Here is a 57,772-nt window from a genome sequence, read left to right on the forward strand (position 1 = left end):
CTTGTGAGCAGAGGGAACACCAGCCTTGTGAGGAAAGTAAGGCAAGCCAGATGTGATCGAGATTCCAAAGGACTGACTAACCACTTGTGTGTTTTATGCTTTCATTTTGAGATGTTGACAGATGTGGAAAAGACCACTGGAAGAAGGAGGAACTAAGGCCATTGACAGTGTTGAAACACTCAGAACTTGTTTGAAAATTTATTTTTTGGTTTGCTTGGGGACAAGCAAAGTTTAATTTGGGGGATTTTGATAACTGCTAAATAATTGTGAATTTATAGGAGTTAAATAGTCAAATTTTGGCTTAAAATTAATTATTTAGCAGTTATTTGTAACTAAAAGTGAGAAAATTAATTTAAATTGAATTTCTGGCTGCAGATACGAAAAATAAGGTTGCATTTAGCAAAAGTGGCACAGAAAGGAAGAAAAAAGAAGAAATTCTGAAGCAGGCCCAGTCCAATAGGGGCGCTCAGCGCGCATCAGGCGCTAAGCGAGCAACTAACTGGAGGCGCTGGGCGTGGCAGAAACCGTTACGCGCGCTAAGCCAGCCAGGCGCCCAGCGTCCGATCCAACAGAAGCACAGGCCCAGCGTGCATGGCGCGCCCAGCGCGCGATCTGAACGCGCTAAGCGCGAGGTGTGGCGCTGAGCGCAACTACGAAGGCCCATAAGCCCACTTCAGCCACTATAAATAGAGAGGCAGTCCCAAGGAAATTTCATCCCATCTCAGAGCATCACTCTCAGTACCTCAAGCCTGAGTTTTCTTCCCTCTCTATATTCTTTGTTTTGTTTTGTTAGCCTAGCCTTTCTTTCATCCCCAGTTGTAAGCCCTCAATGGCCATGAGTGGCTAAACCCCTAGCTAGGGCCTGGCAGGCCTAAAAAGCCAACGATGTACAATGAGCTTCAAGAGTTATCAATGCAAAGGAATTTATTCCAGGTTTTTCTGTTCTATTTCTTTTCTTTTACTCTTGCATTCATTCTTAGATCTCTTTTTGGGTTTTAATCGCTCGGGAGAGGGTAATTCTCAATAATATTTAAGATTCAATGCATGCATCAGTTTTAGGGGTTAATCGCTTGGGAAAGGGTAACACCTAATAGAACATCTAAAGAAAAGAATCATTGGGTTAGCATTGCTAGACATAGAATGATAACTCACTGCCCATGCATTTAAGCAACATCTAGAATTTGATCTTAATGCATTTTAATTATTGAATCTTCACAAAGGCATTTGGGAGATAGGTAATTAAAATAGGCTTGCCAACGTGAGGCATCAGGGGCAAGTAGTCAACAGATGTGGGTAGAACTAACACCATTTCATTGATAATGAATATCATACTTACATGCATCGTAGGCCAATTGGGTTTGTCTGGTCTTGGCATTTCTATCAATTGTTTTCCCTTTACTCATTTATTTTAGTAATAGCACTCTTTACTATTCCTACTTTCATTTCTACTTTACTACTTTACTCCCACTTACAAATTGAGAGGTATTGAAAAGTGCAATAAAATCCCTGTGGACACGATACTCGGACTTCCGAGCTTTACTACTTGTCACGATTTGGTGCACTTGCCAAAGTCCTAACAAGTTTTTGGCGCCGTTGCCGGGGATTTTGTTTTCGCACTTAATACTATATCAGTTTGTAAGCCCGATTCTTCTTTTCTTGGCTTACTCTGTCAGTATTTTCTCTTTACTTTTATTCTTTCTTTCTTTCCTCTATAATTGCACGAGTAGTGCCTTCTTGTTTTTATGCGACTTAGGACTGCATCTGGAGACGTGGTCCCTATCAACTTGGAAATCGAAGCCACTTGTCGGCGTAACAACGCTGCAAGAAGAAGAAGGGAACAGGACACCGAAGGAAGCAGTCACACATCACCTCCTCTCTCTCCTCTCTCTCCACATCACACTGAAATGGACGGGGAACAGGCACGAAGAGTCACCTTAGAAGACTTCTCCAACACAGCCACTCCTCAGTTCTTCACAAGTATAGCAAGACCGGAGGTGCAAGCCGCAAATATCTCCTACCCGCATTCCCTTATCCAGCTTATTCAAGGGAATCTCTTCCATGGTCTTCCAAGCGAAGATCCTTATGCTCACCTTGCCTCATATATTGAAATATGCAACACTGTAAAGATCGCTGGAGTTCCAGAAGATGCGGTACGCCTTAACCTCTTCTCTTTTTCTCTAGCAGGAGAGGCAAAACGATGGTTGCACTCCTTCAAAGGCAACAACTTAAGAACCTGGGAAGAAGTAGTAGAAAAGTTTTTAAAGAAATACTTCCCAGAGTCGAAGACCGCCGAAGGGAAAATGGAGATTTCCTCCTTCCACCAATTTCCGGATGAGTCTCTCAGCGAAGCACTAGACCGTTTTCACGGGCTGTTACGAAAGACACCGACACACGGATACAGCGAGCCGGTACAATTGAATATATTCATCGATGGCTTGCGACCCCACTCGAAACAGCTACTAGACGCGTCCGCAGGGGGAAAAATCAAGTTGAAGACTCCGGAGGAAGCAATGGAGCTCATCGAGAACATGGCGGCCAGTGATCAAGCAATCCTTCGTGATCGAAGCTATGTGCCTACAAAAAGAAGCCTTTTGGAACTTGGCACGCAAGACGCGACATTGGCACAGAATAAGCTGTTGACGAGGCAGATTGAAGCCCTTACCGAAACCCTCAGCAAACTACCTCAACAGTTACAAGCGGTAAGTTCTTCCCACTCTTCTGTTTTGCAGGTAGAAGGATGCCCCACATGCGGAGGAACCCATGAGCCTGGACAGTGTGTAAGCCAACAGGATACTTCTCGAGAAGTAAACTATATGGGCGTACCAAATCGCGGATACCAGGGTTACAACCAGGGGAACTCATCTGGATTCCACCAAGGGGGAGCAGGATTCAATCATGGACCACCAGGATTCAATCAGGGTAGGAACTTCACGCAAGGTTCAGGGTGGAGGAATCAGGGAAACCAGTATAAGGAGCAGAGAAATCAGCAACCATACCAACCGCCATACCAGCATCCTAGCCAGGGCCCCAATCAACAAGACAAGCCCACCAACATAGAAGAGCTCTTGCTGCAATTCATCCAGGAAACACGGTCCCATCAGAAAAGCACGGATGCTGCCATTCGGAATCTGGAAGTTCAAATGGGCCAATTGGCACAAGACAAAGCTGAAAGGCCCACTAGAACTTTCGGGGCTAACACAGAGAAGAATCCTAAGGAAGAATGCAAGGCCGTGCTAACTCGAGGGCAGAGGAAAGCACAAGAGGAAGGTAAGGTTGAGGAAGAAGACCAGACAGAAGAAGACCAGACAGAGGAAGATAAGACAGAGACACGGGAGGACAAGACAGAAGTAGAAGAGAAGGTGGCATCACCACCTAAGACAAAGAGCCAGAAAGCACGGGAAGCCAGGAAAGAAGAACCACCAGCCCTACCACAAGATCTCCCATATCCTGTGGTGCCCACCAAGAAGAACAAGGAACGCTACTTCAAGCGTTTCTTGGAAATATTCAAAGGGCTGGAGATCACTATGCCATTCGGGGAAGCCTTACAGCAGATGCCCCTCTACTCCAAATTTATGAAGGACATCCTCACCAAGAAGGGGAAGTACATAGACAATGAGAACATTGTGGTAGGGGGTAACTGCAGCGCGATAATACAGAGGAAACTACCCAAGAAGTTTAAGGACCCCGGAAGTGTTACCATCCCATGCACCATAGGGAAGGAGACGGTGAATAAGGCCCTCATTGACTTAGGAGCAAACATCAATCTGATGCCCTTGTCAATGTGCAAAAGAATTGGGAATCTGAAGATCGATCCTACCAAGATGACGCTTCAGCTAGCAGACCGTTCGATTACACGACCTTACGGGGTGGTAGAAGATGTCCTAGTCAAGGTCCGCCACTTTACTTTCCCGGTGGACTTTGTGATCATGGATATCGAAGAAGACGCAGACATTCCCCTCATTTTAGGCAGACCATTCATGCTGACTGCTAACTGTGTGGTGGATATGGGGAATGGGAACTTGGAGCTGAGTATTGACAACCAGAAGATCACCTTCGACCTCTTCAAAGCAATGAAGTATCCACAGGAAGGTTGGAAGTGTTTCAGAGTAGAAGAGATTGATAAGGAGGATGTCAGTATTCTCGAGACACCACAGTCTTCACTGGAGAAAGTAATGGTTAATGCTTTGGACTGTCTGACCAGTGAAGAAGAGGAAGATCTGAAGGCTTGCTTGGAAGACTTGGATCGACAAGACAGTATTCCGGAGGGAGAAGCCAAGTTTGAGAAGCTAGAAGAGAAAGTTCCATCCGAGAAGAAGAAGGTAGAGTTGAAGATATTGCCAGATCACCTAAAGTATGTGTTCTTGGAGGAAGACAAGCCTGTCGTAATCAGCAATGCACTCACAATAGAAGAAGAAAACAGGTTAGTGGGTATCCTCAAGAGACACAGGGAAGCTATTGGATGGCATATATCGGATCTCAAGGGAATCAGCCCTGCTTATTGCATGCACAGGATAATGATGGAAGAGGATTACAAGCCAATCCGGCAACCCCAGAGAAGGCTAAATCCGACAATGAAGGAAGAGGTCAGAAAGGAGGTACTCAAGCTCTTGGAGGCGGGACTCATATACCCCATCTCTGACAGTGCTTGGGTAAGCCCAGTACAGGTGGTTCCCAAGAAAGGTGGAATGACAGTGGTGCAGAATGAGAAGAATGACTTGATACCGACAAGGACTGTCACGGGCTGGCGAATGTGCATCGACTATCGCAAGCTGAATGAGGCCACCCGAAAGGACCACTTCCCTCTACCGTTCATGGATCAGATGCTGGAGAGACTTGCAGGGCAGGCGTATTATTGTTTCTTGGATGGATACTCAGGATATAATCAGATTGCGGTGGACCCTAGAGATCAGGAGAAGACGGCCTTCACATGCCCTTTTGGCGTCTTTGCTTACAGAAGGATGCCATTCGGGTTATGTAATGCACCAGCCACATTTCAGAGGTGCATGCTGGCCATTTTTTCAGACATGGTGGAGAAAAGCATAGAAGTGTTCATGGATGACTTCTCGGTTTTCGGATCCTCATTCGACAGTTGCTTGAGGAACCTAGAGATGGTACTTCAGAGGTGCGTAGAGACTAATCTAGTCCTGAATTGGGAGAAGTGTCATTTCATGGTCCGAGAAGGCATAGTCCTGGGCCACAAGATCTCAGCTAGAGGGATTGAAGTTGACCGGGCAAAGATAGAGGTTATAGAGAAGCTGCCACCACCACTGAATATTAAAGGTGTCCGAAGTTTCTTGGGGCATGCAGGGTTCTACAGGAGATTCATCAAGGATTTTTCAAAGATTGCTAGACCCCTAAGCAACCTGCTGAATAAAGATGTGGCATTCAAGTTTGATGAAGAATGTTCAGCAGCATTTCAGACACTGAAAGATAAGCTTACTACTGCACCTGTGATGATTGCACCCGACTGGAGTAAAGACTTTGAGCTGATGTGTGATGCCAGTGATTATGCCATAGGAGCAGTCCTTGGACAGAGACACGATAAGGTATTTCATGCTATTTATTATGCTAGCAGGGTCCTGAATGAAGCGCAGTTGAACTATGCCACCACGGAGAAGGAAATGCTAGCTGTTGTCTTTGCCTTGGAGAAGTTCATATCATACTTGATAGGATCGAAGGTCACCATTTTCACAGATCATGCTGCCATCAAGCACCTGCTCGCCAAGACCGATTCGAAGCCAAGGTTGATTAGATGGGTCCTCTTATTGCAGGAATTTGACATCATCATTAAAGATAAGAGAGGATCCGAGAATGTGGTAGCCGATCACTTATCTCGGTTAAAGAATGAAGAAGTCACTAAGGAAGAGCCTGAGGTAAGAGATGAATTTCCTGATGAGTTTCTTTTGCAGGTTACCACCAGACCTTGGTTTGCAGACATGGCAAACTACAAAGCCACGGGAGTCATTCCAGAGGAGTACACTTGGAATCAGAGGAAGAAGTTCCTACACGACGCACGCTTCTATGTTTGGGATGACCCCCACTTGTTCAAAGCAGGGGCAGATAATGTATTGAGAAGATGTGTCACAAAGGAAGAAGCACGAAGCATTCTTTGGCACTGTCACAGTTCTTCATACGGCGGACATCATAGCGGGGACAGAACAACAGCAAAAGTGTTACAATCAGGTTTTTTCTGGCCCTCTCTTTTTAAAGATGCTTACGAGTTTGTGCGTTGTTGTGATAGATGCCAGAGAACAGGGGGGATATCACAGAGAAATGAGATGCCGTTGCAGAACATCATGGAGGTGGAAATCTTTGACTGTTGGGGCATAGACTTCATGGGACCCCTGCCTTCGTCATACGGGAATATTTACATCTTGGTAGCAGTTGACTATGTCTCCAAGTGGGTGGAGGCCATAGCTACGCCGAAGGACGATGCCAAGGTGGTAATCAAGTTTCTGAAGAAGAACATTTTCTCCCGCTTTGGAGTCCCACGAGCCTTGATCAGTGATGGGGGAACACATTTCTGCAACAACCAGTTGAAGAAAGTCCTAGAGCACTATAATGTCCGACATAAGGTGGCCACACCTTATCATCCTCAGACGAATGGCCAAGCAGAAATCTCTAACAGGGAGCTCAACCGAATCCTTGAGAAGACAGTTGCATCATCCAGAAAGGATTGGGCCTTGAAGCTCGATGATACTCTCTGGGCCTATAGGACAGCGTTCAAGACCCCCATCGGCTTATCACCGTTCCAGCTAGTGTATGGGAAGTCATGCCATTTACCAGTGGAGTTGGAGCACAAAGCATATTGGGCCCTCCGATTGCTTAACTTTGACAATAATGCATGCGAGGAAAAAAGGAAATTACAGCTTCAGGAGTTAGAAGAGATGAGACTGAATGCCTATGAATCGTCCAGAATTTACAAGGAAAGAACAAAGGCATATCATGATAAGAAGCTGCAGAGGAGAGAATTCCAGCCAGGACAGCAGGTATTGCTCTTTAACTCAAGACTAAGGCTGTTTCCAGGTAAGCTGAAATCCAAGTGGTCTGGGCCATTTATCATAAAAGAAGTTAGACCTCATGGAGCAGTGGAATTGGTAGACCCTAGAGAAGGGAGCTTCGAGAAGAAATGGATCGTCAATGGCCAGCGCTTAAAGCCGTATAACGGAGGACAATTAGAGCGATTGACGACCATTATCTATTTAAATGATCCTTGAGAGAGCCTACTGTCTAGCTAAGGACAATAAACTAAGCGCTGGTTGGGAGGCAACCCAACATTTAGTGTAAAAATGTAGTATTTTGTTTCTGTGTAAAAAAAAAAAAAAAAAAAAAAAAAAAAAAAAAAAAAAGCCCAGCAGGTGTGAATAGCAAACAGGGGGTACGAAAAGCAAAAGCCCACAGGTACAGACAGTAAAAGGAGGGGTGCTAAGAGCAGAAGTCCAGTGGGCTGCACGAAGTCACGCGCTTAGCGCCCGACGTCGCGCTAAGCGCCCAGGTAAGATTTAAAATTTAAATTTTGAAACTGAGGGGCAACCAAAGGACGTTTTTCCTTGGTGCGCTCAGCGCCCGACGCGCGCTAAGCGCGAATGTCATAAATTCTGGGGAGTTTTCGAAACTCCCCAACCCCTCAGTTGCCCCCAGGGGTTTTATTTCAGAACCCCACGTTCTCTTTTCTTTTCCTTACGCCCTCAGTATCTACTCTCTTTTTCTTCTCTGCATTCTCTCTTTTCTGCCTGTCGTTGTCTGCGTCCCTGTGCCATTTCACACTGATTTCATAGGTAAGACTTGGTTCTGAACATAGGTTAACCTAAGCTGCAGGGACTATCACGCTAAGCTTCGTCAATGGCTTAGCGAGTGCGGACATGAGGATTTGCAGCGCGCTAAGCCGCCGTCGGATAGAAGAGCAAGAACGACAAGCACGCTTAGCCAGCACAGTCGCGCTAAGCGCGCTCATCATCCTTGGTGAGCACGCTAAGCGCGTGTTTATGGCGCTAAGCGCGTGCATCCGGTTGCAGGGAGGCGCGCCTAGCGCGGGGCTGGGCCTCGGGGTCCAACAGCCTTCTGCTTTACTTTTCACACCCCCTTCCTTATAACTTCACCCCCCTTCTTCTACTTTCTGCACCCCCTTCTTTACTACTTTCACCCTCAATTTGTTTACTTTTTGCACTCCCACTAATTACTAACTGCAGTCTGTTTTGCTGTTTGTTGTGGACTTTGTTTTGTTGCAGATGGCTTCTCGCAAGCGCCGTGCCGTGCCCACACCAGGGGAAGCGTCCAACTGGGACACTTCCCGCTTCACATCTGAGGTTGCTTGGCACAGGTACCAAGACAACATTCAGCTTCGGAACATCCTTCCGGAGAGGAATGTTGAACTGGGACCAGGGATGTTTGACGAGTTCCTCCAGGAACTCAGGAGGCGCAGATGGGACCAGGTGCTGACTCACCTTCCGGAGAAGCGGATTGACGTGGCTCTGGTGAAAGAGTTCTATTCGAACCTTTATGATCCAGAGGACCACAGTCCACGATTCTGCAGGGTGCGAGGACAGGTCGTTCGTTTTGATGCTGACACCATTAACGACTTCCTCGACACCCCGGTTATTTTAGAGGACGGGGAGGAGTATACAGCATACACCAGATACCTCAGCACTCACCCCGATCCTGACACCATCGCGGCCACACTGTGCACTCCAGGGGGGCGCTTTGTCCTTAATGCTGATGGTCTCCCCTGGAAGCTCCTGAGGAAGGACATGACGACACTTGCTCAGACATGGAGTGTCCTTTCTTACTATGATCTTGCGCCCACTTCTCACACTTCTGATGTTAATCTTGACAGGGCCCGCTTGATCTACGGTTTGGTGAGCCGCATGGACATGGATGTGGGCAGCTTTATATCACAGCAGATCAGCCAGATTGCCCAGTCCAGTACCTCGAGGCTCGGGTTCCCAGCGTTGATTACAGCGCTGTGTGACATTCAGGGGGTGGTTTTTGATACCCTGATCTTTGAGTCACTCAGCCCTGCGATCAACCTAGCATATGTGAAGAAGAACTGCTGGAACCCCGCCGACCCATCAATCACTTTCCCTGGGCCTCGCCGCACACGTACCAGAGCTTCAGCATCAGCTCCCGAGGCCCCTCTTCCTACCCAGTCTCCGTCTCAGCCATCCCAGCGACCGCGACATCCACCTGCTTCCACCTCAGCATCCATGGACATGCATGGGCAGATGCTGAGGTCCCTTCACGTTGGACAGCAGCTCATCATGGAGAATATGCATAGGCTGTCCCTACACCTGCAGATGGATCCCCCGCTCACCACTCCAGAGGCCTATCGTCAGCGAGTCGCCTGGCCAGGAGACCAGCCCTCCACTGACAGGGGGGAAGAGCCTTCTGGAGCCGCTGAGGATCCTGCAGTCGATGAGGACCTCATTGCTGACTTAGCCACCGCTGACTGGGGCCCATGGGCGGACTTGGGCGGAGGCAGTTGATTTTTCTTGATGTTTTCCTTTTATTTTCTGATGTTTCTTTTATGTTTTGTGTTTGGTGGTCTGTTTAGGTATTAAAAAGAAGTAGTAGTAATAATATGAGAGATTTAGCATTTGTTTTCTGAATAATAATTGCATGATAACTTGAGCGGTCATAATTTTTGAGCTTGTTCTGAAAGGTTGAAACACTTGAGATGCCACTAGTCCTTGGAAACATTGGTTCTGGAAGCACGAGTCAAGTCAGGAAGTGGAACATGAATAGCACAAGGTGAGAAGGATAGTCTGATGGAACAAGGTCATAACTGGTATGCCGTATACTTACTTTAATTCCGGTGAGAGTGTGAACTTAATTGTGAGAGAAAACGCCTGTTTTTAAGTTCCTGGTTTTGCATCACTCTTGGATTGTTAGGATAGTTACTTAAGGTGGATATGATTAAGGCCATGTTTGTTACATCTAGCTACTTAGCCAAAAAGCCAATCCGACATCATTTTCCCCTTGCACCCATGATTGAGCCTATATTTTATTCTGAATTAACCCTTAAGCCAATAAAAAGATAAGTCCTACCCTTTAGGATGATAAGAGAGCAAAAAATGGGTTATTAAGGTCTTAATTTGGGGGATTTTGGAAAATAGGTAGCTAAGACAATGGTACAGCATGTAGTAAGACACCTCTTATAAACTAGAAGCCCAATAATAATATTCCAAAAAAAAAAAAAAAAAAAAAAATCATAAGGGCAGAAACAAAGAGCAGAGAGGTGTCAAGAGAAAAGTGTTGTGGGGAATAAAAGGGTTAAGAAGAATGCATCGGAAGTATTAGAAATTTTTGCTCTCTTGATCCTAATTTGAATTCTCAAGAAAAACCATGATTTTTTGTGAGCCAAGCCCCAATACAAGCCAATAAAGTCCTTAGTGATCCACCTGAAGGTAACTAAAGATAACTATACTTGAGAGGAAATGCAAAACTTTGGAATCTTACTTGCAGGCTGTTAGAAAATTGCAGACACTAAACCATACACTTGTGAGCAGAGGGAAACACCAGCCTTGTGAGGAAAGTAAGGCAAGCCAGATGTGATCGAGATTCCAAAGGACTGACTAACCACTTGTGTGTTTTATGCTTTCATTTTGAGATGTTGACAGATGTGGAAAAGACCACTGGAAGAAGGAGGAACTAAGGCCATTGACAGTGTTGAAACACTCAGAACTTGTTTGAAAATTTATTTTTTGGTTTGCTTGGGGACAAGCAAAGTTTAATTTGGGGGATTTTGATAACTGCTAAATAATTGTGAATTTATAGGAGTTAAATAGTCAAATTTTGGCTTAAAATTAATTATTTAGCAGTTATTTGTAACTAAAAGTGAGAAAATTAATTTAAATTGAATTTCTGGCTGCAGATACGAAAAATAAGGTTGCATTTAGCAAAAGTGGCACAGAAAGGAAGAAAAAAGAAGAAATTCTGAAGCAGGCCCAGTCCAATAGGGGCGCTCAGCGCGCATCAGGCGCTAAGCGAGCAACTAACTGGAGGCGCTGGGCGTGGCAGAAACCGTTACGCGCGCTAAGCCAGCCAGGCGCCCAGCGTCCGATCCAACAGAAGCACAGGCCCAGCGTGCATGGCGCGCCCAGCGCGCGATCTGAACGCGCTAAGCGCGAGGTGTGGCGCTGAGCGCAACTACGAAGGCCCATAAGCCCACTTCAGCCACTATAAATAGAGAGGCAGTCCCAAGGAAATTTCATCCCATCTCAGAGCATCACTCTCAGTACCTCAAGCCTGAGTTTTCTTCCCTCTCTATATTCTTTGTTTTGTTTTGTTAGCCTAGCCTTTCTTTCATCCCCAGTTGTAAGCCCTCAATGGCCATGAGTGGCTAAACCCCTAGCTAGGGCCTGGCAGGCCTAAAAAGCCAACGATGTACAATGAGCTTCAAGAGTTATCAATGCAAAGGAATTTATTCCAGGTTTTTCTGTTCTATTTCTTTTCTTTTACTCTTGCATTCATTCTTAGATCTCTTTTTGGGTTTTAATCGCTCGGGAGAGGGTAATTCTCAATAATATTTAAGATTCAATGCATGCATCAGTTTTAGGGGTTAATCGCTTGGGAAAGGGTAACACCTAATAGAACATCTAAAGAAAAGAATCATTGGGTTAGCATTGCTAGACATAGAATGATAACTCACTGCCCATGCATTTAAGCAACATCTAGAATTTGATCTTAATGCATTTTAATTATTGAATCTTCACAAAGGCATTTGGGAGATAGGTAATTAAAATAGGCTTGCCAACGTGAGGCATCAGGGGCAAGTAGTCAACAGATGTGGGTAGAACTAACACCATTTCATTGATAATGAATATCATACTTACATGCATCGTAGGCCAATTGGGTTTGTCTGGTCTTGGCATTTCTATCAATTGTTTTCCCTTTACTCATTTATTTTAGTAATAGCACTCTTTACTATTCCTACTTTCATTTCTACTTTACTACTTTACTCCCACTTACAAATTGAGAGGTATTGAAAAGTGCAATAAAATCCCTGTGGACACGATACTCGGACTTCCGAGCTTTACTACTTGTCACGATTTGGTGCACTTGCCAAAGTCCTAACATTTGTCAAAAACACAAAACCCTAAATAGTAAAGTAAACATAAACCCTAATTAGTCAAATAACACAAACCCTAATTTATCAAGTAACCCTAGACCCTAATTTGTGGAATAACCCTAAATCCTAGTTAGTCAAGTAATAATAAACCTTAATTTACAAAATAACCCTAAACTCTAGCTAAATTGTCAAGTAACAATATACCCTACTTAGTGGATATTAATAATATTTCATTAATAAACTCTATTACAGTATATTATGCTTATTTAATTATCCAAAATATGAAACCATGATACAATATCAACAAAATAATTGCTAATGATTATTTTGCAGTCAAACTGAACGGCAACACAAAAAAATTATTCACCCGTTTGTTGGTACATGGATATATTAATTCCTCATTCATAAATTTGATTAAATAAATTAGTAGACAAATTTGAAGTTTAATTTCTTGTATTTATTGAGTGTCTTACAGAATATAGGCCCAAGATCTTCTGGAACCTGGCAAGTTATGTACGAGTTCTAACTTTACAAAATCAGAGTCCGTCCGTCCTAGGATGCTTTGCTGTTGTTGTTGGTCCACTGTCCCCCGCATGTGTGTCGGAAGATATATATACAGCTGGAATTGCTGGTGAGCTTTTAAATATAGAAGCATCGATGAACTTGAACTTTACAAAATAATGGAAAGAGAAAGAAAACACTGCAGAAGGAAAGATTATCACATTGTGTTAAATTTTCTTAGTGCCTGTTGAGTGAGATTAGTCTATTAATATTCAATAGATTAGAAAACAGATTGATAGTGGAAAAAAAGAATAATTCTTTTAAAAAAGAAGATATTTTTTGCATCTCTAATTATAATTTTTTTAATTAATTTATGTTTCTAATTTAATTAATCATATTAAATTTATCAATTATTTAAATTATTATTTTAAAATTTTTATTTTTTTATTTTTTTATCCACTTAATTGTTTCTCATAAATATTTGAAAAGATAATAATTAAGTAAATATATAAAAAAAATAATTAATACATCTAATTTTTTTTAAAGGTGTCATAAAAAGAAGATAAATTTTTTTTGAAAAACATCTTTCGAGAAAAAAATAACTATATCTTCAGGAGTTTGTTAAATTAAAAAGCCAGCAATATTGATGTGCATATTTAGCTGGCATAGTAGCACTAAAGAGAATCAAACTTCCTTCAAAGCAAGGAATAAATATGAAGTGGTGGGTAGAGATTAAGACTCTTAAAAAGTCAACTAGTAAAAAAAATATCTATTAATTTAATCTATTACTATAATGGATGTACTCCCATTTAATTTAATACATTGATTTAGTAAAATTTAAAAATGAGTACACTTTCAATTAGTACTTACTTTTAAAAGTAAACTCATTCACACGTGAAAACGGACCCCTTTGCATAATTAAATGATTCGTCATAAATGATTTTGTTCTATTAAATTATGGTATATATGGTACGTGCCTCTTCTTTACACAAGAATTTCTTTGTCGAACATTCGTCTAGTTATTTTTTTGCATAAATTTTTTTATTGTATATGCTATGTTTATGAATTTTAAATGTTAAATTTCGCACCTTTTCCTTTTGGAAAATAAGAGTTTATTTTCCGGATATTAATGACACGTGAAGCAAAACCGAGTCAAAGGTGTGGGAAGAGAAGTTAGACCCCTTCAATAACATTCTTACTGTGAGATATATATCTTGTTCTCGGTGGGATTCGTCATAAAATTATAGACGAAATAAATAATTTAGTTCCTGAGATTGTATCTATTTTGCATATTAATCTCTAACTTAATATTAAATTCAAAATAGTCTTTATCTTTGCAAAAGTGTTGCAAAATAGTCATTCCATTAAATTTTAAAGTAATGTCATTAATGATGTTAATTTTAGTGCCACGTGGACTATCCAACGTGGTACTAAAGGATGACGTGGCATGATACGTGGATGTACCTCTTAAATGATGTCATGTCATTTGATGATAACAAAACGAGTAAATAGGTAATTTAGTCCTTGACTTTGTACCCTTGTTGCATATTAGTCCCTAATTTAATGAAAAATTCAAAATAGTCCCTATTTTTTGCATAAGTATTGCAAAATAGTCATTTCGTTAAATTTTAAAGTAATGTTGTTAGTGAGGTCAATTTTAGTGTCACATCATTTGATGATGATAAAATGAGTGGCTTCTTCAAATTTGATGGTTCTGAACCAATTGAGGCATATATACGAAAAGAACCCACACACACTTGCACAAATAAAAAGAACCAAAAATCCACAGCAACAACCTTATCTTTGTAGCCGTCAACACCAATGGGCAAGGTCTACATAACCATTCTCTTTTCCTCTTTTTTTTTCTTTAATTACCATCAATATATCATTCCGGGTTCTGTTTTTTTTGTGTGTATTTTGAATAGGAAGAGAAAAAACTAGAGGAAAACAAAGTGGAGGAGAAAAAAGCAAATGAAGAAGAAAAGAAAGAAGAAGAGAAAAAACCAAAGGAATCAAAAGATGACAAGGAATCCAAGGAGGAATCTGCGTCGCCAGAAATCATGCTAGGCACAACCTTTGCAATACATGGACACTTTAAGCACGATTTCTGGCATCTTTTAAGTTAGAGACTATTTTGCAACACTTATGCAAAAGATAGGGACTATTTTGAATTTTTCATTAAGTTAGGGACTAATATGCAACAGGGGTACAAAGTCAGGGACTAAATTGTCTATTTACTCATTTTGTTATCATTAAATGACGTGACATCTTTTAGGAGGCACGTCCACATGTCATGCCACGTCATCCTTTAGTGTCACGTTGGATAGTCCACGTGACACTAAAATTGACCTCACTAACAACGTTACTTTAAAATTTAACAGAAAGACTATTTTGTAACACTTTTATAAAGATAGAGACTATTTTGAATTTAATATTAAGTTAAAGACTAATATGTAAAATGAGTACAATCTCAGAGACTAAATTGCCTATATCGACAGAAAATTAAGGGTATACTTTTCAAAAGTACGTTTTTAGTAAAATTTTGTTTAAAAATTCAATTTTAGAAAAGCAAGACTTAAAATATTTTTATTAATTAGTTTGCAAACTTAAATTTACAAACTTTAATTCAAACCTGCATCAAAGAGTATTTCTTTTATACTGAGCATAAAGAGTTTTTCAAACCTAGTTTATATTTTTCTTCTTCTTATTATTATTATTTTAATAATCTACTGGTTCCCGCCTGTATTGTCCGCTTGCTTCATGATGCTAAAAGTAAAACCAACTTGCTTTCTTAGGATGCATTTGTTAATTTTCTTGTCTATGCTAAGAGGTTTAAAGTTTATAATCAACTTAATATGTTTCCCGTTAATTTATTGAAGTCCCTAGCTATCTTAAAAAAATGCAAAAACATTATTAAGTCTGCCCAAGCCCTAGGTTTATTTTACTGTTGTTCTGGGGCTTACTTCTGCCTAAAAACTTTAGGATGGATGGAACAAAGCAAGCTCCTCAAACTTTTATGAACACACCTCATCTCGGTCTCCTTGTGAAATCTCTCCTTTCAATTTTTTTTTTATCTACAATTACTTTAACAATGGACTTAAAATTTTGCTTCAGGAATTTAAACTCAATTTTACTCAGCATCGACATAATATAAATTTTCTTATTTCAGTTTATCTAAACAACGTTTTTTTTTTAAATTTTATTTCTCTTTTATTCTTATTCTTCTCATTTCTTTTCTTTATATTTCTTTTTTATTTCTCTCTTCTTCTAATTGAATATGATAGGAAAAAAATATTTTGTCTTTGTCTCTATTCAACCAAATAAAGCAATACGGATTTAATTGGATATTTCAATATATATATTTATCTACTGAATGACAGCTAGAGATAGTTAGTGATCTTTGAAACAAGTCATAAAGAAGAATGGGGGCCCGGCCCCTTGATGAAATAGATATTCTTGTGGTTACAGTTCATTCACCACCGACAGGGGAATCAAGAACAGCGACTGAGTAACTGTTAAGGGAAATGCATGAATTGGGTTCACATTTGCCAATTGAGGAGTAAAGGTTCAAATTTAATGGATGGTGTCAGCAGTGATTTTCGTACATCTGCGATGTAATAAATACTACTTTGCTCTTAAATATTAATGGATGGTGTCACCGATAATTTTCATGCATATCTGATATGATGTAGTAAATACTACTTCGGTCTTAAATATAAAAAGAATTAAAAACTAATAATTTTTTTAATTAATCACATTTAATTGTATTAATTTTAATTGAAACTATTTTTTTCAACTTATCTTTCATAGAAATTTGGTATTAGGAGTAAAAATAGTGGGTGGAACTAAAATCTTAATTTAATAAAAGATATTTTAGAGATAATAATATTAAATAAAATGAAATTATGCGAAATTTTTTTTATATTTGAGAACAAAAAAAATGTATTTTTTTTCTTCTTCATATATTTGATATTGAAGGAGTAAGTTATTGTATTTTTCTTCCATTTTGGACGGACCACTTAAATCAATCATTAGTGATTAATGCTTATTGGAGATGGTGCTCTAGTAGTTAATATAATTTTTTTTTATCTTAATCTTTTGGTTCATAAGAGGAAATAGACCATAACTAATCTAAATTTAAAGATAATTAAAATCAGATAAAAAATTATTTTTATTAAAAATTAAACTCAAATATTATCTAAATAATTTAATCTTACTTTGAATGCAATCATTATACAATGTTAATAGTCAACCTAATTGGCTGTGGAATGAAGTGTTTGAATTGATCACGGTCCAAGGTTTTGAAGCAAAACAAGAAAACAGTGTGTTAAGTCAACATAAGTATAAAGAGTGACTCATTCTTTTGTATATACTTCTTTTTTTCCTATATAAAAGTGTTGAAGAAAAATCAGACATAGAAGTACTTCCTCCTTCTCTTTTATAAGAAAAAACAATTTTTTTAATCTTTAATAAGTAAATTTTGACTATTTTTATTTTATTTTTAATGAGATTATATTTAAAATATTTTTTATTTAATAGGAAATTTATGTTTAATATTAAGTTATAATGAAAAATAATTTAAGAAAAAACATTTTTTAATTAAAAATGACACAATTAATAAACTTAAATAATTTTATTAATAAACGTGAAATTTTCTTTTATAAAACAGAACAAAGGAAGTAATAATTTTGTATTTTGGACTTGGTTTGGCTTCTTTGAATAATCATGCACGTCAACATTATGAAATAAGGTTGCATTATTTCTTTTTATACACTTTTTACGATATTTTTATAATATATTTTTTCTATCTTTTTTCATTTTATTACTTATTTTATGCTATCATTTTAATTTCTTTTTCTATTTCTCTTTTAATTATATTGTACAATTAGAGTTTTTCTATGAAAAAAGACAAAGAAAGTAATGAATGCAATGAGTTGTGCTTGTTTTAGATAACACTTAAGATGAAAAACGAACATGTAAAAATTAGTGAGACTAGAAACGAATGAAACTTTTTTGAGAAACTAAAAACAAATTTTTGTAATTCTAGAGAGATCAAAAATATATTTTATGTTTAATTTATATAAAATTCTAAAAATGTATATGAAAATATAATGAATATTCCAAATTTTAAAAAGATATTGTTTATTTGAAAAATAAATTTAAAGTTGAAAAATAAAAAAGCAACATTATTCTTTAAAGGATAGTGTATTAAAATAATATTGAATCACTCTTGAAATAATATTCTCTAACTTATTACTATTAAAATATATATTAAATGATTGAGTTGAAAGTATAGTTAGTTAAAATTGGAAAAGAAGGAGAAATCTAACATAAGGTGAAAATTCTAAAACAATACAAAAAGATAATTTGAGACATGTTTGAAAACATTTAAAAGATTTCTTTAATTGTGAACCATGTCTCTTAGAAAAAAGATATATACTGAAAATTTATTTTAATATTAATGGTTGATATGGTAGGTGGAGAGAAAATAAAATTTTGAAAATTGAATTGAAAAGAAAGAAAAATGTTTCTAAAAGTTAACTTTTCTCTCTCTTTTCTTTTATTTTTTTCCTCAACTAAATACATCATCAATTGTGTTTACTTTATTATTTCTGTCTTGTTTTCTTTCATCCAAATATAACATTAAAAAGGTGAGGATTCTATTTTGTTATATAAGTGAAAATTATTGATAACTCTAGTACTGTAGTTTCAACCTTTAATATTAGCTATTTTATAAAAATAATTGATTTTTTCACGAAATTTATATAGCCATAACTATTATGTCAGAAATATTAATCCTTAATTAAGCTTAATAACGCAAACACCTTTTAAAAGACTGGCCAGTGGCTACCTAGTCTATTTTGGACGTGAAGAGACAGATTTATATATATTTATTGATCGTATTGCTGTAACTAATTATGTTAGAAGTCCTTAATTAGCCATGCACCTATTAAAGAGTGGCCATCTAGTCTATTTTGGACTTAAATTGGTATTGTCTATTTATTTAACACGTTATGCTTATGATTTTAAAATAGACCATTTAGCTACTACACCAGGTGCACGTTAAGATGAGGCTTGATCTTAGCCAAAAGGCCAAGTTTGATGTTCCATATAGGACACAAGACACAATCTCTTACACCCCGACTTTAAAAAAATTAAATAATATAAAAGCCTTCAACCTAAATTATTGGACTTACTAGGCCAAACCTTTTTTTTTTTTTATCAAATTAAATCTTTACAATCTTTATATAATTCATGAATTAAAATTAATACTATTTTATATATTTTATACATAGGACAAATTAAATCTCAATTTATTGTAATTAGGACTTTTGACTCTCTAGTAGAATTGTAAGGTATTTTGACAAGGTTCGATCGTTTGGATTGACTATGAGATTAATCTTTGATTTGAATTTAATTATAATTAAAAAATTTTATGTCTCCTCAAAGGATGTATGGTGTAAGAATCGAATAGATATACTCTCCTAACAGTTTTGGAAAGCCCATATTTTATTATCTTTCAATTGTTGCTATAATATATAATGTGTATACTTCTTTTGCTGGGCATAGTAATAAGTTTTTATTCTTTATTATACCTGCATATTTTTTTTTTTACCAAAAATGATATGCGTAGTTTTTTTTTTCCTTTCCTCATTTTCTATATTGGCAAGTCTGCAAGAGAATGAACACAGCCTTAGGCTACTATATGATTAATTTTAAGGTTCAAATTTCATCTGATCTAAATTTACAATACATAAATATATATAGTTAATTTTGTACGAACCAACTTGGAGGTGGATTGTTCACTTGGACTGTTATATTAGGTTCTGCACTTCTGATGTCATTCTATGTTTATCAATTAAGAGAAACAAAATGTTATCAATAGCGGAAACAAAACCAACAGGTTTCAACTTTCAATGCAATTGTCAGTAATCTTCTGAATCTACTAAGTTGGTTTCAGTGTACCGATTTATGCCTCTTTTTATGTACTACTTTTAAGTTCAATATTCTATTTTTGAGTTGGAGGCTACTTATATTGCCATCCATCCAATGAGTGTTGATGTAATAATGTTGCTAAAACTACGAATTTGAACCTATGCATCAATGGAAGTGTTCTTCATGACCATCAATATCAGGTTATTTTTTCCTTTCAACTCTTATCACTGCATTCTTGCAATCAATAACTTATTCAACCATTTTTTTATAATGTGAATGTCATTTGAGGCAAACATCCAATAGCTTCATTTTGTAATATAGTTCTATGGCTCGTGTTCTTGCTTATAATTATACTTAAGAAGGTGAATTGAGAGAATTATAACATTGAATTGTTGGTTGGAAAGAAAAATTTAAGGGTTGAAGGAAAAAGAGGAGAGGTGGTGGATTCCAATTGTCCCATTATCATTCTAACAAAAATGAACCGTGGCTGATAAAGAAGGTGGATTGAGATAGCTAGCCTAATAACCTTGGAGATAGTGGCAAATCCAAGACCCTAAATCAATGGAAACAAATTATAAAAAATAAAATTAATGAATTTAATTATATAAATATAGATGAAATAAAATATAAAAATATAAGATTTTATTTACAAATTTAATGAATTTTAAAAAATGAGGGGTGCAAGTGTACCCTCTTAGCCAATATAGGTCCGTCACTGCTTGGAGAGCTGACACCTTTCAATAATGGTAATGCATGGATACTTCAGAATTTATGACGTATTCGTATCTTATTTGTATCGGACATCGTTAAATGCATTATATAACTGCCTCTAGATCAGAACTTAGATGCTTTATATTCTAACCTCCTATATACATTTTCTTTAATGGAGACAAATTTATCATCGTAACTTGAATTGTAATACTTTTATTGAAATTTGGTTAGATAATACTTTTTCAATAAATTTTGCAAGAGATTAAACACTAGTCATACGATAATGATAGCAAATCAAAATAAATATCAGCCGCATTAAGAAAAATAAATTAATGAAATATAAGAAACATAAATACAATTATATTTAGAAAAATGTTAGCAACAAACTCCTTTAACTTATTTCTTTTAATACACCTTTTACGATTTCTTAAAATTCATTAAAAACTACCAAATTATAATCAAATCAATTTCAATCAATAATAAAAAATGTATTAGAAAATATATTGCTAACATTTTTCATTATCCTAATTTCTTTTTTAAAGAATTATTGTATTTTATGTATTGTATGGTATACAATATCCGTGTAAAATAGGTTTTTTTTGTCTGCATCCTTGTAAAATAGTAACCCACCTATTAGAGATAGATAGAGCGGGGGTGCAAAGACATTTTGACATTTAAGTGAATCTTAGTAAAAAGATGGGTAGGAGTGAACATAGACAAAATTATAAGGTGCTTGAAACATAAGGGTTGAGGTCTTTCAAGTCATGTTAATCGGCTTGAACTCAATAGGAACCTACGGCCTACAGCTCTGGCTAGTCATTAGTCAGATTAGTCAAACGCATTGACTGGCTGAGTTATATAAGTTGTAAGGGTTTAATATTTTTTCAATTAGCAATACAGTTCTTACTGTTAACTTGTTAACTAGACTGCTTATGTGAAAAATATTTCTCAGTATTTTTAGTCTATTTTTTTAACCGTAGAAATGAAAGCCAAGTACTAAAGAGTTTACTACAACTCTTGCATTCCGTTCAAAATGTAAAATTGTGATTTTTTTCATTTTAATCTCTAAAATGCTTTTTTAAACACTTCTAGTTACTATAATTTTATGAACAAAAATGATAAACAAAATTTTATAGGTACTAAAAGTGATGAAAAAAAATATTGTTTCTCATGTCTTTCTCTCTCTCAGTCCATCTATTGGATCAAACTAACATAGAACCGTTTTTTCTATTATTTGGTCCAAACATAGGTGGTCACACGTAACAATGTCCTCGATGACTGCCTGGGTGAATATGATTTCTTCAATTTTTTTGAATTGCTGAAAATTTTTCTTTGATATGGCTACATGTTTATCCTCAAACTTGTGAAGCCACCTGCGAAAGCACCATTTAGGCAAAAGAATAAGACAATTTATCCAAAATAAAACCAAACCAAACCAAGTCAAGACTATCATCCTAGAAGTAAATAATTAGGGCAAACAAAGTATATGACAGGAATTAGAATAGGAATCCATATTTTCAATGCACTATACTCGCTTGGATGTATACAATAACATATTTTCATATGTATGCGTATGCAGGGAGCCAATCAACTTCGCTAAATTCTTTTCATTCTTTACGGACAATCCACTCTTAGAAATCAAATTCAGCAAATTGCAATATTTTCATAGTCACTGATAGACATCGACAGATTGAGCATTTGATTACTTTTAAATAACAAAATTCACGACAATCCACATTCCAGATACCAAAAGTGATTCAGTCTTTCAAAATTCACATACCTCATATCTCAAGAAGGTTCAAGCACATGCTTGAGAATCTTTGTCACCATTTTAAGGATATCTTGTTCCTTACATGAGGTCACAAAATTTACTGACAACAAAATCCTTTGGTTAGTTCCTCAGTACGTGAATATGATTGATGTTAGAAGGTTGATACAAGATTAAATCTGCAAAACCATATTAAAGCCCAGATGAACTTTCTTACCCCATGCAAGAACTGGAAATTCCCATTTCTGTTTAGGGACTGTCATTACATATGAGGCAACCTGCAAAAGTATATTACAACTTTGAAATAGTAAATTGCTTATATGAGATATTACTTGGAACTTTGAAATAACTAGGGAATATATATACCAAGATTGATGCAGCAATGGAGTGAGGAGACCTAAACAGAATCGACATTTCCTCTTTTTCGTACAGAAGATCCATAATTTCCATGCAAGTTTCAATGCTAATCAATGCGCCAACTTTGGCCACTCCACTGAACTCAATGATTCAAAAGCAGAAATCAACGGGAAGACACAACACAAGAAACAGACTTAATTAAATTATAGAGATAAAAATATGAGCCACACACTTGAACTGAATCCAAAGATCTTCAAGGAACAAAAAGGCAATATTCGTTGTGCCAATCTCAAAATTCAAAACCTGCAATGTTACCAAACAATATCAGGATTAGAATTAGCTCAATTCATGTAGTTCATGATATTGATACCAATGTTTTAAAAAACAGTTTGCAACCGCAAGTACAACTGCAAGCACAACGGTTTGTAGGGTCTCTGCAATTGCAATTGTCGTAACCTCAGCCGCATTTGTTTGCAATTTTCCACATTATTAAGGATTGGGACAAAAACGCAACTGCAATGTAAAACCTTAATTGATACTTGATTGCTTGGGCTTCAAGTTAACTTATACCTGCATGAATACCACCTCCTGTAGAACAAGTACCCAAAAAAAACAATGAGAGAATAGAAAAGGATAAAAAAGGGTTGGTGATGATGAGAAGGAGAGAAAAGAAAAATGGGTGGCTTACTGCTTCGAGGAAATTTCGAGAAGTAAAGTGCTGTTCCTTGATGGATGCATCAGCCAAGGACTTGAAACATGTAACGGAAAGCGGTCGAGAATCGTGTATCTGCATTGGAAATGTGACAATCAGATAGGAAGAGAGAGAGAGAGAGAGAGAGAGAGAGAGAGAGAGAGAGAGAAGGAAACCGACTTTAGACGAAGTCCATAGAGAAATAAGCACAAACAGCTGCAAGGTGCTCTGGGTGACAGGTGGAAGTAGGCAGCTCGAAGAATGTCCAGCATTAATGAAACTTGGTAGGAGATGAGAGGACGTTATAGAATGATTAAAAGAAAAGGAAGCAATAAATAGAGAGATTGGAAGATTACGCACTGAGGTAAAGAGGGAAAGAAGCGATCGGCGAAGAAGGAGAGTGCGGAGTATTTAACAATGGGGGAAACTTGCAGGTGCTAATTAATACCATTATTAGATTAAATTAACAAAATCATAAGCAAATAGATAATTCAGAGTTTACTTTACTTGAGCAGATTCCATGAGGAACTCAACCATGGGGAGCCGCTCACACCCACATTCCATTGGATTGCTATTTTCTAATAACTTCGATCACAGTATTATTAGAGAGTTACCTTTGGATAATATGTACGAGAAGATTTCAGGTGATAATAGGTTTCAGTATTTATTTATTTTTTTGAAAAGAATTTTTATTTTCAAATTTAGAAAATTTAGAAAATATATAAAAAAATACTCTAAGGTGTCATTGCATTTTAATTTCTTCAGAAAAGACTAAAACAAACTTGATTTGTTGTTTTCAGTTTTTGACTTGTTTTTAAAAATATTTTCTAAATTTTAATTAAACATATTTTCATTCATATTTTTTAAAATAAAAATAAAAAATACTCAAATCAAGCATCAATTAATTCAGTGACTTTTGCCAAATTTCAAATGGAAGTGAGTTATATTGATTGTTCTAACACTTTGTAATTGATTACATAATCTTGTAATTGATTACACTGTGTTGAATTCATTACTTCTAAGAAACTTTGAGATCAATCCATTTATCCATCCTGTTTGATTGACATTAAGCATGAATAAAGAAAAACTAAGACTTGATATACCATTCATGCCTAGATCAAAATCATTCAATACAAATGTCACATCTTTTAAAACATGTTTGACATTGTAAAATCATAAAACCAAGATCCTAAGACTAATCTTTAAGTCTTTAATATTCGATAACAATAAAAGAATAGCATGTAAGCTTCTTTTGTCTCACCCTGAATGATTGCGAATGTGAGTGAAAACATATTTTCTTTTGTCTCGTACAACAATTGTCTATATAAGTTCCACATTATTTTTTTCTTTAAAAATGTTTCATCAATTTGGACAATCATATTGAAATAAGAAAAATTTTTAATGCATGGTTTAAACAACATAACACACAATGAAGAATCAAACCAAAATGACTCTTCCACACTATTCACAATATCTGCAAATATTTTGTATTTAACAATTATATCTAATACAAAATGTTGGTAGTTTTTGTCCATCTTATAAAGCAATATGATTGCTAACAATATCTAAATGAGTGCCATTTGTTTTGTTTTTCTTGTCTTTTAGTATATTACCATATAACCAACACAAGTTTACATCTTTGTAATTTTAATTTTTATTAGGATGACAAAATTTGTATTTATTAACCAAAGAACACATTCTATAATTGTAAATGAGTCTAACTTATGACAATCATGAAAAATTAGTAAAGTTATACAAGTGTGATACCATCATTTTTTACTAAAATAATTTTTGTCAATCCAGTCATATTTTAAAATAAAGATATTTAATTTTTCTATTTTTAAAAATTAGTCATTTTGGATCGGGCATCCAACAAAAATATTGACAATTAACTCTACTACAATTGACTACCTTATAGTCCACAATTAATGACTTGATACCCGTTTATTAGTTAAATATGATCAAGTGAGTTGGATTTTTGAATGTCTTTGGCTCCGGTTAATGTCGACCATCACGTGATCCATCATGATCAAGCAAAATAATCCAAAAAAATAGATAAAAGATAAGGTTGATAAACATCAACGATTAAAGACAAGTTAAAATCAGAGTAACTTTATTATACATAATTATCATAAATACACATTAAATTCTAATTGACAATTTGAACACAACTTTATTTTTTATGTCCAAGAACTCTTATGACTAATTTATAAATGAATGAGGTTTTAAGTAAGAAATAACCCATCATATCAATTTATGTAAGTAATAAGAGATTATATAAATATTTTAAAAATATTTATGATCAATTAAATAAATTTTAATCATTTTTAGGAATCATGATTCTTAGAATTCATCATTCTCAAAAAATTATTGAGAAAAATTATGATTTTTGATATAAAGTTCTCCTTTTCGAAACACAGCCTAAAACTATAAACAAAATAAAATATGGCATTCAAAAACCTTAATAAAATTAGAATGTTTTTTTTTTTTTCTAAAACGTTTTTTCTTTAAATATTTCCCCCCTTTAATTTTGATCCCAAATCAATCAACATTGAATTCAATGTGGCGATTAAGGGATATTAAACTCATATCTCCCCGGGTGGAAACAAAGTACAACAAGAATGAGAATTTAGGCAAAGGTTATTAAAAAAATAATTAAATAATGAATAATAATTTATATATATATATATATATATATATATATGTATGTATGTAGTTGAGTGGCGCAGTTGTAGAAAGGGTGAACGAAGATGTTTCCTCAGGAGAAATCATAGTAACGGCTATCAGCAGGGGCAGGGGGTGGGTTACAGTCACAGAGAGCGAGTCCGTCGTGGCACTCGCAGGTCACGTGCCTCCACTTCCTCCGTTAGGGTTTACGACCAGCACCAACCGCAACATCGACCTCCTTGGACTGATTTCGACGTCGCCTATTACCATTCTTACGCTCACCTTGGCATCCACCAAGAGATGATCAAGGTAACTTACCTTCCTTCTTTTCTTTTTTCATTTACTCTATTTTCCATTAATTAATTAATGCTCTCTGCCCTGCAGGATCGTGTGCGTACGGAAACTTACAGGGATGCAATCATGCAGCATCAGAGTTCCATTGCAGGCAAAGTAATTTTTCCACCACGCATATAATTTCATCTGTTCACTTTTGCATGCAATTTCATATTTTTTTACTGGAGTTTCTGCAAATGCAAATGCTCACTTCGATTTGTTGATGGAAGAGAAATAACACCTTTTTTCTTTTTTTCTTTTGGATCCCTGTAGCTGATAGGAGTTATAGAACCCTCATCCTAATATGGTACATACATGAATGCAAAACCTTGGTCAAAACTAGACTTCAGCCTCTATATAAATGGCTATAGAAAGATTAAGGGACAGAATTCAGTGGTTCAACAAAATTGTGTTTTTGAGTACTTAATACTTTGTCTCTAAACCCAACTTGACCAATCTTTATAAATGGACACTCTCTCAAACTGATCCCAACCCATGTTTCCTTCTTTGTGCTCATGTGCCTCTAATGCCCTGCTGCCCTAGTCTTTTTCATCCTAAAGTACACTTTTTGATGAGTGGGAGGTTAATTCCTATCCACACACTCAATTAACCTTATTTTCACATTTCATTAAAAATAGGTATTTTTTTTAAAAAAATTAAGATCTACTTATCATAACTGTTAAATGTGAATTTTCTGTATTTTATTTGGGAATTCTTGAAATACAATAAATCAATAATCATTATAATTGCAAAAATATGATACCTCTATTTTATACTTAATTGTTATTACAACTCTTGTCCTAAAGAGAGGACTTTTTTCAATTGAAGTAGGTCAGTTGGTGGCTGACTGAATCCATGTGGAGGGCTTCTTGTTGGGGGTTGTGTTATTGTACAGTCAACAAATTAATGATACTTGTGTAACATATACATATGCTGTATCTTGGATACAGATCTAACCATTGATATCTCATGCATAATTTGCTTGTTTTGTTAATTTCTTTTGGATTGATTGTTGGGCTCTGGACGTAGCAGCCTGCTATCAGAATTGTTTTTGTCTCTGTGCTGCAGCAGTTGCACCACCGTTACCGTTGTAGCATTAGCATGCTTCTACGCTGCTTTCCAATAAAGTCGAAGCTGTTGCAGTCTCAATTCACCAATACACGCCTCTTGTCGTGTGCTACAATCCCAATCACAGCTCTGAAAGAATGCAACTCCTTAGCCCATGCGAAACTGTTGCATCAGCAAAGCATCATGCAAGGTCTTCTTTTCCATTTGGCGACAAACCTCATCGGCACATACATAGCTTCCAATTCTACTGCGTATGCGATTCTGCTTCTGGAGCGCCTCCCGCCGTCCCCTTCATCGGTTTTCTGGTGGAACCAACTCATAAGGCGCGCCCTTCATCTCGGAAGCCCTCGTGACGTTTTCACTCTCTACCGTCAGATGAAATCACTTGGCTGGACCCCTGACCACTACACCTTCCCTTTTGTCTTCAAAGCTTGTGCCAACCTTTCCTCTCTCTCCCTCGGTGCTTCCCTCCATGCTACTGTTTCACGATCTGGCTTTGCCTCTAACGTATTTGTCTGTAATGCCGTGGTCTCCATGTATGGAAAGTGTGGCGCTCTCCGTCACGCACACAACATGTTCGATGATTTGTGTCACCGAGGCATTCAGGACTTGGTTTCTTGGAATTCTGTTGTGTCTGCTTATATGTGGGCTTCCGATGCAAATACTGCTCTCGCATTGTTTCATAAAATGACTACACGTCATTTGATGTCCCCGGACGTTATCAGCCTCGTTAACATACTTCCTGCTTGTGCTTCCCTGGCTGCCTCACTGCGCGGAAGACAGGTTCATGGGTTTTCTATTAGAAGCGGATTGGTGGATGATGTTTTCGTGGGAAATGCAGTGGTTGATATGTATGCCAAGTGTGGCAAGATGGAGGAAGCAAATAAGGTTTTCCAGAGGATGAAGTTTAAAGATGTTGTTTCTTGGAATGCCATGGTCACCGGCTATTCTCAAGCTGGCAGATTGGAACACGCTCTTTCTTTGTTTGAGAGGATGACGGAGGAAAATATTGAGTTAGATGTTGTGACATGGACAGCTGTTATCACTGGGTATGCACAGAGAGGGCAAGGTTGTGAGGCTCTGGATGTGTTTAGGCAGATGTGCGACTGTGGTTCTCGTCCGAATGTGGTCACTCTCGTCTCCTTACTTTCGGCTTGTGTGTCTGTTGGAGCACTGCTTCATGGGAAAGAAACTCATTGTTACGCCATCAAATTTATTCTCAACTTAGATGGACCTGATCCTGGGGCCGATGATTTGAAGGTGATTAATGGTCTCATTGACATGTATGCTAAATGCCAAAGCACAGAAGTGGCTCGAAAAATGTTTGATTCAGTATCGCCAAAAGACAGGGACGTGGTTACCTGGACTGTGATGATTGGTGGGTATGCCCAACATGGTGATGCTAATAATGCTCTTCAACTTTTCTCCGGAATGTTCAAAATGGACAAGTCTATAAAGCCTAATGATTTTACTTTATCATGTGCCCTTGTGGCCTGTGCTCGTTTGGCAGCACTGAGGTTTGGTAGGCAAGTTCATGCTTATGTGTTACGCAATTTCTATGGTTCTGTTATGCTATTTGTGGCTAATTGTCTTATAGACATGTATTCCAAATCTGGAGATGTAGATACCGCTCAAATTGTTTTTGACAACATGCCACAGAGAAATGCCGTCTCTTGGACATCTTTAATGACCGGGTATGGCATGCATGGACGTGGTGAAGATGCTCTCCGTGTTTTTGATGAGATGAGGAAAGTGCCTCTGGTGCCTGATGGCATAACCTTTCTGGTTGTGCTTTATGCTTGTAGTCACTCAGGAATGGTGGATCATGGAATCAATTTCTTTAATAGAATGAGCAAGGATTTTGGGGTAGATCCTGGACCAGAGCATTATGCTTGCATGGTTGATCTCTGGGGTCGCGCTGGTCGTTTAGGTGAAGCTATGAAGCTCATAAATGAAATGCCTATGGAACCAACCCCAGTAGTTTGGGTGGCCTTACTTAGTGCTTGTCGGTTACATTCAAACGTGGAACTTGGGGAATTTGCTGCAAACCGTTTGTTAGAATTGGAATCTGGAAATGACGGGTCATACACATTGCTTTCAAACATATATGCTAATGCCAGACGCTGGAAAGATGTGGCTAGGATTAGATATACGATGAAACGGACTGGAATCAAGAAGAGACCTGGTTGCAGCTGGATACAAGGAAGGAAAGGTGTTGCAACCTTTTATGTGGGAGACAGATCTCACCCACAGTCTCAGCAGATATATGAAACACTTGCAGACTTGATTCAACGCATTAAAGCCATTGGGTATGTTCCTCAGACAAGCTTTGCTCTTCATGATGTAGATGATGAAGAAAAGGGTGACCTGCTTTTTGAACATAGTGAGAAGTTGGCTCTTGCCTATGGCATCCTAACATTACATCCACGTGCACCTATTCGAATAACCAAGAATTTACGCATCTGTGGTGATTGCCACAGTGCTATTACCTACATATCCAAGATTATTGAACATGAAATCATACTGAGAGATTCAAGTCGCTTCCATCATTTCAAAAATGGATCCTGCTCATGCAAAGGATACTGGTGACAATGGAATTTATCGTTTCCATTTAATTTATGACATTTTTGCTATGAGAGAGGTAAGGCAATTATCTTATTTTACGACACTCGTTACAAATATACAATTTTCTTTATAACTAGAAGGAACCTGCTAGTACTAGTAGGGGATTTAAGTAGAGCTTTCGCAAGGAGGCTTAGATTCAAATCTCATTATTGCCCATGTACACACAAAAATATCTTTATAATTAGATCCTTGTTTGTAACATACTCCTCCGCTCTTGGATATAAGAAAAAATCGATTCACACATTAACTAAAGAAACTAATTAATCGTATTTAACTACATCAATCTCTTTTTTACTAAAGCACACAACTTTGGGCCCTAATCAGCACATCAAACATAATAAGATTGGATAGGAGAAGGGTTGCTGAGTAGAAAAGAATAAGTTAAGCTATCTATGGGATTGGCTTCCATGCTAGATTGAGCTCTATATGGTTTTGTATAACCCAATGGATTGTGTAATATTATCTTATCCAGTGTTTGTTGAAGATATAACATGAATGCAATATTTGGGCTATTGTATCATTTGTATGAATACAATTCATGCCACTGTAGCATCAGTGGCTCATACTGTATATGTAATCTACAATAGCCATGCAACAATATTGTGAATCATAATTATGATTTACAGTAGTATGAAGAGTACTCATCGACAATAGATCAAATAGCAATCCAATGCTTAACTTCAATTGATCCCCGTTCTCTCATGTCAATCATTTTTCCTGAGATTGTGAAATATAATAGCTCATTTTTTGAATATTTTTTTCCTTGAAAATATGAATGATGGTTGTCATATGATCTGTTTCTATTTGAAAGACTGAGAGAATTCTCATTAGGCCTTTTTTGTTTCCCTTACCTATAAAGCATTGTAATTTGTAATAATTTTTTTTTCCTATAAATTTTTCTTGCTTAGTGAATTATGTTACTTTGCTCAACATTTTAAATTTTGTAAATTGTAATACCAGTTGTACATTGATTATCAGTGTGTCTACATATTCTTTTTTTCATCTCTTCTGTCTTGGACAATTTAGTGGTTGCTCTTGTTTTGTTTAATTTCATCTTTTCTTTTTGTGGGATTTAGAGAGCAAAGAGTTATGTAGTTGTTCTATAAGTTTAAAGGTTGAGGTTATGAATTTTGAATTGTGAATAAGTTGGTTAAGTAGCACTTTTTTTTTACCTTGACCTACTTGGTTTCAACTAGCTATTTTTTTTTTGCAAGCAGGCAAATGAAGTCGTGAAAGCAAATAACTTGTCTGATGTCGTTGTTGTATTGCATGGGCGAGTTGAGGTAGACTCCTTTGACCAATATATGGTTTTCATTTTTCATAGATGCTATACTTTATACCATAGTTACTTAGTGCATGGTATTCTTCAGTATGTGTATGGGTGCATGTTATGTAGCATATCATATGTCGGGGTATATTTCATTTTGGTATATTATTTAAATTTGTAATGTGTTTTACAATATTAATTAGTATCTATTAATATAATTTTTTGATTTTTTAAAATTTACAATATCTAGGCACACATATATATAATTACTTTAAATTAATTTTTCTTATATTTTAATAACTTTAATCATTATTTTAGGTTAATATATTTTGGGCTTTTTTCCTTAACAATGTGTTGATCCTCTTTCCAAAACTAATTTTTCTATTTAAATATTTTAAACTTTTTCCCATCCAAACCCCAGCCCTGGCCTCTTCCTACTGCAGAAGCATCTTTCAATTTTTCCTCTCTGTCTCTTTCATTGTTTTCTGCCAGTTCGCGTCATGCTCTTTGAATCCCCTTCGATTGTCTTCTTCCATAAGCGTTTTTTCCTCTTCCCCTCTTCCAAATTCTATTATGTTCAAAAAACCCTTTGATGTGAAGTGTTCAAGGAAGAAGGGCTTCAAATGCTATCTATGTCTCTGAAACATAAAATGGGTTAGAAAGTTGGGGAAAAGAATTTTTAGCCCCAAAAGCCCTAAACATCATTGTTTCAGGATTAAAACGGGACATTTGAAGCTATATCAAGGTAGCACTGCCATAACATGTGAAAAGCCGCTATTGTGGCTGCAACAACTACTTGTGAAAACTTCTGCTATTTGAATCCAATAACAGCCTAGGGCCGTTCCGAGTTGCTACTATGCTGTAGCGTGCCATTGACTACTAAGGGTCAATCATGTCAGCATCTCTTTATTGTCCAATTAATTTATGAAATGTGTTATATAATGCTGAGATGTAGTTTCACCTCTCAATCTATATTATACTAAGCAAATAACTCTAATGTTGATCAAGTATTACAAAACAATGTAGGTGAATAATCCACGCTCATTATGATCAATAAACTTGAAAAGCAAATGCTGTTTAGATTTTACATGAAGTGGTTGGGTTCAGTACATCTAGCCCCTCTATCCTTGAAATAAAAATGTACTCCTTGATAAAAAAAGAATAAACTTATGTGGTAAAGGTCTTCAAACAAAATTTGAAAATTTAATAAGAGAAAAAGAGAAATTGGACTCTCGACAGTTAAATTAAACTTAAGTCTAATCCAACAGATAATGTTTGTGAGTGTGAAACTCTTCAAAAGAGTTGTATCAAAAAATTGAAGCTCTATTTATTTGAGTCACGAGAGCCACTTCTCTATGTATATTTTCACTACCCCAGTTCATGATTTGCTTAGGTTTTTATCTTCCTTTTATCACCATCCCACTTCAAAAGTATGACGTGGTGATTACATATATAGCCATTATGAGTTACCTAGCCTTTTTCTTTTCATCATATTTTATCATCATCCCATGGGAAATGTAATATGTGGGGTTTACATGGCCTTGGGTTCTCCTACCACAATGGCTATTATTGGCTGGCTGTTTTGGTGTGGTCCTCCAAGGTTGTATCAGATAAATCCACCTCTCACTGTAGTTTCTTCTCTTTCTCTCTAACAAAATATCATATTTTTTTAGGTTTAATATATATTACTTTTAGGCATTTAGCAAATTCTGCTTTGAAATTTTTATAGTTTTTCCTTTTTCAACTTTATGTTCACTACTAAGAACAAGCTGTATAGTTTAATATTCACCTCAGGTTATGCTTTTTGTGCAGGATGTTGAAATTGATGAAGAGGTGGATGTTATAATTTCAGAATGGATGAGCTATATGCTTCTATATGAGGTGCTTATTAGGATTTTTCTGATTGTTCGATTAATGTATATTTTTTAATATTGAAAACTAAAATAAAATTTCATGAGATCAGCAGAGCAAAACCATAAATTAGCTTTCAAGGTGACTGATAGTTTGATAACTTAAATAAATTGAAATTAGGATAAAAACAAACTAATTCTATATCACTGCTTTTGAAAAGATAAATCTGGCTATGACTCGTTTGATTTAACACAAACACGCTCACAGAAAAACATTGTTGGAGTGCAAAAATAGTGGACATGTAATCAACTGGACTGTGATAGTTGACATATTAGAGCATCTCTAATGCGGGTGCTTAAATGAGTTGCTTAGAGTTAAGCAACATTACTTAACAAATTTTTCCATTGTAGCCGATGTCTTGCTATACAGCTAGGAGAATATTCTTTTCATTATTTCAGGATCTCCTGTATATTCTTTCCTTTTTAATCTCTTGCCAATTAAGAGGAGAATATCTCTCAATTCTCTCCTATTTTTAGCTCTAGATTAGTGTACATCTATTGACCTGAATGGACTATACATTTGACTGCTTCACTGATTTTCCAGTAGCTGGTTCAGTCCGTTTTTTTAAACTTTGGAAGTTTTCATTTGATTTCAAATTAGTGGTTAGATTTGTCAAAGAAAAAGTCAAGGTATAATATCTCCATGGTTACCATCTAATATCCATGGAGATGTAAAAAACAATGCTTGTAATTTATTGATATACTGTCTTTCTTTCATTCTTTTCCTTTTTATTTTATGGTTGGGGTTGGGGTTGGGGTTGGGGAAGGATGACTGCTTCATTTCCAACACAAGTCTGCTCCTGTTTAAATGATACTTAGACATCAGCATGAACTTCAATTTCCCGGCTTCTAACAGTAAATCCACTTATGATTTGTATTGGTTTGAAGATTTTTCTTTTCTTGTAGAGCATGCTTGGAAGTGTTATTAATGCTAGAGATCGTTGGCTCAAACTTGGTGGTCTTATTCTTCCTTCAAGTGCAACGGTATGTCTTATTTATTTTTGCTTAAATACTGATATATAATTGTTTATACTATAGGGAATACTCCTAAAAGGTTATTTTGTCTTGTACAAGCCCGGCCTATTATGGCTTCAAAATTGGATTTATGATTCCTTATGCATGGATCCTAGAATTGCTTGAATGTGTTTGAGGGTTCAATAATTACTCGATTTAGTTTATCTTTAATAATGATTTGACCTTTTGGTATCTTATAAAAAATGCTAATCCTTGGTGTACTTTTCTCCAGTTGTACATGGCTCCTGTCACACATACGGACAGATACAGTGACAGTGTTGACTTCTGGCGCAATGTTTATGGAATTGATAGTGAGTTCTCTACTTGGTAACTTAGATGACATACCAGATGTTATGAAGATTGTTGGAAACTGTTTATATTCTTAGGAATTAATGTCTAGGATAGTGGAATAGCCAGATTCATGCAATAGTGTTTATTAGTACTTTGAGGAGCTACATTTCCTCTTTTATTTTTCCCACCTGCTTCTCTTAGATAAAAAATTAGGGGTGAGACAAATAGGACAGACAATATTATCTGGTTAAAAAATCATACTAATTAATTTATAAATCATAACATGACATAAACTTTTATTTTTTAGTCATGCATGCATGGACTTTTAACATTAGTATACTTATAAACCAATGTAAGATTTCTCCATTAAGCATTCTTATATTTATCATTGTCTCTTCCTTAAGATTATTTGTATATTAAACACGCTGTGGTGAAGGATTCAAATAAAATAATATAAACTTTCTCTCTTCATTAAAGATGTCAGAAACATCATGAATACAATTAGTTTGAATCAACAAAATAAACTCCAATGTATAGCTTTAGAAATACTTTAGTTAAAGTCTTTACTACTCCCTTGCCTTTGATTAAAACTATATGCATTTTAGGCCAAAGTTGAGCAAATGAGAGCGCAGACACATGCAAAAATTGTGAAAAACATTGCTATGGCAAGGCAAAGATCAGAAGAAAAACGTGCAGCAGCTAAAGCTAGAAAAAATCGAGAACCACAAAAAACTGCGGCTCAAACATAATAAATTCGCCAAACAAGACCGTTGCCCTCTTCCAATTACATTTGATGTGCTTGGCTGTGATATATGAAGAAAATGAACCTTACTACAAGATTGATTATCTTTTGCTGTTTACCGTCGATGATATGGGTCATTAAAACTGGTATATCATCTTATATATACGTTACTTAAAACCTTGTAATTTTTAAACACCTAATTGCTACGTACCTTAAATTCATTGCTGACTGATGTTTACAAGTCCCAAAACTATATATATTTTTTTTGTTCAAAAACCATGGATACATTACAATTAGCTAAATTGTGTGTTGTTTGATGTTTTATTTCACTTGCATTTTCAAATTTGGGAGTAAAATCATGTGCTCCTGTTCAACATTGGAAGTATCACGTGAATGTACATTTAAAGCTATGACAATTGCAAAAAAATATTCTAAAAGGGTTACATAGTAGACCGTTTTAGAATGATATATAAAATAAGGCAGTTATTCAAATAACCAGAATTAGAAAAGACAGACTTACTAAGGCGGTTATTAAGTCACCCGTCTTAGTAAGTGTGCAACATTATTGACTTCCTACAACGGTTATTCAAACAATTGTTTTAAAAAGACAGATATAGTAATGACTATCTAAAATAGTTATTTGTATGACTGTTTTAACAAGCAGTCACATTTTAAGATGATTATTCAATTAACTATTTTAGATAGTTTCTCATATGTTTAAATTGGTTTTGTATAGGCTCTGTATTTTTACGATGCAATCGTTTATGACGGGTGAAAATTGTCATAAATGATATTATATAACTGACTTAAAATGTCTTATCTCTTGTAGTGGGAATAAATAATAGTGTATGTGTGATTGAATTAGGAATTTTTTTAATACTTATGGGTGTGTTAAAATGAAAAATTTGATGTAAAATACTATCAATGGATTATATTGTTTTATATATTATCATCATTCAATTATAACATTATATAACAATGTTAAAAAAATGTGAAATGTGTTCTTTTACGTATAAATTTCCCTAATTTGACAGTAGCCGGGGAAGCAAACATCAAAGAAACTAATTCTGTTAAAAGGAACATGAAATTCAAGAAAAAAAATTGATTTAGCTAGAAAGAACAATTAAAATCTATAAAAATAATTGAGATACACAAAATCTATGTTAACTGATTTCAATAGTTGAAACTGGAATTTGTAACATTGTTTTTCCTCTTTTATTCCAATAAATATAGCAGCTCACTTATTCCAAAATGAAATTACTAACTGTTATACCACGAGTATAATTGATTTCATTTAAATTGTAATAGAAATTTATGAAATTTCACAACATATGATAAAAATTTTACGGTCATGAAGTTTAATCCTAAAACCCTTAGATATACATTTTGTTAATGAAAAGTAGACAATAATGCATTGTACAAATTCAGGATCAACTAAAAATGCAGAGTGTGGCGGCTAAAAATCACTACAAATGACATTTCTTACAACTAAAAAGTTGTCAAAACAACGCTTGTCACAAACAGCTTTTGATGGATTTCAAATAGCCGATGGTATTGATCCTTAAAAAATCATTAGAAAAAGCCTCAAGTTACTAGCAGCTAAAAACTGCCGGTAATTGGGTTTCTAATGATTTTCAACTTGTATTTATTGACAACTTTTAGCCGCTGCAAGTAATAATTTACATTGTTTTTAACATTTAAACTTACAATTATTGACAACTTTTAGCTGCCACAACAGGTAATAATTAAAAAAATGGTGTGGTTTTTTAATCAAAATGAGAATTTTATTATAATAATCACTATTTTTATAACTAAAATTAAGAATAATTATATGGATGAAATGCTAATTTTAGTTAAGAATAACAACATAATACCTTAAATGCACAATATTTGGTTTTTGACAGTAAAAAACTAAACACTTGAATTAGTTTCATAAAAAAATCAACAAATAAGAAGTTAATTAAATGATCATGTGTGAACATGAGAATTTGAACTGCGAGGGAAAATGTTTAAATTAGGTTTTGGATGTTCATGACTTGAGATGTAGAGGGACTACCATGAATCGGTGGATCTAGGGGAGCAAAGTTTTATTATTCATTTTTTTGCTTTTTATGACTACTAACATAATCATATAAGTAAAATAGGAAAAAAAATCACCCATGATCATGTACCCAATAGAGAAATCAGTATAAACAGATGCAAATCAACAAGCAAAAAACTATGGGATAATATCAACAATTAGCAAGAACTATTCCATGAAATCATGGACACATCTATCATTTTCTTTCCTAGCTGTCAATCAAGGTATATCGCTTAGGGTGATTCCCTTTACTTTACATACATTTTCCACAAAAGAAGTTTCATAAACCATAAAAGAAAATTCTACTAATCAAGTTGTGTCATCAATCTCAATCATTGTCCAAATCCAAAACTAAAACTAAAACAAAACAAGAGTTTAGGATTAAATTAAGAAAGCACTGCAATTCATCTCTTATCTCTTCACCTTGTTATCCCATGCATCAAATCAGAAATTCGATCACATTATTAGCATGTCACTATCCACATAACAAAAATGTATCATCATATAGTAAATAAAAAAGGCTCAACTTCAGATGATAATATTTAAATTCCAGGATTTGTTGGCAGTTTTAACTTTGCCTAAATACAATCAAAAGGCAAAGGACTAACCTAAACAACATAATGTTAAATACCATCAGGATTACTAGCTAGTGAAGATCCTCCATGTGGTACATCTTGTCCACTCTCTTCATCCCATGAAAGATAAAATAAATGCATTTGGCACAATTAATTAATAACATTTATATAAGATATAAACTTCAATAAAATTATTACCCTTGGATTAGTTGTATTGCCAAACATAGCACCTAACTCCGGAGGAATACGTCCTTCATGTGTATATATGCAAGCATTATTACATTTTGTAACGTCTTTGACGTTTTCCTCTGAAGCCGCTAACTTAGCCTTCAAACTAACAACCTCCTCCTTTTTAATTGAGAACTTTCACTAGATTCAAAACTAGAGGAACTACATCCTACACCAAAGAATTTTGTGTTGGGCTTAAATGCAATACTATGTAAACCTCCTAAGCCCAAGCTACCGTACACGTTCACAATGATCTTTCCCCAACACTTTTGCAAAAGCATCATTGGAGGAAATTGTTGTAGAATTATCATATTGACTCATTTCTTGAGTCATCTTCTCGTGTAATATATATATAAACGATTAAATTTGTTTGAAGTCTTAAATAATGCAGTTCTCTATATAATGCAACATTAAATAGAAGAAAGAAAAAAAATGCAGCCTTGAATTTCAATTTCAATAAGCAGACTGAAGAAATATCAACTCAACTCCAATAAGTTGCACTTGTTAGATATTAATTAGAAAAATAATAATAACAAGCCTTAAATTGTGGAAGATGAAAGTCGTAAGGTTGTAAGTTACAAAGTCTTGAATAAGCAATTATGTGAGCATTTAGTATTCTTGAATAAGCAAATTATGTGAGTGGTCACTCTATTTTAGTATAAATAGGGGATCATACTCTTGTATTTTGTGTGCCAAATGAAATAATATCTTCTTCTTCTTCCAACAAAGTGGTATCAGAGCTTGAGTTCTAGAGTGTTGAGAGAGAAACACTTTGTGAGTTGAGAGAGAAACACTTTGTGAGTTGAGAGATGGCAAGCAATGACTTGAGTATGTTTCAATTCCCTCGTCTTACCAAAGAGAATTATGATAATTGGTGTCGTCGCATGAAAGCCTTGTTAGGTTCTCAAGATGCATGGGAGATTGTAGAGAAAGGTTATACCCAACCTCAAAATGAGGCTATTTTGTCACCAAATGAGAAGGAGACTTTGTTGAAGTCGAAGAAGAAGGATCAACAAGCACTTACTTTCATTCATCAAGGTTTGGATGAAGCTATGTTCGAGTTGGTGTCAAAAGCAACCACATCCAAAGAAGCATGGGAGATTTTGAAAACCTCCCCTGAAGGTGTTGATAAGGTAAAAAAGGTGCGCCTACAAACTCTACGTAGAGAGTTTGAATCATTGCATATGAAGGAATCCGAATCTATCTCAGATTTTGGCAACAAGGTGTTGGCTATTGTGAACCAAATGAAGCATTATGGAGAAAATATGGAAGATGTTCGTGTGGTGGAAAAGATCCTTCGCTCCTTAATCGCTAAATTTGATTATGTGGTTTGCGCTATTGAAGAGTCTAAGGATTTAGACTCAATGACCGTAGATCAATTGATGGGTTCTCTTCAAGCCTATGAAGAAAGGTTCAATAGAAGACATGATGAGCCATTGGAGCAAGTCGTCAAAGCCAAAGCTTCTTTGAAAGAAAATGGAGGAGAAAGTAGTCAAAAAGCACGTGGAAATGGAAGAGGACGTGGTCGTGGACGTGGTCATGGCCAAGGAAGAGGAGGAAGAGGAGATCATGATAATTTTGACAATAATGAATGGAGGAGCCATCAATCCACTAGAAGTCGTGGAAGAGGAAGAGGAAGAGGTAGAAACAATTATGAAAAAGCATATGAAAGGAGGTATGATAAATCTAATGTTGAATGTTTTAATTGTCATAAATATGGCCATTACTCTTGGGAGTGTAGAACAAATGTTGAAGAGAAGGTCAATCTTGTTGATGATAAAGAAGATAAAGAAGTTGAAGAGTCAACACTACTACTATCACTTAATAATGGTGAGAAGGAAGACAAATGCTTATGGTATATTGACAATGGAGCAAGCAATCACATGTGTGGATGCAAAGAGAAATTTGTGGAACTTGATGAGAAGGTGAAAGGAAATGTTTCTTTTGGAGATTCTTCCAAGGTGAAAATCCAAGGAAAATGTACCATTTTAATTTCTTTAAAAGATGGTGCTCACAAATTAATCATGGATGTTTACTACGTTCCTAAACTAAAAAGCAATATTTTGAGTCTGGGACAACTTGTTGAAAAGGGGTATGAAATTCATATGAAAGATTGTTGTTTATGGCTTCGAGATCAAAATTCTAATTTGATTGCCAAAGTGTTTATGTCAAGAAATAGAATGCTCACTTTGAACATTAAAACCAATGAAGCAAAATGTTTGAAGGCTAGCATAAAAGATGAATCATGGTGTTGGCATATGAGATTTGGGCACTTGAATTTTGGAGCACTAAAATCCTTAGGAGAGGAGAAGATGGTTAAAGGGATGCCTCACATCAACCATCCTAATCAATTGTGTGAAGCATGTCTCCTTGGAAAACATGCAAGAAGGAGTTTTCCAAAAGAAGCTAATTCAAGAGCAAAGGAGCCTCTCCAACTTGTTTACACTGATGTGTGTGGCCCAATCAATCCTCTTTCATGTGGTAACAATAAATATTTCTTGCTTTTTATTGATGATTATAGTAGAAAGACTTGGGTTTATTTTCTAAAGCAAAAATCTGAGGCATTTGTAGCTTTTAAAAATTTTAAAGCTCTTGTGGAAAAGGAGAGTGGTTATGTAATCAAAGCTCTAAGATCCGATAGAGGTGGCGAATTCACATCAAAAGAATTTAATGAATTTTGTGAAAAATATGGAATTCGTCGCCCTCTAACGGTTCCTAGATCTCCACAACAAAATGGGATAGCGGAGAGAAAAAATAGAACTATTCTTAATATGACTAGATGTATGTTGAAGGCTTAAAATATGCCAAAGGAATTTTGGGCCGAAGCTGTTGCATGTGCCGTTTATTTGTCCAATCGCTCCCCAACAAAGAATGTCAAAGATCAAACACCACAAGAAGCATGGAGTAGAGTGAAGCCAAGAGTTGATCACTTGAGAGTATTTGGGAGCATTGCATATGCTCATGTACCCGACCAAGGAAGATTCAAGCTTGATGATCGGAGTGAGAAACATGTGTTCATTGGCTATGATGCAAGCTCAAAAGGCTACAAATTGTACAATCCAAACAATGGAAAGACAATTGTGAGCCGAGATGTCAAGTTCTATGAAGAAGGCACATGGAATTGGGAGGAGAAAGAAGACACTTATGATTTTTTCCCGTACTTTGAAGAAATAGATGAAGAAGCCTTGACTCCAAATGATTCAACTCTAGCACTTTCACCAACTCCTTCAACCAATGAAGCCTCATCATCTTCCGAAGGGAGTTCAAGTGAAAGGCCAAGAAGAATGAGAAATATTCAAGAATTATATGATGAAACTGAAGTTATAAATGATTTGTTTTGTCTTTTTGTTGACAGTGAACCCTTAAACTTTGATGAAGCAATGAAAGACAAAAGGTGGAGACAAGCCATGGAAGAAGAAATCAAACCATTGAGAAGAACAACACTTGGGAGTTATCAAGCCTTCCCAAAGGTCATGAAGCAATTGGAGTCAAATGGGTGTTCAAAATCAAGAAGAATGCAAAAGGAGAGGTTGAGAGACACAAAGCAAGACTTGTAGCTAAAGGCTACAAGCAACAATATGGAGTTGATTATGATGAAGTGTTTGCACCGGTTGCCCGCATAGAAACCATTCGTCTTCTTATTTCCTTGGCAGCTCAAATGAAGTGGAGAATTTTTCAACTTGATGTAAAATCGGCATTTCTAAATGACTATCTTGAAGAAGATGTCTATGTTGAACAACCAATGGGTTTTGTCATCGAAGGTCAAGAAGGAAAAGTCTTGAAATTGAACAAGGCGTTGTATGGTCTAAAGCAAGCACCGAGGGCATGGAATACTCGCATTGACAAGTACTTCCAAGACAATGGGTTTGTTCGTTGTCAAAATGAGTATGCTCTTTATGTTAAAACTTTTAATAATGGTGATGTCTTATTTATTTGTCTTTATGTGGATGACCTTATCTTTACCGGCAATAACCCAAATTTGTTTGAAGACTTCAAGGAGTCCATGTCTCGTGAATTTGATATGACAGATACGAGACTCATGTCATATTACTTGGGAATGGAAGTGAAGAAAACGAAGAATGGTATCTTTGTCTCACAAGAAAGCTACACAAAAGAAGTGTTGAAGAAATTTAATATGCTTGATTGCAATCCCGTGAACACACCTATGGAAGGTGGCTTGAAGTTATCAAATTTTGATGAAGGAGAGAAGGTAGACTCCACGATCTTCAAGAGTCTTGTGGGGAGTTTAAGGTATCTAACCAATACAAGGCCCGATATTCTATATGCGGTGGGAGTTGTGTGTCGCTTTACGGAGGCTCCTACCTCTCCTCATCTAAAAGCTGCAAAAAGAATTCTTCGTTACTTGAAAGGTACAATTGATTTTGGATTGTTTTATTCTCCCTCCAATAACTATAAGCTTGTGGGATTTTGTGATAGTGATTTTGCCGGAGATGTTGATGATAGAAAAAGTACTACCGGATTTGTATTTTTTATGGGTGATTATGTTTTTACATGGAGTTCTAAGAAGCAAGGCATTGTGACACTTTCTACTTGTGAAGCCGAGTATGTAGCTGCAACTTCTTGCACATGTCATGCCATTTGGCTAAGAAGATTGTTGGAGGAACTTCAGTTGTTGCAAAAGGAAAGCACAAAGATCTATGTTGATAATAGATCTGCAGAAGAGCTTGCCAAGAATCCAGTGTTCCACGAACGAAGTAAGCATATAGATACAAGGTATCATTTCATTAGAGAGTGCATTACAAAGAAAGATGTAGAATTGACTCATGTGAAAACTCAAGATCAAGTTGCGGATATTTTCAGCAAGCCTCTCAAATTTGAAGATTTTCGAAGATTGCGAGCAAGACTTGGTGTGCAGAAGAATTTTCCAATTAAGGGAGGATGTTAGATATTAATTAGAAAAATAATAATAACAAGTTTTATGAGCCTTAAATTGTGGAAGATGAAAGTTGTAAGGTTGTAAGTTACAAAGTCTTGAATAAGCAATTATGTGAGCATTTAGTATTCTTGAATAAGCAAATTATGTGAGTGGTCACTCTATTTTAGTATAAATAGGGGATCATACTCTTGTATTTTGTGTGCCAAATGAAATAAAATCTTCTTCTTCTTCTTCCAACAGCACTTGCGTCCAAAACTTAATCATGGCTAAGTTTTGTCACTTATACTAGTCCTAAATTTCTCTGTGATAATCAATGATGACTAAGGAATAACAACATTAATAAAAATTTTAGAACAGGAAAATCATCACCACCAAACATTAATTTTACCAAAAAGAGTGCATGCAAATGGAGCAGGCACAATTTAAATGATAAGCGTAAGGAATTTGCCACTGAAAATAGTGCATGCAGAGAAAGCCGCAAAAAAGCCAAAAGCTACTATGCAGGGAATCAAACTTCGTAACCTACCAAAACTTAAGATTCCCTATACTTAACATGAAATCTCTATTTTATAATATTTGTTTAATTTTCATGAGAAAATAAGATAAAATGCAGAAAAACGAAGGGTGTTGAAGATCACGATGAACAACAATTTAACCTAAAAAGGCAAAGCGAGAAGACGAGAGTGCATAGGGTTTTTGATTTTGTCTACAAAGAGGGCCAGGGGTTGTAGAGCTATTCTCAGATATTCTTGTGAAGAGAGAACACAATAAATGAAGAGTGTTATTCATTTTTAATTCTTTTTAATTTTTTTTAAAATTGTATGACAAACAAAATTAAATGGGTTTTAGAAATGAGCACATCCCAACAACTTGAGCTTCGAGAATGAGGATTGTGGTACGCAAGGCCATTGTGAAAGCAACATAAGTGTAAGCATTTCTAATTGGTATTCTTGGTGGCTAAACAATTTGCCACAAAAAAAATATTTATGGCAATTTGATTTAGCCACCACAAAGAAACCGTCAGAAAAATCATGTTTTTTTGAAGTGATTGTAAGAAAAGACTAAAACCAAATAGAAACATGTTAAAATTTTAGTTGATATGATTACTTGATGATAATTTTTTCAATATAAGCATTAAATAAATCATGCAAAAAGAAACTAAATAAATTATAAGAATATTTGTAATGCATATTGTTTAAATAGATTGATTATCTTAATTTTCCTCTTCAAAAAGAAAAAACTTATAAGAATATGGCACAATGAGTTTTCTCTCACAAGTTTAGGGGTATTTTACAAATTAGAGTTTATGTGTTCTTGACTAATTAGGATTTATTGTTACTTGACCAATTAGAGTTTAGGGATATTTTGCAAATTAAGGTTTATTATTACTTCACTAACTAGGGTTTAGGGTTATTCCACAAATTAGGGTCTAGGGTTACTTGATAAATTAGGGTTTATGGGTATTTGACTAATAAGGGTTTATGCTTACTTTAATAATTAGGGTTTGTGTTTTTAGCAAATTAGGGTTTAGGGTTAATTGACAAATTAGGGTTTAAGGGTATTTGACAAATTAGGATTTATGTGTACTTGACTAATTTGGGTTTATTGTTTCATGACCAATTACTGTTTAGGGTTATTTTACAAATTAGGGTTTAGTATTACTTGCCTAACTAGGGTTCAGGGGTCTTTGACAAAAATAAGGTTTTGGGTTGCTTGACAAATTAGGATTTATGGGTATTTGATTAATTAGGGTTTATGGGTACTTGATTAATTACGATTTATGGGTACTTGACTAATAAGTGTTTAGTTTTACTTGACCAATTAGGATTTAAGGTTATTTGACAAATTACGGTTTATGGTTAGTTAAGTAATTAGGATTTACGTGTATTTGAAAAATTAGGGTTTATGGTTGCTTGACAAATTGGAGTTTTGGGATATTTTACATATTATGCTTTATGTTTACTTACCTATATAGCGTTTATTGTTACTTGACCAATTATTGTTTATGTTTATTTTACAAATTATGGTTTACTAATACCTGACTAACAAGGGTTTAGGGGTATTGGACAAATTAGGGTGTAGGGTTACTTGACAAATTAGGGTTTATGATTATTTGATGAATTAGGGTTTCTAGGTACTTGACTAATTATGGTTTATGGGTACTTGAATAATTAGTGTTTAGTGTTACTTGAACAACTAGGATTTAAGGTTATTTGACAAATTAGGGTTTATGGTTACTTAACTAATCAAGATTTACTTGTATTTGGCAAATTGAGGTTTAGGGTTACTTAAGAAATTGTGGTTTATGGGTAATTTACAAGTTAGGGTTTATTGTTACTTGACCATTTAGTGTTTAGGGTTATTTTACAAATTAGGATTTACTAATACTTGGCTAACTAGGGTTACATGTATTTCACAAATTAGGGTTTATGGTGTATTTGACAAATTAGAGTTTATGTGTACTTGACTAATTAGTGTTTATTGTTTCTTGACCAATTACTTTTTAGGGTTATTTTACAAATTAGGGTTTAGTATTACTTGACTAAATAGGGTTTAGGGTATTTGAAAAATTAGGGATTTGGGTTACTTGACAAATTAGAATTTGTGGGTATTTAAATAATTAGGATTTATGGATACTTGACTAATTACAATTTACGAGTACTTGACTAATAAGTTTTTAGTTGTACTTGACCAATTAGGATTTAGGGTTATTTGACAAATTAGGGTTTATGGTAAGCTAAGTGATTAGGATTTATGTGTATTTGGAAAATTAGGATTTAGGGTTGCTTGACAAATTGGGGTTATGGGGTATGTTACAAATTAGGATTTATGTTTACTTGACAATATAGCATTTATTGTTAGTTGACCAATTGTTGTTTATGTTTATTTTACAAATTATGGTTTACTAATACTTGAATAACAAGGATTTATGGGTATTTGACAAATTAGGGTTTAGGGTTACTTGAAAAATTAGGGTTTGTGGGTATTTGACGAATTATGGTTTATGGGTACTTGACTAATTATGGTTTATGGGTACTTAACTAATTAGTGCTTAGTGTTACTTGACCAATTAAGATTTGGGGTTATTTGAAAAATTAGGGTTTATGGTTACTTAACTAATTAGGATTTACATGTATTTGGCAAATTTTGCTTTGGGGTTAGTTGAGAAATTGGGGTTTATGGGTAATTTACAAGTTAGGGTTTATTGTTACTTGACCATTTAGTGTTTAAGGTTATTTTACAAATTAGGATTTACTAATACTTGTATAACTAGGGTTACAGGCATTTCACAAATTAGGGTTTATGGGGTATTTGACAAATTAGGGTTTATGTGTACTTGACTAATTAGTGTTTATTGTTTCTTGACCAATTACTGTTTAGGGTTATTTTACAAATTAGGGTTTAGTATTACTTGACTAACTAGGGTTTTGGGTTATTTGACAAATTAGAATTTGTGGGTATTTGACTAATTAGGGTTTATGGATACTTGACTAATAAGTGTTTAGTGTTACTTGACCAATTAGGATTTATTTGACAGAATTGTTTCCAGTAGTTGGATTCTACTAATTCCTTTAACACATCTTCATTTTTTTTCAACTTTGTTATTTCATATTCAATTAATTTTCTGAAAATTGCCACAAATATGTGAAATGTATTGCAAATAATTTTTAAAAATTTCATAAAATGACCATTTAAACAATGTTTCAAGGGTGGAAAACATAGTTTTTTCGATATTTTTCTCTTAATTTGATGTCTTTTTCGATGAAACTGTTGCAAGATATAATTAGTTTTGGATTCTTTGATGTGAAAAGTAACAAAAAAATTTGTCACAAATATGTGTAATGTATTGCAGATAAGTTTCAAGGGTCAAAATCATAATTTTTCGATATTTTTCTCTTAATTGGAGGTCGTTGCCAATGAAACTGGTGGATGATATATTTTTTCCTAGATTCATTGACATGAAAACTAAGGAAATAATGTTTCATAAATGTTTTTAATGTATTGGAGAAATTTAAATAAATTGCATAACATGGCCTCTTAAACATTGTTTCAAGGGTCCAAATCATAGTCTTTTTATATCTTTCACTTAATTTGAGGTCATTGTCGTTGAAAATGTTGCACGATATATTTATTTTTAGAATCTTTGATGTGAAACTAAAGAAAACTATGTCACATATATGTGTAATGTATTGCTTATAATTTTAAAAAATTGTATAACATGAACACTTAAACATTATAAGAAGGGTCAAAGTCATACTTTTTTTTTTTATATTTTTCTCTTAATTGGAGGTCGTTGTTGATGAAACTGGTGGACGATATTTTTTTCCTCAATTCACTAACATGAAAGCTAAGGAGAAAGGTGTCACAGATAATTATAATGTATTGGAGATAATTTTAAAAATTGTATAAAATGGAAACTTAACCATTGTTTCAAGGGTCCAAATCATAGTTTTTTTATACTATTCTCTTAATTTGAGGTCGTTGCCGATGAAAATGGTGCATGATATATTTTCTCCTGGATTCATTGACGTGAAAACTAAGGAACAAATATTTCATGAATATTTCTAATGTGTTGCAGATAATTTTGAAAAATTTCATAACACGACCACTTAAACATTGTTTTCAGCGTCCAAATCATAGTATTTTGATATTTTTCTCTTAATTTGAGGTCATTTTCGATTAAAATGTTGCACGATATATTTATTTTTGGATTCTTTGACGCGAAAACTAAGAAAAAAATGTGTCACAAACATGTGTAATGTATTGCTAATAATTTTGAAAAATTGCATAACATGACCACTTGAACATTATATGAAGGGTCAAAGTCATAGTTTTTTTTATATTTTTCTCGTAATTTGAGATCGTTGCCAATGAACATGGTGGACGATATATTTTTTCCTAGATTCATTGATTTGAATACTAAGGAAAAAATGATTCAAAGATATTTTTAATGTATTGGAGATAATTTAAATAAGTTGCATAACATGGTCACTTAAACATTGGTTCAAGGGTCAAAATCATATTTTTTTGGATATTTTTTGCTTCATTTGGGGTCTTTGTCGATGAAAATGTTGCACAATATATTTATTTTTGGATTATTTGACGTGAAAACTAAGAAAAAAATGTGTCACGAATATGTGTAATGTATTGCTGATAATTTTGAAAAATTGCATAACATGACAACTTTAACATTATTTGAAGGGTCAAAGTCATAGTGCTTTTTTATATTTTTCTCTTAATTGGAGGTCATTGTCGATGAAATTGGTGGACGATATATTTTTTCAATGATTCACTGACATGAAAACTAGGGAAAAATGTGTGACGGATAATTATAATGTATTGAAGATAATTTAAATAAATTTCATAACATGGAAACTTAACCATTGTTTCAAGGGTCCAAATCATAGTTTTTTTTTTTTATACTTTTCTCTTAATTTGAGGCCGTTGCCGATGAAATTGGTGCATGATATATTTTCTTCTGGATTCATTGTCGTGAAAACTAAGGAAAAAATGTGTGATAGATATATGTAATGTATTGCTGATAATTTTTTAAAATTGCATAACATGATCACTTAAACATTATATGAAGGGTCAAAGTCATACTTTTCTTTTTATATTTTTCTCTTAATTGGAGTTCATTGTCGACGAAATTGGTGGACAATATATTTTTTCCATGATTCACTGACGTGAAAACTAGGGAAAAATGTGTGATGGATAATTATAATGTATTCATGATAATTTAAATAAATTTCATAACATGAAAACTTCACCATTGTTTCAAGGGCCCAATTCATATTTTTTTTTATACTTTTCTCTTAAGTTGAGGTCGTTGCCGACGAAATTGGTGCATGATATATTTTATTCTGGATTCATTGATGTGAAAACTAAGGAAAAAATATTTCATTGACGTGTGTTGGCCCTATACTTTTCTGAATATTTAGCGTGACCTTCTGATTGTCCAAAGATCAATCGTCTGACCACATGTGATTTGTGAATTTTATAAGGGGGAACCCCCTTGAGGTGTAATTTGATTGATGACATCCTTGAGTTTGTTGATATTTGTGACACCCTCTACCCCTCACATATATACTGACAAAGGAATAAAAATCCAAATATTAATTAATAGTATTTTTTTTTACATTTGTAAATACAAGTCTTTCAAAAGGATAAAAGGCTCACATTCACTTTCTTCTACATCATATTCAAACTTGTCCAAATAAATAATAAAGTTATCTCGGTTTAAGCAAGACCGTCTAGGACTTCATACAATTAATATAAAACCCTATACCCCAATGCCACATCCTTTCAGAGCGTTGTATCTCGACGTCCTTCAGCATAAGGTTTCTTAAATCAATTCACCTAGTTGTCTGCTCCCCCGAACACAAAGTTCAAGATCATCACAAGATCTTTCATACCCTAATTTCGTTCGGGGATTATTACTTGATGACATGCAACCTTTGATTGGCCGCTTCAAGATACTTGGCACCTTTTGTTGCACAATATGTAAGTCCCGAGATGCGCCGGGAATCAAAAGGAAGCTGGGTTACGCCATCCGTGAAATTCCGTAATGTGGCGGAAACAAAAAGGAGGTGTTGTTGCGCAATCCGTGAGTTTCCGTAACTTCTTCGAAAGCTAAAAAAGAGTAAATACATGATCCGTAAGGATTCATAACCTTACGGAAAGAAATTAAGTATCGTTACAAAATTCGTTAAGTTTCGTAACGTTACGGAAAAAGAATCACTAAAAAAAAGTAAATGAGGGGTGCATTTAGTAAAAGGGGGGTACAAATAGCAATCAGACCCACTTGGACCTTCCAGATTCTTCCTCAGAAGCAACCTTGCTCGCCTGGGCGAGCTGGGTGGGAAGCTCCTCCCCTATTTTGCTATAAATAATGGGAGGAGCGAAGAGGAAAGGGGTTCAGCCTTCTTGGCACTTCGTATTCTCCTAAAATTGCTGAGGAAAATTGTTTCCGTGAAGAAAATCCAAGCCGAGGCGCTTCCGTAACGTTTCCGTGGATAATTACGCGAAGATTTTCAACCGTTCTTCGACATTCATCGTTCGTTCTTCGTTTTCTTCGATCTTCAACTGGTAAGTACCCCAAACCGAGCTTTTCAATTCATTCTATGTACCCGTGGTGGTCCCCATTTGTTTCATGTACTTTTATTCTCGTTTTCATTTACTTTCCGTACCCCCTTTTGACGTGCTTCAGTCATTTATTTAAGTCATTTCTCACCTAATCAAAAAATAAAATAAATTTCCACCAATCATTTTATTTGTAATATCCGTTAATTTCTGTTAAAATGAATTCCGACCGTTCGGTCGTGCCGTAACCACATTGGAAATAAAAAAAAGAGGTAAAATAAATAATATAATAATAAAAAAATACCTTTTAGTAAAATAAAGCGAAAAATCAATCAGCCGTTTTCTCTTTGGAATTTCTCATTCTTAATTGAATTGACTAATAACTAAAGTGAAACTAAGGCTAAAATCAACCCGCCTAGTCAAGCTCGTCCACAAAAAAGTCACTAAAAAGGGTTTGAAAGTTTATCATCTCAGTTTTCCTTATCAAGTAAATGTATCATTTTTAAGGTCCAACGCCTTAAAATGATCACCCTTCAAGTAAAAAGAATCGCTTAATTCACTCTTAAAAAAGAACTACGTAGGTCTGATTTCCTCTTCGATGGAGGGTACGTAGGAGCAAGAGCCCCGCTTTTGTCGACCTCAAAAATAAAAAAGAAATCAAAAGGTAAGATAACACAATTTCACAATTCTAAAAAATAGGCTGTTGTCCTTTGAGACAAACGTGAGAGGTGCTAATACCTTCCTCAAACGTAAATACAACTCCCGAACTTAGAATTTTTGTTTTGATCGGTTTCCTTCGGTTTTTCCGACGTTTTCCACAAATAAACATTGGTGGCGACTTGGCGCATCTTTCCTCCTTTGGAAAGTGCACCTGTGAGCCTCGCCTCGCACGCCCGCAAAAGGGCATGTTGCGACAAGATCCAAATACAAACAACACACGGGGAGTGAGTTATCACATTCCTAACTAATAGAGAAACAAGACAACTAGATATACATATCATATAAACGAAATAAAATTTACTTACATGTAATTCACGTAATTCCACCACTTTGTCATTCAAAGTTCACTTTTCATCCATCAATCACACTTTTCAATCATCAATCACATTACACAAAAATCACACGCTCTGATAAAGACATAATAACACATCAATTTCATAATAAACAATTAGCAAGCGCATGAGACAGTTATTCTAAGACTCAAGCCTATATGCAATGTGGTACCATGTCAGTGAAAAACCACCCTGGGGCGCTTAGGAGTACATAACAAGACACACCACACAATGGGTTTGTCAGGTCACTCTCACTAAGTAAGATCATAGGGAGACCAGTCAGGGTCACGATGTTTTGCGAGAATGCTCCAACCATATGGGATCAGCATAGGCTTAAAGGTGCACTCAAACCCGGTGACCCCCAAGGCCTACACTCCGAAGAGTCCGTCAGGGCCTCTCCCTCCTGATTCAGGTCCAACCCCTAAAATCATTTTAGCACACAGACACTGCTCGTGAATTATACAATACCCATGACCTCACACTCGTGTGTTAAACACGTACAATATATTGCGCTACAATTTAACACTGGTTCCTAAATAGGAAACCTACACTTTCTCTTTAACACTGTGCATTTACACATTTCTCAAGATAACACTGGTCGGGTTATTGTACAATTCATAGCTTACAACACAAATAATGTCACATCAAGAGTTAATCACACACTTATTTACAACCAAAACTCATTCACAATTTCACATCTCATAATGTCACAATTCACCATCACATGTTTTCACGTATCTCACAATTCAACACATGTTCTACTTTACACTTTTACTCAATCTCAATAACAATATTATAATCTCAAGGCAACATATTATTCCATAATTCATCACATATTTCATTTATAAACACTGCTTATGACTTATACAATACCACGACCTCACACACTCATGTTTCAAACTTATTTAACACAATTGCGCTACAATTTAACACTGATTCCTAACTAGGAACCTACACTTTCTCTTTAACACTGTGCATAAACACTGGTCGGGTTATTGTATAATTCATAGCTTACGATATAATTGATGTAACATCAAGTGTTAACACATCCACTTATTCACAATCGAATATCATGTCCACACTTTAACATCTCATAACATCACATCAATCATCTCATAACATTTCCAATGGTATTCATAAGGTACAACATACACATGTTCATGAAACTTAACCATAATATTCTCAAACTCCAACACTTAATAATTTTTGGAATCATACTATAACACTCTACAATATTATTTACATAAATTATTAATATAAATAGCTACCTCTATATCTATAAACTAGCATACATCATATTGAATCACAAATTTCAAAGTAAACTTTCAATGCACAAATTCTAAATAATTATATGAACACTTTGGTCAGTTTCAATTATGATATTAATTTTTTAAATTATATATAAAAACCTAAACAACAAGAAAAAGAGAAAATACAAAATCAATATCTCTCTCTAAATTTCTCCTTACTTTATTTCATCAATTCATATTAATTAGAAAAAGTACTCGATTTATAGGGTTCACGTCCAACACCATAACATATCAATTTCACAAAAATTGGTCTGTCAAACATATATAATTCACTGTAATAATTATAAGGATAAAATAAAAATTTCAAAAACACCCCAAAACCCATTCCAATTGATATCTCTAAGGATCCTTACACATGTTCTCACTAATTCTCAATTGTAAATAACTCATCCCTTACCTCTAAGCGGACTCACGTGTCTTCCGACAGCGATAGCAGCATCTCTAGCGGTCCCCTGAGATTCCTTTAGTTATTCCTCCGACTGCTTCGATAAAATTCTCAAACGTCAGAGAGACGGAGAAGAGATTGAAACCTCCACTTGTATTGTCTTCATGCAATTCATTTTTCTCCCTCCAGAAATATTATCTCGCAAATCCCAACGGTGGAAGTTTGCACAATTGAATTTTGAACAATATATCCAAATTTCATGAAAGTCCAACGGTTAATGAAACCGGGATCGTAATTTTACTGAAACTGTTTTTTGTTTTTGCGGGAAAGGAAAAGGCTACAATGCGAAAGGTATTTCTCTCAGCTTAAAGACGATGTCAAAATTCCCAACGGTGAGAATGTTCGGAATTGGGCTGCAAACGTAGTACTTATATTTCACGACGATCCAACGGTAAATGAAACCGAGATCATCATTTTTCTTAGACAGGTTAGGTGACTTGCGGGAAAAAGAGAGGGTTTTGGGAGAAGAGAGAAGAAACGAAATTGTGAGGCAGAGGAGGCTGAGGAGTCAGTCCGAAAACTGACCTAGCATGTTGCTATTTATAGCTAGGAGCATTTACGACCTATTATTTACTCTATTTATTTATTTATTATTTATTATTTTATAAAAACAACTTTATTTTATTCTCTATCAAACAAATAAATAAAATACCCTTTTTATTTTCTCTCAAATCATTATTTTAATTAATAATTATATCTTCTTATTTATTTATTTATAAAATCTCATCATTTTTTTTAAAACTCTATTTATTTATAAATAACAATATTTTTTAATCTAGTTTATGAAAATTGGGATGTTACAATATTGCATCCCAAAGGAATGTCAAATCTTATTGGGTTTTTTCTAGTGATGGAGTAACACATGAGTAGGTTGAGTATATCATTCGGTGTTCTATTGATGGTACATAATAATTCTATAGGACCAAGACACGAGTATTGATCATTGCACTTCAACATTGCGTAGACATCATCATCATTTTTCAATTGCAAAGATTGAAAACAATATTGCTGACTTGCATCTATGAATGGATATGTTGGTGTGGTTCAATGTTTTGTTTTTGGTGAACATGTTCAATCAATTGTGTAAAGGTTATGACCTTGTTGACCATGAAATTTTTTATCTATTTACTAACGAAGGTGGTGCCCTAATTAGTGTTGTAGATTTTGCCATTGTAGTAATCACAAACATATGCAATTGGGTTACACATTATGGTAGGGGTTGAGATGAGTATTTGAAAGTTCTATGAATATCCTTAGTTGTAGTGGTATTTATAGAATTTGTCTTTAGTTGGGTGACTCACCAGTGTTCATTGTGCATTCACATGAACTCGTAAATGGCCTATGATGCTATCTAGATCATGGCCTCAAGATGTCATAAGGGTGAGTGCATTGAACAGTAATAAAAAAAAATATCGATGGCCACTTAAGCATTGTTTGAAGGGTCACAATAATAGTTTTTTTTTTATGTTTTTCTCTTAATTTGAGATCATTGTCGACGAAAATGTTGTACGCTATATTTAGTTCTTGATTCCTTGATGTGAAAACTAACAAAAAAATGTGTCACCGATATGTGCAATGTATTGCAAATAATTTTTTAAAATTACAAAACATGACCACTTAAACATTAATTCGATGGTCAAAATCATGATTTTTTTCCCTTAATAAAAAATGTGTCACCGATGATTTTTTTCCTTAATTTTCACGTCAATGGCTCAAGGAGAAAATATATCATGCAACAGTTTCATCGGCAACGACATCAAATTAAGAGAAAATTATAAAAAAAATTATGATTTGGACCTTTGAAACAATGGTTAAGGTTCCATATTATGCAATTTTTAAAAATAATCTCCAATACATTATAATTATCCCTGACACCTTTTTCCATAGTTTTCATGCTTGTGAATCTAGTAAAAAATATATCGTCCACCAATTTGATCGACAACGACCTCCAATTAAGAGAAAAATATAAAAAACAACTATGACTTTGACCCTTCATATAATGTTTAAGTGGTCATGTGATGCAATTTTTCAAAATTAAAAGCAATCCATTACACATATTCGTGACACATTTTTTTCTTAATTTTCATGTCAAAGAATGCAAAAATAAATATATCGTGGAACATTTTCATTGACAACTACATCAAATTATGCGAAAAATATCTAAAAAATTATGATTTGGACCCTTGAAACAATGTTAAAGAGGCCATGTTATGAAATTTATTTAAATTATCTGCAGTACATTAAAAATATCTGTGAAATTTTCTTTCCTTAGTTTTCACGTCAATGAATCTAGGAGAAAATATATCGTCCACCAAGTCCATCGACAACGACCTCAAATTTTGATAAATATATAAAAAAATTGACCCTTCATATAATGTTTAAGTGGTCATGTTATGTAATTTTTCAAAATTATCAGCAATATATTACCCATGTCCGTGATATATTTTTTTCTTAGTTTTCACGTCAAAAAATCCAAAAATAAATATATCGTGCAAAATTTTCATCGACAATGACATCAAATTAAGCGAAAAATATCGAAACACTATGATTTGGACACTGAAAACAATGTTTAAGTGGTCATGTTATGCAAATTTTAAAAATTATCTGCAAAACATTGCAAATATCCATGAAATATTTTATCCTTAGTTTTTACGTCAATAACTCTAGGAGAAAATATATTGTGTACCATTTTCATCGGCAACGACCTCAAACTAAGAGAAAAGTATAAAAACACTATGATTTGGACCCTTGAAATAATGGTTAAGTTGCCAAGTTATGCAATTTATTTAAATTATCTCCAATAAATTATAATTATCCCTGATACATTTTTTCATAGTTTTCACGTCGGTGAATCAATGAAAAAATACATTGTCCATCACTTCCATCGGCAACGACCTCAAATTTCGATAAAAATATAAAAAAGTTATGACTTTGACCCTTCATATAATGTTTAAGTGGTCATGTTATGCAATTTTTCAAAATTATCAGCAATACGTTACAGATGTTCGTGATACATCTTTTTCTTAGTTTCACGTCAAAGAATTCAATAATAAATATGTCGTACAACATTTTCATTGACAACGAGCTCAAATTAAGCAAAAAATAATAAAAAAACTATGATTTGGACTCTGGAAACAATTTTTAAGTGGTCGTGTTATGCAATTTTTCAAAATTATCTGCAACACATTACAAATATCGATGAAACATTTTTCCTTAGTTTTCATGTGAATTAATCCAAGAGAAAATATATCGTGCACCAGTTTCATCGGCAACGAACTCAAATTAAGAGAAAAGTATATAAAAAAACTATGATTTGTACCCTTGAAACAATGGTTAAGTTGCCATGTTATTCAATTCTTTAACATTATCATCAGTATATTGTAATTATTCCTCACACATTTTTCCTTACTTTTCACGTCAGTGAATCTAGGAAAAAATATATCGTCCACCAATTTTATCGAAACCGACCTCCAATTAAGAGAAAAATATAAAAGAATCTATAACTTTGACCGTTCATATAATGTTTAAGTGGTCATGTTAGACAAATTTTCAAAATTATCAGCAATATAAGGTTTACTATTATTTAACTTACTAGGGTTTATGGGTATGTGACGAATTAGGGTTTATGGTTACTTGTCAAATTAGGGTTTATGGGTATTGCTGATAATTTTGAAAATTTGCCTAACATGTTTTAAAATACCCAAAACCCTAATTTGCCAAATACACATAATTCCAAATTAGCTAAGTAATCACAAACCCTAATTTGTCAAATAATTCTCAATCCTAATTGATCAAGTAACACTAAACTCTAATTAGTCAAGTACCCATAAACCCTCATTTTTCAAATACCCATAAACCTTAATTTGACAAGTAACCCTAAACCCTAATTTGTCAAATACCCATAAACCCTAGTTAGTCAAGTAATAGTAAACCTTGATTTGTAAAATAACCTTTACCACTAATTGGTCAAGTAACAAAAATTTGTAAAATACCCCTAAACCCTAATTTGTCTAGTAACCCTAAATCCTAATTTGCCAAATACACTTAAATCCTAATTAGTTAAGTAATCATAAAGCCCAATTTGTCAAATAACCCTAATTCCTAATAGGTCATGTAACACAAAACACTAATTAGTCAAGAACCCATAAACCCTAATTAGTAAAGTACTCATAAACCCAAAATAGTCAAATACATATAAACCCTAATTTCTCAAGTAACCCTAAATCCTAATTTGCCAAATACAGGTAAATCCTAATTAGTTAAGTAACAAGAAACCCTAATTTTTCAAAAAATCCTAAATCTAAATTGGTCAAGTAACACTAAACTCTAATTAGTCAAGTACCCATAAACCATCATTCGTAAAATACCTATAAACCCTAATTTGACAAGTATCCCAATACCCTAATTTGTCAATTACCCATAAACCCTTGTCAGTCAAGTAATAGTAAACCCTAATTTGTAAAATATCCCTATCCACTTATTGGTTAAGTAACAATAAACCCAAATTAGTCAAGTACACATAAACCTTAATTTTTATAATACAACTTACCCCTAATTTCTCAAGTAATCCTGAACCCTAATTTGCTAAATACATGTAAATCCTAATTAGATAAGTAACCATAAACCCTAATTTATCAAATAACCCTAACTCCTAATTGGTGCAGTAACACTAAACTCTAATTAGCCAAGTATCGATAAACCCTCATTTGTGAAATACTCATACACCTTAAATTGCACAAGTAACCCCATACCCTAATTATTCAAATACCCATAAACCACAGTGAGTTAAGTAATAGTAAACCCTAATATTTAAAATAACCCTAACCACTAATTGGTCAAGTAACAATAAACCCAATTAGTGAAGTAAACAGAAACCCTAATATGTAAAGTACCCCTAACCCTAATTTGTCCAGCAACCCTAAATCCTAATTTGCCAAATACACACAAATCCTAATTATTTAAGTAACCATAAACCCTAATATCTCAAATAACCCTAAATTCTAATTCGTCAAGTAACACTAAACACTTATTAGTGAAGTACCCATAAATCGTAATAAGTCAAGTACAAATAAACCCTATTAAGTCAAATAGCCAAAACCCCTAATTTGTCAAGTAACCCAAAACCCTAATTTGTCAAATACCCCTAAACCCAGG

The 57,772-nt window shown here is 34.8% G+C and overlaps 2 protein-coding genes across 4 annotated transcripts; one reads left to right on the forward strand and one right to left on the reverse strand.

The window, feature by feature from the left end:
* Positions 1–21,331: 21,331 nt before the first annotated feature.
* LOC100776423 (cyclin-J18) lies at positions 21,332–23,664 on the reverse strand. The gene is made up of 10 exons (XM_006596445.4): positions 23,539–23,664; positions 23,392–23,468; positions 23,212–23,311; positions 23,029–23,127; positions 22,911–22,928; positions 22,573–22,643; positions 22,350–22,476; positions 22,201–22,261; positions 21,996–22,086; positions 21,332–21,588 (listed from the first exon to the last, which is right to left on the reverse strand). The coding sequence occupies exons 1-9, from the start codon at positions 23,593–23,595 to the stop codon at positions 22,004–22,006; spliced, it is 693 nt and encodes a 230-aa protein (XP_006596508.1). The 5' UTR covers positions 23,596–23,664; the 3' UTR covers positions 21,332–21,588; positions 21,996–22,003.
* Positions 23,665–25,747: 2,083 nt separating this feature from the next.
* Positions 25,748–34,190, forward strand: LOC100775879 (pentatricopeptide repeat-containing protein At5g16860). 3 transcript variants are annotated; one of them, XM_014767203.3, is made up of 7 exons: positions 25,748–26,007; positions 26,083–26,148; positions 27,064–29,740; positions 30,942–31,007; positions 32,804–32,872; positions 33,790–33,885; positions 34,148–34,190. In XM_014767203.3, exons 1-3 carry the CDS (start codon positions 25,999–26,001, stop codon positions 29,686–29,688), a joined length of 2,700 nt encoding a protein of 899 aa, XP_014622689.1. In that variant the 5' UTR covers positions 25,748–25,998; the 3' UTR covers positions 29,689–29,740; positions 30,942–31,007; positions 32,804–32,872; positions 33,790–33,885; positions 34,148–34,190. The 3 variants fall into 3 exon arrangements, with proteins under 3 accessions (XP_014622689.1, XP_040864845.1, XP_040864846.1); XM_041008911.1 differs by having other exon boundaries at positions 25,760–26,007; positions 27,100–29,740; XM_041008912.1 differs by having other exon boundaries at positions 25,760–26,007; positions 27,103–29,740.
* The last annotated feature ends 23,582 nt before the right edge of the window (positions 34,191–57,772 follow it).

Source organism: Glycine max, chromosome 14 (assembly GCF_000004515.6).
Source record: "Glycine max cultivar Williams 82 chromosome 14, Glycine_max_v4.0, whole genome shotgun sequence".
Taxonomy (NCBI): Eukaryota; Viridiplantae; Streptophyta; class Magnoliopsida; order Fabales; family Fabaceae; genus Glycine; species Glycine max.

Coding starts and splice junctions, on each gene's coding strand:
- LOC100776423 (XM_006596445.4), bottom strand. CDS start 23,595: ATGGAATGTGGGTGTGAGCGGCTCCCCATGGTTGAGTTCCTCATGGAA. Junction 23,312..23,391: donor TTCTTTCCCTCTTTACCTCA/GTGCGTAATCTT, acceptor TCTCCTACCAAG/TTTCATTAATGCTGGACATT. Junction 22,477..22,572: donor GATCTTTGGATTCAGTTCAA/GTGTGTGGCTCA, acceptor CATTGAGTTCAG/TGGAGTGGCCAAAGTTGGCG.
- LOC100775879 (XM_014767203.3), top strand. Junction 26,149..27,063: donor AGAGTTCCATTGCAGGCAAA/GTAATTTTTCCA, acceptor TGGACGTAGCAG/CCTGCTATCAGAATTGTTTT.